The sequence below is a fragment of the Panicum virgatum genome, chromosome 2N (genome assembly GCF_016808335.1).
Source record: "Panicum virgatum strain AP13 chromosome 2N, P.virgatum_v5, whole genome shotgun sequence".
NCBI lineage: Eukaryota > Viridiplantae > Streptophyta > Magnoliopsida > Poales > Poaceae > Panicum > Panicum virgatum.
Window position 1 is genome coordinate 58,902,629 of NC_053146.1, and position 70,199 is coordinate 58,972,827.

A 70,199-nucleotide genomic window follows, 5' to 3' on the forward strand; every position below is an offset into this window, starting at 1 on the left:
TGGTGTTGCATCATCGTCGAGAATCCATAGACTGACTAACGGGAATGCATTCGAGTGTAACATCGTGGGTTGTCTTGGATTCCCTCTAACCTATCTTGACTCTTCTGGCCTGTTGGGTTGCTACTCTTGTTTTCTCTTGTGGTGGTGTTTAGTTGCATGACCCTGATGCCGCGACGGAATCTAGGGCCTCATGTGTGTTGCAGCCACATGATGGAGCCACTAGGAGCGCGCTGGTGTCTCGGTATATGTGACATACCTCACCTCAATCCATTCTTATGCAACCCTTACTAGTGTCCTAACTTCTAATACTTACTCAAGGGTATGGGGTTAACGCGAGTTTAGTCACGAGGGAACAGTCATAAGACGCGTGTTGCATTGTGTGCATCGCAAACTCACGTGTGTATGCATCATATTTTATGCATCTCATACATGCATACATCAAGAGCATCATCATTTTTGCATCATGGTGTATGCATCATTGGGCCAGCATCATGGCAAATGTATCGTGTCATATGCACCATTTCATCCATCATTTTATTGCACTGGCATTGCAATCATCCATCTCTAGGGTGCATCATTATCATGGCTATCGAGCACTTGCACTCTGAGTTGGAATATATTTTGTCATTATTCCTTGATTGCATCGGCATAAATGGGCATGTTTTGCAACTAGTATCGTGCAACTCATTCAAATAATATAATTCTGAGCAAGGATGTTCCGAAATTTCCATTTAAACCCATTTTCCGTGCTATCCTCACTTGTTCTCCCAAGCCTTGTGCTGAATCTCACCGACATCTGCTTTCTTCATGTCATGATCTCAGCATTGTGAGAACTGACCATCTTGTCTCATCATCATTCCTTGTTCGGTTTAACTTTTCTTTTAAGATCTGAAAACCTTATTTTGACTCAGTTATCCTATCTAGCTGAAGAACCGTGTACGAAATGAGTTTGATGCTTTCTTAAAAACGATCATCGTCATCAGGAGGCGTCCCTGGCTGCATGCAAGGAGGAAGTTCCTTTCGCTTTAGTGGCAAAATCCTAGATCTGGAATGCGTTCGTAATCTTTGGAGTTCCATAAATGACCCTGATCAAGGTTTGGAGCTAGAAATCTTAAACGCAGTGCTAGTTACGGTTGTTTGTGTTGTAAAAATCCAGGATCTAAGCGTCCTGTAGACATTTTCGTTGACACGCTTACCCTAGCCAAGTTTCACCAAGTGCTTGTCTATGTCTGTGGTCTGCTCATGTGCCTGATGGTCAAAAGCCATACCTACAATCATGGTGGAACCTCTCTGTCGCTTATTCTAAAGATGATCTTGTGCAATGCTAATCTCCTTTTCTCCTTTAGCGTCAAAATCGTTCCGTTGTAAATCACGTCTTTGCTTTATCAGGTAAGTCTCTGGAAGGTACATCAGTTCTGTTCCAGGTGTCTGCTAGTTTCGTTTACAGATCCCGTAGGTTCCTGAATGGTTAGCGGACTTGATCTCATGTTACTGTCCAACCGGACCGAATCCCCTGTTGATCGGTAATCAGGTAATCTCATCGGTGGACGGAAGCTGTATGTGAAGCTTAAGCAAGAATCTTATTTCCAGCAATCTGTGGCAGCTAATCCCTGTTGCTCTCATGTTATGCTCCGTTTTTGGATCGCCTCCTTGCTATCCCTCCGTCTCGTAATGCTTATACATGCACGATCTATATGTGCTACAAGAGATTCTCGTTGGAAGTATGCCTGACGGCGCCGCAATGAAACCAAGAGCCTACTCTGAGCAATCAACACATGCTTGTACTACTCGACACACGCTGGTGCGGAGATTGCTAATTATGATCCCTTATACCACTGTGTCGGTGTGATATCTCCTCATGGGCATTTCCCGCATCTATCGTTCGCCGTTTTGCCTAGAAATCTCTATACTGGACCTAAATCTAGTGAGTCTTTCTTCCGAAGTTACCAAGGGGATTGATCTTTCAAAGAACTGCTAATGGACGAAATGCTAGAAGACTACAAGATGTGGTAGACAAAGGACCTTGGTTAATTTACCAAGATGATCAACTAGCTGGAGCTAAGGTATTCTCAAAAATAGATCTACGATCTGGTTATCATGAAATCAAAATCGGATCGGTGGATATACCAAAAACAGCATTCTCCACTCGTTATGGTCTTTATGAGTATTTGGTCGTGTCCTTTGGATTAACCAATGCTCCAGCCTACTTCATGTATCTCATGAATTCGGTGTTCATGTCAAAGCTGGATAAATTCGTCGTGGTATTCATTGATGATATCTTAATCTATTCCAAGACAGAAGAAGAACATGATCAGCATCTTCATATAGTACTCCAGCGTCTTAGGGAACATCAGCTATATGCTGAACTCAGCAAAGTGCGAATTCTGGCTAGAGGAAATTTCTTTCACCATAGTAGGAAATTCTGGTTTTGGACTACATGTGTAATCTTGAGTTCCCTAAACGACCTTGCTTAGTTTGGGCTAGAAACTTGCGTATGCAATGTTGTGTATAGCTATTTATGTGTATGAGGTTTGTGTGGGTCCTCCCGAAATAGAAGTTGTCCTACTGCTAAAGATGTCTCCACTTCATTCTGTTTCTCAGGTGAATAATGGAGTATACAGTGGGAAGTAGTAGAAAGGAACCTGGTCAGGAGCACATCAACCTTCTACCTTCCGACGTCGTGATAACTAAAGCACCAATGAGGCAATTTGAGCCTTGCCACTGTTGCAAGATGTACGACCGCCCTTGTCTACGAAGCAGCTCCACAGAAAAGAAAAGTGAGCATAGCGAAGTACTTGAAGAATATACTAACCCCAGACCGGAAATAAGTTGGAAGCAAGAAAAGACGCAGAATGTTTATTCGGACTCCTTAATGCCACCATCGCAAATTCCGATGGGATTTAAAGATCACCAGGTAGATTGTCGGACTCCCAAGCTCGGTGCAGGAAGCATAGACTTGAGTGGATGGGAAATTACATGCACAGAATTCCGTCCACGTGGTAGGAGGCAAGCTAGCCGTACCACTGATGTCGACCCAGCCATAAGAGCAAGAACTCGTTCACCTATTCGGAGATCAATGAGGTCAAAGAAGAAATGTCGTTGCACCGGGTGTCAACCTTGTTTCAAGTGTGGCGAATACGGCCATTTTATCAGAGATTGCCGTTCATCTACTTGGAAAGATCCACCGAATTCGGCTAGTACCTCTAATAATCTAAACTGGACAAGGATACTATCCGATGTTCGTAGGTCGGGAGGTGACTCAAGACATCTACTTCGGATGTTAGCTGCACAGTACGAACCACCTACCCAAGGTCAGAGGTCAAATAAGCAATGCGATAGAAACAAGTCCGGCACTTGGTACCATCGGGAAGAGATGGTTCACGCTGAATGCACTACCCCTAAGAAAGCTTCCGAAGGTAAGACAATTTGGGAAAGGTAAGACTAGGATAGTGCTAATATCTGGGTTAACGAACATCTTCCCTCCTTATCGATCACTTACGTGTGTGAATCTCGGGACGAGATTCCTTTAAGGGGGGAAGGCTGTAACACCCTGTGTTAATCGTACTCGCTAACCACGTGTTTAATCGCTAATCGTGTTCCAACTGCGTCATTAGCGCTAATCGCGTTCGCATAGTAAACATCTGCTTAGCGATGTTCGATCTCGTTTTTGTCACTGATCCGAGCTTCAAATCAACTTTCGCCCAAAACAAAAGTTGTAGCTCTTATCATTTTCTACAACTTCTATTTTGGCCAAATTTCACATTCCAATGTAAAATTTGGAGTTTTGGATGGTCAAAGTTAGCTGAAAACCACTCAATCTCGGTCAACGGTGACTCCTCTGTTTTTGCTCAGTTCACCGTCGGCCATCGACGTTGGCGTCGCCACGCGTCGGACGTCGGCGAACCTCGCCCGCCGCGCTCGCGTGCCCGTCCTTATCCTCTCTCCCAAAGCCGTGTCCGTTTTCCCCTTTCTTTCTCCTTCCTCGCGCGTGGGTCGAGCTGAGCCGAGCACTGACCTGAGCCGCCGCCGGCGACCGCCCCGGCCGTTCCTCGCCGCTCCGCTCGATTTCCTCGCGCCCCAAGCTGAGTAACCTCGTCCTCCACCTTCTCCATCCATCCACAAGTTCGATTTCGCCATTCCCCGGCCGAATCGACCTCCGGAACCCCGGCCGCCATCACCGAGCCCGCCGAACTTCGCCCTCGCCGTCGAACTCCCCTCTCCGGCCTCCTTCCGCTCAAATCGAGTCGCCGGTGAGCTTCCTCGCGTTCCACTCTCCCTTCCCAACCCTATCCCCGCTCGATTCCGCGGCCGCCGGCGTTGGACCACCGCCGCGCCGCCGTGAATGGCCGAGCGCCGCCGCTGTGCCGTCGCGAGCCGCCTCCGCGCGGGCTCCCGCAGCGCCGCCGTGCGCCCCTGGGCCGCTTGGCCTCCCGGAGTGCCGCGCCGCCCCTCCCCGCGGCCGCCTTGCCCCGCCGCGGCTGGAACGGTGCCGCCACCCCACGCCGCCGCGAGCTGCCGCCGCCGCGCTGATGCCGCCGCCGGCTCCGCCCTAGGCCGCCCCGCGCGCGCCCCTGCACCGGCCGCGGGCGTGCTGGCCCCTGCGCGTGGGCCCTGCCCCGCTAGCGCTACCCCGCCGGCCGGCCGGCCCTTGGCCGCCGCGCTCGCGCGGGCGCGCCGCCGCGCGTGGTCGGGAGCAGAGCAGGGGAGCCGCCCCCTCTCTCTGTTCCACCGCCAAGTAGGGCCCACGGGTCAGGTTATTAGGGGTAGTTTTATTTATTTTTGTTGATTTCTGCAGAAATCTTCCAAAAATCGTAGAAAAATGCAGAAAAATCCTAAAAATACAAACTAAAGTTTGTTAGGTTTCTAAAATCAAGGTCTTCTGATGAAAAATATTTGTGCAGGTGAAATGTCACCTTTGCCCCTGCTTAAATTGTGTTTTGTGTTTAAACTAGTTTATTTGCTATCGGTTGTTTTGTTTGTCTAAAAATCATGAAATTTATGCAGTGGCCTAATATTTGTATGTGTAATCCTCTATAAAAATTTCAGGTGTGGGTGCTGTGCACTTTTGTGTAAGTTTAATTGTGTTTAGTTTAACTGGCTAGGGTTAAAGTAAATGCTTCCCATCGTCGATAAATGTTGGAGATTTTATGTGGCATGCTTTACCAAAATCATTGTTATTCTGATAATCCTTGTGGCTTGATCATACCTGCAGGTTAGTCTTGCTTTTAATTTGATCCTAGCTAGGCTCTTTTCTTTATAGTTGTTGTATTTAATTCTTTCATGCATGCATGTGTTTTGCAACAAAACAAATCCCTAGTTAAGTTGATCCATGTTGTTCTAGGGTGGTATTTAAATCTGTCGAAGCGAGTTTAGTAACTTTTGCTTGATAGGAAACACTTCAGGCTAAAAGACATTTGAACCAGGAACCCGTCTCAGCACTGAACCATCTCTTTTGAACCATAGTTAGGGCTGTGTTTTATCCATGCTTTCTTGTATGTTTACTGCATTGCGTTGCATCATTTCATGAGTTTCATGCATGGCATATTTTATTCGTGTAGACGCTGAAACCGACGTCGTCTACAAGCTGGTTGCTGGGCCGGTCCAGGAGCCTTTCGCAGGAAAACCGCAGCCAGGAGAAGTCGTTAATCAAGCTCCCGGAGAAACCACTAACCCTGCTGACCTGCAAGGCAAGCCCCGGAGCATAACCATAATTTAAAGTATTCAATGTTTATTTAAGTATTGTGCATTTATGTTCTAGGAGTTGAATGGAACCATAGTATGCATATTCCCTAGGTACCGTGGGCCTATACTAGTATGCAGGTGTCGATAGAAATGCTTTGCTAAATAGGATTTCGGTAGAAGTCGAGTGATTACTGTCACTCGCGAGTTTAGGATCTTGATCCCTTAGCTTTGGCTTGAAATGAATTGTTGAGTAAAGATAAATGGAGACCGGGCGGAAATGAGTTGGTTTTGGTATGGAATGGATGGAAAGTAAGCTCCCGCCTGTGTCGATTGAGGACCGTACCGTTGTTGGCCCTGATGACCGAGTTTGAACAGTACTAACCACATACCGGAAGTAGGAGGTAGTCGAAACCGGTAAGCTGTGTACCACATTACAGCGGTGATTTGAATCCCGCCATGCTACGCTGGGCGTGGGAGTTGGCGGGTGTTGGATAGGATGCCGCCTCCGGGTTCTCCGGGAGTTCACTGCGAGGGGCCCATCACCTGGGTTTTAGCAGGCGTAGTTCAGATGCCGTGGTAATGTGGGAACAGTTGACGCGCATGGCCCGACGGGGCTTACATGTGTCGTGTGAGTTAGGTCCACCTTGCAAGGTTAAATCGGATCGATTCGCCGTCTCTCTCGGTTAAGAGAACCTTGGTCACTGCGTCACATCGTAGTAAGAAGTGAAATAAGTTGTGAACGGTAGCTATGGAATGTTGTATCTGTTGTTCTAAAAGATAATCTGTTCCACCATGCGTGTTTTAGATGAATAGGCGAACTTAGTAATACTTGGTATACTAAATGGAGCTAAAATATTGAAAGTAAGGATTCACTTCTAGCAGCTTTTCAGCAAAAGAACTTCAGAGCCAAAAAGCTTTGCATGTCTAGTTAGTGGGCTAAGTATACCCAGAGTCGGGTAAGCCTTGCTGAGTATTAGTATACTCAGGGTTGTTGTTGTAACCCTTCTGAGCAGGTTGTGTCCCGGCGGACTTCGAGGAGATCTGTGCGTCCTGGATTGGACAGCCACTCCCTCCAGGTTGGACCGTCGAGTGGGCCCCGTCTTCCCCGTGAAGATTGGGCAGGTTGGCGTCACATCAGTGGGCAGGATGTGGAGCTCACCTTTTATCGTCGTCGTAGCTATCGTATTGTATTTCGAACTCAGTTTTAAACTTCCGCTGTGCGTTTGAACTCTGTTGTTTGTATTTAAGACTTTTATGTAAAACCGGTGTTGTAAATTAATTTGAAGATTTCTGTATGCTGGTAACACCTGTGCTCGTCTTCGTACGGGTCTAAGTGCAATTGTGATCCTGGAGTACAGTAGTTTAATCGGGATTTTACCCGACAGCCTGTCAGGTTACACCGTTTTAAGTGCACAGTAACTTGATTAAGTATTAAGATGATGGTTAGTGCATTTAAGCCGGTTTAATTTGGACGGTGCTGCTACAGTGCCCGAAGGACGAATACCCACTGCCGCGAATTGACACCTTGGTCGATGCAGCAGCTTGTTCGGAGATGCTCAGTATGTTGGACTGTTTCTCAGGTTATCACCAGATATTCATGAACAAGGCGGACGAAGAGAAGACCAGCTTCACTACCCCCTTCGGGACATATTGCTACGTGAAAATGCCGGAGGGCCTCCGTAATGCAGGATGCACTTTCATTAGAATGATCAAGAAGGTACTGGGAGATCAACTGGGAAGGAATATCTCCGCGTATATCGATGATGTCGTTGTCCGAAGCAAGAGGAGGGAGGAGCATATCCAAGATCTTTGCGAAACATTCGCGAACCTTCGCCGCCATGGCTTGAAGCTGAACCCGGAGAAGTGCGTCTTCGGAGTCCGAAGAGGAAAATTATTGGGATGCATGATAACGGAAAGGGGAATAGAGGCAAATCCGGAGAAGATAGAAGCAATCAGGCAGATGAAGCCACCGACCACCAGAAAGGGGGTACAAAAGTTGACGGGCAGGTTGGCTTCGCTGAATCGATTCATATCAAAATCAGCTGAGAAGTGCCTACCATTTTTCAAGGCACTGAAAGGATCAGGCAACTTCGAATGGGGCGAAGAATAGGCGAAGGCCTTCGAAGACCTCAAACAGTATATCGAGAAGTTGGCTGTCATGTCCAGCCCTTCGGAGAAGGCGGAGTTGTTGTTATACATCTCCACATTAGGCGCAGCCGTCAGTGCCGCTCTTGTCGAAGAGCATATGGTTGAAGGGGCATTAACCCAGTCGCCCATATACTTTGTCTCCGAAGCCCTAAACGGATCAAAGTTGCTATACTCTGAAATGGAGAAGATGGCATATGCGGTGGTCATGGCATCACGCAAGCTTCGTTACTACTTCCAGAGCCACAAAATCAAGGTTCCAACATCTTTCCCACTTCGGGATATGTTTGAGAACAGAGAAGCCTCCGGCAGGATAGGCAAATGGGCTGCGCAACTTGCCGAGCACACCATTGACTTCGTCTCTAGATCAGCAATCAAGTCACAGGTCTTGGCAGATTTCATCGCAGACTGGACACCAGTCGCACCTTCGCAAGAGCAGCCGAAAATAGAAGCAATATGGCAACTTGAGTGCGATGGGGCTTACCAGAGAGACGGGGCAGGGGCCTCGGCAGTTCTTACAGCACCTTCGGGTACACAACTAAAGTACGCAGTCAGGCTTGACTTCACCGGGTGCACAAACAATGTAGCAGAATACGAAGGCCTTCTCTTGGGTCTTCGCAAAGCAAGGGCACTGGGCGCACGAAGACTGACTATCAGGTCCGATTCAGAGTTGATCACAGGTCAAATAAACAAATCCAACAGGACTCTCAAGCCAGAGCTGGCAAAATACTTGGCAGCGGTGCGAAGCATGGAGAAACACTTCCTCGGGTTCAGCATCCGTAGTTTCTCCAGAACAAAAAATAAGCAAGCTGATCAACTGGCGAAGGCAGCAGCACAGTTTGATCCATTACCGCCAGATGTTTTCTTCGAAACATTAAACCAGGCATCCGTAAATTGTGCCGAAGAACCAGCTAAATTCATCAATGCCATAACCAGCGAAGATTGGAGGGCCACCATAATGGCCTATCTTCGTGGACACTTTGTCCCGGAGGATGAGAAGGAAGAAAAAAGAATGGCACTTCGAGCGAGAAACTACAGAATCATAGGCGAAGAGTTATATCGAGGGGGCGTCTGCGCACCACTCTTAAGGTGCATCTCACGCGAAGAGCAAAAACAGCTGCTTGAAGAGATACATGCAGGGATGTGTTCCTCGCACATCGCGACGAGGGCCCTGGTCGGCAAAGCTTTCCGTGAAGGTTTCTATTGGCCATCGGCCGTGGCAGATGCTCACGAGGTGGTTCGCACGTGCCCGAATTGTCAAAAGCATGCCCCCTACAGCAAATTCCCACCCGACGAGGTGCAGCTACTACCCCCGGTGTGGCCCCTCGCGCGATGGGGAATTGACATAGTCGGACCATTGCCCACGGCTCCAGGAAACTACAAGTACGCCGCTGTAGCGGTGGAATACTTCTCCAAATGGGTCGAAGCCAAAGCACTCAGGGACATCACAGCAAGAGCTCTGCAAAAATTCTTCTAGCAGAACATCGTCTGTGAAGCCGCTGTTGCATTGTATCTCGGCGCTTCGCGGCATCTTCCGCAAGCAACTTCGCAGCCATGGCGGCGTCCTCGGCTCTCACCGCTCGTTCAGCGGACGCAAGGAGCTCCGCGGTGAAGGTTGTTTTCTCCTCGGCAGATCTGGCGAGGCGCATCTCCAGCTCTGTTTTCTCTTTCTCCAGAGACGCCACTTTCGCCTCCAGGTCGGCGACAGCAGTTTTTGAACTATTTTCGGCTGCCAGTTGCCGAGCAGCACACCGCGCAACCACGAAGGCCTTCAGCGATAAATCTTGGGCACTCTCCAGGATGTTGTTTACCCCGCTCCCCATCAATCCTTTTCCATGAGGGGAAAGCAGAAGGAGTCGCCTGCCGCGGCCAGAAGCTCACGTTCGCGGTCCCGGCTCTCAAAACGAAGAGATTTCACAATCTTCCTGCCAAGAAGCACAGCGGTGTGCTTCGCACCAAGTTCCACAGCAGTAGCTTCGGGATCAGCATCACGAACGAAGAAACTACTGCCGTCCAACGAGCTCGATGAAGCTTCACTGCCGCTTTGCTTCGCCTCGGACGGGGATGCGATATTCCGGGACGAGGATGCAGCTTCCCCTCTTCTTCCAGAAGACACTTCGGCTCCATCGCCGGTGTAGGGGCTGCGCGAGGGGGGGGGGACAAGCGGCGGGGGGAGTCAGCCACAATGTTGACCTCCTCGACATGCCCCTCGTCTTCGCTCTCCTGGGCAGTGCTAAACTCGAGATCCAGGGCGGGACAGACCGCCCTCAGGGGCACCGCCACCTGAGGGATGTCAAGAGGCGTCGCCTCCGGAGGAGGACGATTACTGTCCGCACTTTCGCCATCCTCGGATTCCCCCTTGCTCCGCAGAGGAGATTGCTGCAGAATAGTATCAAGCAACCGGCTTCTCTTTCTCGGCTCCGCGGACGAAGAAGTTTTTTTCCGCTTTGCTTTCTCAAGAGCCTTTGCCTTCTCCGGGCCGCCATGACCGTCGGCAAGCTTCAACTCTGTCGATCGAGGAGGAGCCGAGAGGCTCAACGTGTGGAACACCCGGTTCCGTCGGGCCCCACCAAGATGGCCGGCGAGGGCTTTGTACTCGTCTTTCGACACCGACCCGATCAACTCATCGGCCCGGGACTCGATGACAGCAGGGTCCACCCCTGCATCACCGAGGTAGCAACAGCTGTAAGCAAAAACACGAAGCATTGTAAGCAAAAACACGAGATCAGGTTCGAAAACTCACGGTCGCTCCGAAGGTTGAAAACGGTCGCGAAGTCAGGTACCGGAATACCCTCGATCCAGCGGTCTTTGGCTAACCAGGAGGAGACGCTCCAGCCAGCCTTGACTGGAAAACAGCCGCATGCGACGAATTCTTCGACGAGGTCGCGGGTGCTAAAGGTCTTCGACAGTTTTCAAAGAAGGGCGAGAAGAGCTTCATCTTCGGTGCGGACATTGGAGGAGGCCTTCGGAACGTCGCCAAGATCAGAGATATGGTCGACGACGAGAGGATGGTTTCTCGTGACGGAGTCCAAAGTAACCTTATGGTAAAACCAGTACGAGGACCAGTCGTTGGCCCATTTGTTCTTGCTCGCCGGGACCGGGCTGGGAAGATTTTTGTGAAATGCGAAGGTATAACACCCGTATTGAGGAACAGTTGATATCTCCGCACCTCGGGTCGATTCCATTGAAATTTTCTTCGGCTGGTAATGCACTCGGAAGGCACGAGCTAAGCCTTCAGTGCTCGGAGATAGGCGGCAGGTCTTCACCAGCCACATATACAGATTTATCCGAACCACTGAAGTAGGTGTCATATGATGCAAGTACACTCTGAACAAACGAAAAATATCCACTACCACAGGGTCCAAGGGCATCCGAAGGCCAGCGGTAAACAAATCGCGGAAGACCACCACCTCATCGGCGCGGGGATGTGCAGAAATCTCACCCGTCGGTGGAGCACGGACATCGTCAGCAGAGACGAAGCCCCGACGTGCCAGGTCATCGAGGAGGGAGGAAGTCATCTTGGACAGACCGAGGACTGTGGTTGTCGGATCTCCCGGTTGATTCCTCTTCGGCGCCATTTCCGAAGAGTCCGAGTGTTCTGAGAACTCCACTCTCGAGCTCTGAGAGGACCTTCGCGAATCGAGAAGCGAAGAGGTAGGGAAGCAGGGGTGGTGAAAAGTAAAACGAAAAGTAACAGGTCCACTATTTATAGGCAAACGGCAAGCGCGAAAATTCACCGCGCGCGAGATGAAAGGACGCCAATGCCCCGCGCGGCGCGTTTAGGATTACGAGGCTTCGAGGGCTTTACGGTCTTTTCATATCTTCGCGCCAACGCAATTTCTCCCGCCAAATTTTGAATTCACCATCCTGCTCGCGAACCAACGGTTACGAAAGTGAAAAATTTGGCTTCTTCGACGGGGGCACAACTTCTTTACAGGTGAACACGGACTGCGCTTCGACGACCACCAGCGCGGCGCCCAGCCCGAAGGGTGGCGCTTCGGGACGCCGACGGCGTCCACAGGGTCGAAGGCGCGCCCCTAACGGAGATCGGGACGAGGCTCCGAGGGGCTACTGTTGGGGTCACCACCTTCGGTCAGATCGCCGGAGGTACGCGAAGACAAGGAGTCAAGGGCGAGCCGAAGCCGACAGCCAGCGGTAAGGCGACCCATCTTCGCGCGTCTTCGGGCCAGGAAGCGAAGACGAGGCACCCGGAACACTGAAGCTGACGCCAGGAGCTATCGCGGAGGTGTTCCGTCTTCGCCGTTCCACGAGCAAGAAGACGGAGAGGAGCGAAGACTTGGTCATACGAGTCTCGCAGAGTACTTAGCAGCGGGTCCAGGAGCTTCGTCGGGTACGGCGAAGATGCCGGGGTCGGCGTGGGTCCCGCTGCTGAGCTGTGGCGCACTCAAATTGTAACAGGCAAATTACGCTCGCATCTAGGAATATTCCGAGAATATTATCGTTGTAGGGGTGCAATAGAGTAATTGTACATTGAAGGTGTAACGCCACCTATAAATACCCTGTATAATGTTCGTTGAGGAGGATTCTGGGGAATGAAAAAAGAGCACCTTGTTACTTGATTTCCGTGTTATCCATTACTGTTGTTGTGTTCGTCCATTCCGAAGACACTCTCCACCAACAATCCTCTCAGCTGTTTTCTCGGTAATTAGTAATGTAATTAAATAATCGGTCCCACAAGGATGTAAACAGGCGGCATACTAGTCTTCTCTTTCACCATCACATCCCATCCGCACCAGGGAACGAAGCGACTCCATTACTGCAAGTACGTCGAGAGGGCAACGAGTACCGGCTGTCTTGGTCTTTGTGATTTGCTCCATGGCGCTCTATAAGAGAAGTATTATAAGAAGTATTATAAGAGCAAGTATTATAAGTACTCCCTCCTTCCCTGTTTATAAGGCATACACGTATATCAAGATTCAAACCTTGTCATCTTTGACCAATAATTTGACTATTAAATTTTTATTTTTATAATGCAAATTTCATATGATTGGATTCATAATCAAATATATTTTACAATGATTATAAGTTTATAATCAAAAGTGATATAATATATGATAAATAAATGGTCAAAGTGTTGTTTAAAAGACCGTGTCATGTTCCACCATGCCTTATAAACGGGGAAGGAGGGAGTAATAGAAAGCCGGCGAAATCCAATAGGAGGGAGAGAAATCAGGAGAGAGAAAAAGTGAGCGTTTCGCGAGTCGTCGGCGAAAGCAGGCGGATGCGCACGCAGAGCCCTCTCATTCGTTGCTCTACTGCGATGCTGGCCACTTATTGGCTCACCCCTCGCCGAGGCTGCTGGAGCAGCATTTAATAAGTGCCATGTTGGCATTCTTTTCGTCTGCTGCCGGCGAATCCACTAGTCTTGCTCTAAAGAAAAACGGAGGAAGTATTTAAAATAAAAAAGGTTGAAGGTGCACCTAAAATCACCCATTTGCATATAAAAAATCGTATGACTCAAAACTTTCGGGGACGCAAGAGTGATACATACATGTGCGTTGATAAAAAAAAAGCAAGCATCTGCGCCTTTTGCATTTCCCGTGTCTAGCGTGTCGGGACTTGCAGGAAAGGCAAGTTCATTATAATCATGATGTTTATTCATAGATATTATGGCAGAAGTAGGATTAAAATTTATCCACTTCAAAATAGGAAGAGTTCAGATGCAGCGTGAAACTATCTTAAAGCTATATTTATCTTACCCACTGATTTTTGCATATATATGTTTGTCTTCAACATATGCCGCTGACCCCACGTACCTGATGCTTCATGAAATGGTAAAGAAAAGGTACAACTTAAAGATCATAGGTACCGCTGACCCCATCTTTGTATTAAGAAATGTTCCTAGAATCACAACTTAAAATCATACCATTGACCATAAAGAGATTTCTGAGGTGCGACAGCATATCCAATTTGTCAAGTGTTGTCCATAACACAGTACAGGAAGTTTTCACATTTCAAAATGTATCACCAGTGACCCAATATCAGTAGTCATAAACATCACAAGTGCACATTTGAATTCCCACGTCGTTTGGTTCTGTGATTTCTCAGTGTACAATCAGATCCTTTTTTTTTGTCTCCTTCCCGTAACCATCTCCAGAGAACTTCATAGCTGGCACAGCTCCACATTTTGTGTTATTGCTTTATTTTGGTATCCAACGAGAATGATTTCTTTGATCATATCAATGGGTTCCTATTAACATCTTTGTACAGCAAGTATCTGGTCCTGGTTTTACCAAGGGCAGCATACCTGGAACATCATGGCGACAGCGGTGAGCTAGCTAGAAAAAAGCCAAGCCCATGGATGATAAACACAAAGGCGTACACTTACCACTGAGGAACAAACGGTGCCATCCAAATGGTATCGCCTGCTTGCACAGGGTACCTGTGTTATCGATAGAAACAATCTTCAGAATTTATTCAAATCGAGTATAAAATGTAAAGAAATGTTAGAACTTCAGAAGAAAAAGGAACATGTAAAGTTTATGCATATAATCTTGTAACTCTTAGCAAAGCATACACTCAAAAATGTAAAGGGCAACAGAGGATGGAGGCGCGCAAAAACAAAAACTATATCCAGATGCAGGTACTTTTTCGTACGGAACATTTTATAAATATATTGTATGTTTAATAATGAGGTAAATGAGTAGTTAATCGCGGTAACACGTCTTATGGAAGTTACATCAGCACAAAGCACATCGTGTTTCATGAAAAAAAAAGTTTCTACAAGAAATACAGGCTGTATTCCAAGGTTGCACAAGATTAGAAAGCTTAACATGAGAAAAATAACCTAAAACAAAAGGATGACTTTCAGATTACTGCCTTACCAGCTGTCCCCCAATCTGTATATTCCTTGCCCCTCTAGAAGCAGAAGTCCATGTTGATTGTAATGAACCTCCTGGTAGAAATAAACAAATAATATAAAAAGAAGTTGCAGGATGGGATGCATGCATAATACCACAAAACCACATGAGTCATGCAGCAAGGCCAGTAGGCAATTATTGTTCAAACACCTCCTAACCTAAGACATAAAATTTACTAACCTTCACATTGAGATATTCGCCTGGTTGAAAGTCCATTATCTGCATGTAGCAAAAGGATATTAGACAATGCTCTTCATCTGATATAAAAAATAGTCAACAAACAATTTTCAGACACATGCAAATAATTTCTTCCATTCAATACAAGTGTTAACTAGTTATCAGGTGCATTACAAAACACATACTTCTTCAACGCCTGACCCTCTGATAAAATATAGAGATGTTCTTGTTTCTATTCATTTATAGATGGAATTATTAAGTAGATAATTTATAGGTTCCTAAAGTTTCGATGATGTTTGGTTTGCTGCATGTTATGCGCCTGTCTTAAGTGGAAGGGTGTGTGATATAGTGAGTAAAATAATGAACCCAAAAGTGAACAAACTTACATGGATATTAAAGTCATAAAGCAGAGAAGTTGGTAGCAGCTTCCTCAGTTGAAATACCTAATTAAGAAACAAGATACAACACATTACGCCAGCACTGAGGACTGAGATTAGGACAGCTAAAACAACTAACATGATTCATGAAGTTTCAAGGCCGGAAATAGGATCCGTAGGAAGACAAGAAACTGTCAGTCAAGCAGCCAAGTTTGAGCATCCTGATTCTAAAGTAAGGAAATTTTTTTTACTCAATAGTTCATGCCTCCTGATGTGCATGGTATGAAAAACAAACCTCCTAAATGGTAGGAATCCTATTTTTAGGTGATAGATGATGATCGACAGAGATAATGCCAATTGTACCTCTCCTGGGGTTTCAAGAAGGGGTTGCTTATCTGTTGAACCGACAATTAGATCAGGGGGGGAATCCTCGGTAGCGGCGTACCTATGGGGATAAAATGAGAAAGGTCTTAATTTTTATTATTTTGATTAAGAAATGAAAAGAGAGACTGAAGCACTAACTGAAAAATTGTTGTCTCAGTTAAGCCAATCATATTCATAACAAAAATAAAGAGCAACACATGCTTCAGATTTTTATTAGTTTGCCAAAAGTTCAACCATTTCTAACAACAAATTTAATTCAATCTTTAAGATTAGTGTACACCTTACTGACAGAAGAACTTCTACAGGATTGCAATAGCTATGCCAATAGAGGTGGTAACAAGCAATCAAATCACTATAATACTACATTAGCAAACTGTAGCATCTCAAAGAAATTATTTTACCTTCTCTCAAATATTACAAGAGTGGTTGATTCATCTGAGATCATAGAATGTTTTATGTTTGCAGGAAGATACGCATAGGAATCCACCTGCACTTATCATCAACAGATTTAGTAAAACCACATTAGGGGAGAATTAGCATAACTTATGCAAAGTATACAAGGAAGAAGCTCCTAAAATAATCAATATTATGAGGAAAAAATATTTAAAAAGAATAAGAATGCAAGTTTATGAAAACTGCTGAATTTGAACATTTTACAATCTCTCATAACTACTCTTAAAGTACTGATAGATTGCATAAGCCTTGTATTCAAGCATTCGAACATTTGTAGGATTCAGTACACAATTTATAAGTTATGGCATGCTTTTTCTTACCGCCAGACATTAACAAATTGAATGGTAACAAAAAATTGAATAACATTTTCCAGATGCAGGGCTAACTAAGGTGAATGGGGCTTCCCTTACAACATAGTGTTGCATGAAGGTATTCATAAACAAACCAAAACCTATGTCATATGAATCCATCATGTAATAGAATTTGTATTCTGTCAGCGCCCAATGTTTAGAGAGTTATGTAAAAAACCAGACTGTATAGATATACAGAATTATTTTAGAAAGAAGAAAAAAAAGAGCACATGGTAAATCTGATAAAGCCTTACCGACAGAGAATGGGTGGTTCCAGTCCCCACAGATAATGAGATACTCCCTTGTAGTACAAAAATGAGCCTGCAAAGTTGTTTACAATAAGAATAAGGGCAGTGGAAAGCTCATTAACAAAGGGAATGGTGACAATTCCAAGTCAAACAAAGAGCTGTAATGCTAGATGCTGACAAAATGAGATATTTAACTTGGTGTGCATTACAATACGGCACTTATTGCTCCAAATGATTTGTTTCTTGGACTATTAAAAATGGTAGTAGTTCCAATTACACTTTATTGCTATTCTAACTAGTGATAGGTAAGGGACCAACCTTTCAACATCTTTCGGTGGTGGGGCTGATTTTGAGCCGTCTGCACCCCACAAACACTACTTCAGAACATGTCATTATAAAACCACTCATTTTGGTAACAATTAAAGTATTAAACATAACACGTACTGATGTAATAAAAAATAGAATCATCTCATAATATAGCTATTAACTGTTAGTTAGTTATGCATGAATGACTATAGAATGATAAGAGTGCTATATTTATTTCACCGAGGCTGTGCACACCTGAAAGGAAATTTTAACTAAGTGCCAGCTGCTTGAATGATCTGGTAGGAAACAAATATCTACCTTAATAGAAGTAGAAAATCATATCTGAGCTCAATGGGAACTTGTTGAGTGATTATGAAATCAAACCATATCGAACTTTGCGCTATATGACCAAGATGGACCCAAAATGCTTGTCGTGAGTCTTAAAAGACATATATCAAAAAAATATATGCGTCTGCAAACTGTTCAGATTTCTATCTAGGGTTCTTGCGAATGGTTGAAATAGCTTACCTTGCATGTTTGCCAGGTACATGGTGAAGTGCGCACCAATGGCTGGACTGATCAAATATGCACCTAATGTATTGATCCTAAACAGAGGGTTAATGATAAATGCATGACATTAGCATAGCTTCAGGCAATGAATAGAAAGTATAAGCCAAACAAAGCCATACCAATCCGGCAAAGGACTGAATACATGACTTTCTGGTGTTATTAAAGCATGGTCCCTTTTGAAAACGCTACGTGTGAAGCCAGGTAAATCTAGAATTCCAAAAAAGGATCATCATTAGATGGAAGAAATAATAGGCGCATCTGTATTTATGGAAAAAAACCAAGTATTAGCTTAACAAATAAACAACTTGCTCTAGGCTTAGAGATCGTAGCATAAATCAGAAACAATATTCACTTATTCAGAATGATTAGCAGGTGCAAGATTTAAATCTTCCCACATCACTAATTAATTCATAACTAGCCTATCAAACCGTGCTCACGCACGGGTTAATTAGAATTGAAATAAAAATAAAGCTTATAACTAATAATTATAATTGTATATCTCATGCCCTCTTATCTCTTCCATCATACACAAATACATGATGAAACATATTGTGGGTAGTATTTTTATATAAATAATATATTAATAATGATATAAATAGTAATTTAGAATTTTATATTTGTGCACTTTAATATTTTGTTATAATTATATAATCTATATGCAAATTTAGGGGGTTATTTGCATTATTTTTATAATGGCATAGGTGGGTAATTTTACACAAAGATTAGGGGTTACATTAATCTATTTTCATAATGGCAAAGGTGGGTAATTTATTAGGAAAGATAACATATTCAATGACTATTATGATTAGAGTTGTTGGTTTGATGGCCGGATGTTTCTGATTTTTGAGAATTTCTAGGATTTCTCTATTTTTGTAGTGTCCACCTAAGATCCTAGGTTGCTTCACGTGGAGGCTTAAAAGGACCCTCCAATTAGTAATAGTAAGATGGACAGGTTCAATCCAGTCCAAGGAGTTTCATAAGGCTACAGTACGCTATAATGCATTAAAGCCCCATAACAGTATAATATTACAACTAATATTTCTTGGACACCAGCTCAGCTCTTCAAGGCTTTCCAGGTTTGAGAATTATTTTTCATGTAGACGGTAGCATAATTCAAATCCATAAAACACTCTTCTAAATGCATGGGAATATGGGTTCATAAGGCCACCAATTGGATGCCAGTGACATACTGCCACCCAAATTACCAAATAAATTGGGTTTTGATACAGTCCATAAAACCCATGGCTTATGGCAAGGCTGCGACTATGACCAGTTGACCATTGAACCTGGAAATTTGATTCATGATTGTGAAGCCCGCTACAAGTTCAGTGACAGCGACTCTAGGGTCTAGGCAGCCCGCAAAGCAAAAAAATTTCCCGCTGGACTTCGATACGCACCTTGGAGGTGCGCGGGCGCAAGGGTGGGGTGGGTGACCTTCCAGTAGAGCGGCTGGCCCCCTGAGCACTCGCTCGACGGCTCTGCCGAGCAGAAGCCCTCGCCACCGTCTCCGTCTCCAGCCGCCGCTCCTGCAACAAGATCAAGCGACAGACCGCGACACGAGTGAGGCGGGAGCGAGCACTGACCCTGCGGCCACTGCGGATGATGCCACAATAGCGGCGGAGAAAGGAGAGGAGCGGGTTAGGGTTTCGGCGCTATTACCACATCGCAGCGACGCCACGAGGACGAAGAGGAAGAGGGGATGGAGGTGGCGGATTGGGGTGCTCGCCATTTTGCGCGGAGTGATTCGCAAATTTTTGGAGCCCCAAAACAGTAACCTCGCTCACACCCTGCGACTGCTTTGTGTTGCAGTGTTTATCTGGAGGAGGGGGCTATCGCCGTGTCGCGCACCGTGGACTGTTGCTCGGTGGTGGGCCCCACCAGTAACTGGGATTAGTTGGATGACATCTATCGTCCTTTTTTATTTCTTCTTTCAAAAGAGGGGGGTTTAGTTAGTGAAAATTTGTGATTTAGAAGTCACATCGATTGTTTGATCAGATATCGGGAGGTTTTTTCGAGTACTAATTTAAAAATTAATTTCAGAACTCGCTTGGAAACCGCGAGACAAATCTTTTGAGGCATTTGACCGCATCATTAGCACATGTGGGTTACTGTAGCACTTATGGCTAATTACACACTAATTAGGCTCAAAAGATTCGTCTTATCGTGTACATCTAAACTGTGCAATTAGTTTTGTTGTTTAACTACATTTAATATTTCATGCATGTATTTAAAGGAGAGACAAAAAATTTTAGCCAAAAAATTTTGGAAACTAAACGGCCCCTGGGTCGTGACTTCTGTTGAAATGTTGTCGTATCTTATATGCGGTGGACTTTTTTTCTAAAAAAATATATCATGGTTTTTCTTTTTGTAGAGAAATGTTATTGTATTTTATCTAACCATTGATGTTGCGGTAGTGATGCATGACATATAGTCATTAGTATGTTTCATTCTTGATTGATTGTTGTGCTTTTCCAGAAAATAATATTTCTCCTTATAAGCCACTGCTGATTCATGTTTCATGGATCGTTGAATCCACGTCACAGACAACTACTCGTCCTGCAAAAGACAAATGTCTTCTGGCCTGAATTCTTTTCATACAAAATCATCGATGCGCATCAAGAACCACGGCTCAGCAGTTGTTTTGATAAGGACACGCCTCAACAGTCGAAACTCACCGTGTGGTCACTTAACATGATCAATCAGTAAGGTGTAGAAATTCAGCATAATTGAGTGGGGCCACAAGCTTCCTCAAGAATCCTTATATTCCGTTGCAGCTCTCAGCGTGCATGGAAGGTTTACAGCCTCATTTTCAACTAGTGCATGACGCGCGCCTTGGCGCACGGCAGGTAATTTCGTATAATATTTTGCCGCCGATAATCTCAGTGTTCACGTAGTTAGGACTCATAATAATGAGTCAAAACAATAAGATGACAATAAGATGACGGCAGATTGTTGGGAACATAGCTGAAAGTACCTTAGCTGACCGGTTCTTGAGTGTGGTTCCATAGTGGAGCACATGTTGGTTCAGAAAAAAGATAAAATTTAATTTACACACTGGCAAGCAGCAGGTAATAGTAGGGGAAGGCTGATTGGTAAGCATAACAGTCTAATGGAGATGTTAAGGAGGCAGGCCGTCCAAGTGACGACAAATCAGAGACTACACCGTGCAGCACAACACTGGTCGAAAATGCCTAGCAGTTGGCGGTACGTTGCGTCCGGCTGTTGGCAGTGCAGGGGATGCTAAGAAGGTGCATGGACCTGAAATTTCGGCAAACAACAGGGAATACATAAGTTCGTTAAAGGCGAATGATTGTACATGAAACAAGATGATTCTTAGAAATAGTTGTCAATGCATATGTACCTGAGCATTTCTGTTAGCACATGAATACTTGGCAAATGTTAACACGGCTGGTGCAGACCAAAGAAGGATGACAGAAGGACTATTATACCTGAGATGACCCTGTGTCATGATTTTCAACAAAAGTAACTGATCTTGCCACCATCCCATCAGAACGGGTGGTTTTCCTTCCGGATCTTGCAACCGACACAGCTCTCCTTTGACAGCTTCCTGATAGCATACCTCACTTGAAGGTACCTTCAAGCTTTCACGCATAGCTCTGCAGGGCTCCAAAATAAGCAACCATGCCGAGGTGTGACTAAATACAGCTGTGTCAGCTCTAATTCTACTCCACATAATAGGGCCCCATCATTCCCAACCTCGGTAATTTGTATATATCACCAAATGTATATATCACCAAAACTTTTTGACATTGACCTAAGTAAGATGAACTGTAAAGTTTTTTGAGCCCTGGTCGCTGAACTTTGACTGCAACTCGTTCACCATTATGGAGCACTGCACGATGTACCTTAATATAAAACACAAAGCAATGTGGAAGTATAAATCAGAAAATGCATCGTAAATATCATCTAGGACATTGAATTTAGTAAACTTTCCCAAATAAGAACCATTAATATCATCAGTTTTGGTTTTCATAGAACAGGAATGCATCATGTGAAGACTGTTACCAATGATAAACAAAGGAATGGACAGATACGGATGTGAAGAGGGGCTGATTGCCTAAATCACACATTTCCTTTTTAAATGCTGCAAGAGGGGCTAAATCATGATGAGCTAGTTTCTTCAGAATTTAACCATATCAGGGAAAGGGGATATCTTTGAGAAAAATGACCGCATGATATGTTTATGGTATACTGAGTATGCAATGGTACTGGGTAGAAAAATGCAGATGCTGATAAAGTTTAGGATTAAACACCTGACCAAGACTTGCTGCCGCTATTGGACGCTCTTCAAATTCTTTGTACACAATATCAAAGGAACAATCCATTTCCTTCTTTATGAAAGCTTTTGCTTTCTCAGGAGAGAACGCAGGTACTCTATCCTGCAAAAAAAGGGAGGGGGGGATAAATCATGGTTCATATAAATTCCTTAGGTTCTTAGTCAGTCCAATACAAAAGCTGTGTCCATCATGTATCATTTTTAGTTATTGTTCGATTTACCAGATTAGTTTCAACAAAACCGTAATATGAAGACAGAAAAGAACTGACAAGCAAATCATGTCAGCATAATAAAAGAACATACTAATACACAGTGGCGGAGCCAGCCCCATAAATGACCTAGGGCGGGGAACATACTAATGTTGAAATCCATCCATCACTGTGTAATATCCAAGCGAACTATCACAATCCTATGTGCTCATCACCAACATTTCTTTCCTCAACTTCTCCACCATCTCATAATCTTGAGACTTCTCATAGGCACGAATGAATGCATGGTACACCTCACTACCAGCATTGAATCCTTTTCCAGCCATCTCTGCCTGGAGTCTCATCGCCACCTCCACCTCCCCTTCATCACAGAACCCCTTTATCAACACCTCATAACTCCTCCGAGTCGGCACAAACTCTTCCCTCCTCATTTCCAACCGCAAAACACCCAAGCCATCCTGAACCCTACCATTTTGACATAATGCATCCAGCAATTCCTCAACAACCTCTGACGCCAACCCAAACCCCCTCCTCCTCATGTCTGCATGAACAAGCATTGCCGCCTCAGCATCCCCTGCCATACAATGCGCGCTAACCAACCATTCGAATGTCGTGGAACTTGGATCAATTCCACCCATCTCCATATTTTTAAACATCTCCTCTGCCATCCATACCTCCCCAGCACGACAATAGCCACCAATCATCGTATTGTATGCAGTTACATCAGGCTGGATCCCTTCCTGAATCATCTCATCCCACAGTCCTCGTGCCTTCTCCACATCTCTGCAATCGCAGTACTCGGCCATCCTAATGCTGTAGGTGCAGACATTATGCTTGCAGGAATATTTTCCCATTTCCTGGAGCACAATCTTGAATTCATCGCACTTGCCCTCGCGGTAGAAGGCGAGGAGAAGGGAATTGAAGGTGTGAACTGTCGGCAGGAGCAGATGGTTGCTCTGTGGAGTTGAATTCGTGTAAATTTGATGGTACATGTCGAGCGCCGCGGCGGGGGAGGGAAGGGAGCGAAGAAGAGCAGCGGCGGTGGTGGGGAGCGGCCGGCCGCCGGCGGCCAGGATGCGGCGGGCGACGGAGGCCGCGGCGAGGGCGTCGCGGCGGGAGCGGAGGTAGGCTAGGAGGAGCAGGTCGAAGACAAATGGAGCGGAGGCAAAGCGGCGGTAGGTGGCGGCCAGGGCATTGAAGATTTGGGCCGGCGAGTAGTGGCGGGAGGCGGAGGCGAGGACGGCGAGGGCAGCGCCCCGGAGGCGGGAGGCGGCCGCGACGTGGGCGGCGGAGGCGGAGAGGACGAGAGGGGGAGGGGAGTGGGAGGGGAGGAGGCGGCGGAGGGCGAAGGCGTGGAAGCGGAGCGCGGTGTGCGGGCGGCGGCGGAGGAGGAGGAGCACGGCGGCGGCGGCGGAGGCAGGGAGCGGGGAGGGGACGGGGATCGAGGAGAGGTGGGACCACTTGGACTTGGCGCGGTGGGAGGTGAGCGCGGTGGCGGCAGCGGAGGCGTACGGGTGGGCGGCGTCGACGAAGTACCGGGAGGAGGGGTCGGCGGTGAGGTCTCGCCCGCGCTTGCCGGCGGCGTCCATGGAGAAGTCCTCGGGACGGGAATGCCTCTGCTGTGTGCAGTTTGCTGGATGTCAAGCACGGGCCGACATTGCGTGTTGGGCCTCATATGGGCCGTCCGACGCGCGGAAGGTGGAGGATAGGAAGGAAGTACCAGCGTTCTCAGTCCTAGCGTCGCGTTCTTCGGTTGTTCGTCGCGAGATCTCGCCGGCGCCGTCCTGCGCCGCCCGCCTCCTCTCCCACGCTGCCATCTGCCGCCGCCACCGTCTCCTGTGCCGGTGATCCTCTGTGACGCAGTTCGCCTCCGGAGCTCGACCCCGTCGCTCCCCCGCCTCCGGGTAGGTCATCGCCGCCTTCTTAGGTCAACACCCATGAAGGACATAGTCAAGGGGTCGTTCATGGTGTCAGTCTCTCGATTGCCTTTCTTCATCCACTCTCACTATCTGGGGTTTCGGTTCTGCGGTTGCGGGATCAGTGGAGAAGAGCGAATGGATTTGCGTTTTGTTTCCTCAATTTGGAGCCAGTGGTCTCAGATAAATAATTTGAGCTCCGATCTGCATGTTCTGTCCTTGTGGTCTCCAATTTGATGGTATAGTCACTTGTTACGTCTTCAGTCTTGACAAATTGGATGATTTGGGGATCGAACCGGGCACAAGATCAGCACTAAATGCTGGCTGCTCTGCACTTATTCTGCTAGTCCGAGTTTGTGATTGATGTTTGGGCACAAAAAAAAAAAAAACCGGGCACGAGATGATTTTAGCATTGTTGACGGGATTTGGTTTCTCTGCTGTACCATCTATGAACGGATGAATAATTCAATATCCATTTTAGGTTATGCTTGTTCCGAACAAATTATTAGATTAAGCTAGATTGCCCCAGTCTAGCAGGTGGCACTGGACATAAATCTTACTGTTATGTCGGAACATAAATTTTAGGTCATGATAGCACAACATTGGCCATTTCCTTTATTCGTTGGCAAAGTGTCAGAATTGCCCGTGCTATCCAGTTGATTGAACAAAAGCGTCCTTGGTGAGTCCATCATTTGAAGTAGGAATAGTAGAGGGCAAATCATCTTAAGAATTCATCTCCCATCTTTTATCTCCATGCCAATTTGCTTCATAAAGTCCTACTTTGTAGATGGAACTTCCTGACTTATGTGCATGTGTAATTATCTTGCAGATGTTACAATTTTCTTCAGTCCTTCAGAGTAATTAACGTCTATTAGTCGATCATGGAAGAACAGCAAGTCAAGCCATCTGATCTGCCACCCACTACTTCGGACAACCGGGATTCGGCTGCAACCCCTCCTATTACCACTGTTGACCCTGTTCGTCCGGCTGCTTCAAGTCAGGTTGCTGGTGCAGATCCTGCTGCTTCTTCTGCAGCAACTGCTGCTCCTGCAAAAGATGATGCAGGGCGCGAGGCACCACCATCCATGTTTTCTACATCTGGTTTGTCCACCTGGGCTAAGAACCTAAAAATTCCTCAGCCTTCCTCAGGTCAAGAATCACCAACAGGAAAGAACACATTTGCCCGTTTTACAAGTGGCCTTGGATTACGTTTGTCTCCAAAAGCTGCACAGCAAGATGAGATTGCCGAAGGAAGCACCTCCCCAACAACAGGACAGTCTGGTGTTTTTGGTTCTTTGACAAAAGGCATTGTAGATTCCTCTAAGAATGCTGTAAAGGCAGTGCAAGTCAAGGCTCGCCACATGGTCTCACAGAATAAAAGACGATACCAGGTAACTTTAATTCTACATGGGCATCTAAGATTTGATGAAAATTTGACATCTTCAAGTATTGTTGTTGTTCAGTTCTCGTAGTGTAACTGATCAGGATAGAAGCGTTCATTGATCACCTTCTGTGATACTAGAATCAATAGATTAACAATTTTGTTCATCATTTGTTAAAATCTGGTCAGAATTTTGTTGCAGTAAACTTGCTGCATAATGTGCCTTTGTGCATCGTGGTGACTGTCAGCTTAGCTCTCTTCAATAACACACTTTTAACATCCATTGGTGCTTGGCAGGTGGTAGGGTGATGCTTAGTTCCTAGGCAGGCTAGCTGGCCACCACTTTGAACAGTAGTTTCTCTCTCAGTGGAGATCTTGCTTTGCGCCTGATGATGATAATAGATCATCAGTTTTATGTAATTCGATATAAAAAAGCAAGTACAATGGGAGATTTTGTATTGGTAGAAAGGGCAATTTGCTTCCAGGAACAAGAATCATCAACTTGATGTCGTCTATTGATCTTTCTACAAATCATGTGGGGTTGATTGTTGTTATTAACACCTGATTAAGGAATTCTATGTGAGATCATATTAGTGATTGATGGAGAGAATAATTGCTCTATTCCTCCAACCCTAGAAGGGTGGGTATATATAATAACTACACATGGGCCTCTAGATGGGCCTCTATACACATGGGCTCAATATACTCCAACACCCCCCCGCAGTATGAACTACCGGTGCAGCGGTGTTCAAGACTGGACAATAAGAAAGCTAACACCCCCCCCCCCCCCGCAGTCTGAACAACCGACGCAGCGGTGTTCAAGACTGGACAAGATGAGAGTACAAGAAGAGCACAAAAGGGCTAATACCCCCCGCAACCACAACTAGCCACCGGCTACGTTGAGGCTGGATCGAAACTCCGAGAAGGTCGACGAGGGCAGCCCCTTGGTGAAGATGTCAGCAAACTGGGAGGTAGTCGGGACATGGAGTACCCGAACATCGCCGATGGCGACTCTGTCGCGCACGAAGTGTAGGTCGATCTCCACGTGCTTCGTCCGCTGATGCTGGACGGGGTTGGTGAAGAGATACACGGCGCTGACGTTGTCGCAGTAGACGAGCGTGCTCTTGGCGAGCGGGCTGTGGAGCTCCGCCAAGAGCTGTCGTAGCCAGGACGCCTCCGCCACGCCGTTAGCGACAGCCCGGTACTCCGCCTCGGCACTGGAGCGGGAGACAACCGGCTGCCGCTTGGACGACCAGGAGACCAGGTTGCCGCCCAGGAAGACGGCGTAGCCGGAGGTGGAGCGACGAGTGTCCGGGCAGCCGGCCCAGTCAGCGTCGGTGTAGACCACCAGCTCAGCAGAGGACGAGCAGTGAAGTACCAGGCCGAGGTCCACAGTGCCACGGACGTACCGGAGGAGACGCTTCAGCGCAGCAAGGTGTGACAACCAGGGATCATGCATATGGAGACAAACCTGCTGAACAGCGTAGGTGAGATCCGGCCTGGTGAAGGTGAGGTACTGCAAAGCGCCAGCCAGACTCCGGTAGGCAGTAGGATCATCCACCGGATCACCCAGATCAGCAGACAGCTTCGCCTGAGTGTCGACTGGAGTGGAGCAGGGCTTGCAATCAGTCATCCCAGCCCGCTCCAGAATATCGAGGGCGTACTGCCGCTGGTGAAGGAGAAGACCAGACGGGCGAGGCTCAACAGTGACGCCCAAGAAGTGGTGGAGCTGACCGAGATCCTTCATAGCGAACTCCTGCTGCAGAGAGCAGATGACACTCTGAAGTAACTGCTGACTGGAAGCTGTGAGCACAATGTCGTCGACATATAGCAGCAGATAGGCAGTCTCATCCCCTTGGCGGTAGATGAAGAGGGACGTGTCAGACTTGGCCTCGGTGAACCCCAGTGTCATCATGAACGTGACGAATCGAGAGTACCAAGCCCGAAGAGCCTGCTTCAGCCCATAGAGAGACTTGTTGAGCCGGCAGACCATATCTGGACGACTCGAGTCCACAAATCCCGCTGGCTGAGAGCAGTAGATAGTCTCTGACAAGTTGCCGTGAAGAAATGCATTCTTCATGTCCAGCTGGTGCACAGGCCAAGTGCGCGAGAGCGCAAGCGAGAGGACCGTGCGCACCGTAGCGGGCTTCACGACCGGGCTGAAGGTCTCATCATAGTCCACACCAGGCCGCTGAGTGAACCCCCGAGGAACCCAGCGAGTCTTGTAGCGCTCCAGTGTGCCGTCAGCCCGACGCTTATGCGTACAGATCCACTTGCCAGTCACCACATTGCAACCAGACGGACGCGGCACGAGGTCCCACGTCTGGTTGGTAAGAAGAGCCGCGTACTCCTCTTCCATCGCGCGACGCCAGTGAGGATCCGCCAAGGCGTCGCGGACAGAGGAGGGTACCGGAGAGACCCGCGGATCTCCCTTGGTGGCGGAGAGAGTCGCGGCCTGGGACGCCATCCGCCGAGTCACCATGGGATGGATATGCCGAGGATCCCGATGGATGACCGGCGAGTGGTACACCTCCGGCTCGGCTCGAGAGGGAGCCAGAGGAGGCGGCGGCGGCGGCTCCGGTGTCGGCGTCGCAGGAGCCTCCGGAGCAGGAGGCGGCGCCGGGTTCGGCGCCGAACGACGCCGGTATACCTACATCGGTTGAGCGTACCGCTCAGGTGCAGGGGAAGGCACCGGGGCCGCGCGTGGCGCAGCAGAAGACACCGGGTCCGTGCGCTGCACGATCGGAGGTCCGGGGGCCGCGCGTGGCGCGACCGCGGGCACCGGGGCCGCGCTCGGCGCAGCATTGATCACCGGAAGCGGTGCCGGTGTGCCGGGAAAATCTGCAGAAAAAGGACAGACAGGTAACGTTGGCTGAACCACCGGGTCTGTCGGAACCAGAGACGCCAGCTCGGGATCAGAAGAAGGTGTGGAGGAGGTGGAGTAGGGGAAATCCGACTCGTCGAAGACGACGTGTCGGGAGATCAGAACGCGGCGAGAGGTGAGGTCAAAGCATCGGTACCCCTTGTGGTCAGGGGAGTACCCAAGGAACACACAACGAGTCGAGCGGGGCGCCAGCTTGTGAGAAGCGGTGGCGGAGGTGTTAGGGTAACACGCACATCCGAAGACCCGAAGGTGGTCGTAGCGAGGAGGGGTGTGGGAGCAGGAGAAGCAGTGGATGGAAGGCGGTTGAGCAGGTAGGTGGCGGTGTGAAGGCTCTCAGCCCAGAAGCGCGGGGGGAGAGAAGCCTGGATCAGAAGGGTGCGCACGACGTCGTTCGTCGTGCGAATCATCCGCTCAGCCTCGCCGTTCTGAGGAGAGGTGTACGGACAAGACATACGTAGCTGAACACCCCGAGACAGGAAGAAAGACCGGGAGGTGGAGTTATCAAACTCCCGCCCGTTGTCACACTGGACGGCCTTAACGGTGAGGCCGAACTGAGGGGACACCCAGGCAAAGAAGTGGAGGAGGGTGGGGAAGGTCTCAGACTTGACGCGTAAAGGGAAAGTCCAAGAGTAATGAGAAAAATCATCAACAATGACCAGATAATATCTATAGCCAGACATGCTGAGTGCAGGAGATGTCCACAGGTCACAGTGAATGAGATCAAAAGCATGCGCAGCATGCGAAGAGGAAAAAGAAAATGAAAGTCTAACATGACGACCTAACTGTCACGCATGACAGAGGTGCTCAGCAGGAGCCCTAGTACATGGAACATCGGTACTACGGCGGAGCTGAGCCAAAACGTCGCGGCCGGGGTGACCAAGCCGGTGGTGCCAGGTGGTGGAAGAAGGCGTCACGGCAAAAGCAGAAGACGAAGAAGCCGAAGGCGAGGCAGCGGAAACAGGAAGCCGAAGAGTGTAAAGGGGCCCTGGGCTGTCACATCGGAGTAGCGGACGCTGGGAAGCCGAATCCTTCACAGTAAGACCAGAGGAGTCAAATTCGATAGAACAGGAGTTGTCAGCAGTAAACTGCCGAATAGAAAGAAGGTTGTGAACCATTTGAGGAGCAACAAGAAGAATAGAAAGACGAGGTGCAGAACCCACGGCGGTGACAGGAAGGCAAGACCCATCACCAACCTTAATAGAAGAAGGACAAGAGGGGTGTGGGGGTCGGACAGAAGAGAGGATACCAGCATCGGGAGTGGTGTGGAACGAGGCACCCGAGTCGGCGATCCACTCGGTGCTGGTTGGCGGCGTCAGTCCCATGGTGCTGAAGGACTGCACCAGGGCGGCCTGGTCCCACCCCCCAGGCCAGGTCGGCTGCTGGCTGGGCTGAGCGAGCGGGGTCCAGGACGGCGCGAAGAGTGGAGCAGCGCCGGTGAACATGGCCGCCGGCTAAAGCTGAGGATGAGGCCCCCATCCCGGTCCCTGGAACGGCCACATCGAGATGCGCCCTGACCATGGGTTGCTGAAGGATGGCCAGAGCGTACCTCCAGGGGCAGGGGCAGAAGCGGGAGTCGGAGCCGGAGCCAGCGGAGTCGGCGCGCCCCCACCGGTACCGGTACCCCCAGGAGCAGGGCCACCACCACCGCCACGCCCCCCCCCCCCCCCCGCTGCCGACGTCCACGGCCCCCTCCACCTCCGGTCTGCCCGGCGGGAGCAGCACCAAGGAGAGAGGCGGCTGGGGCGGCGGAGGAAGCCGGTGGAGTAGCGACGAGCGCGGTGGAGGTGGGCGAGGGCGATCCGGGCGCGAGACCCCTGGTGATCTCCTCGAGGGCGAGGTCATCCCGGACCTGCAGGAAGGAGTGGAAGGGCCTCTGGCGGGCGATCCAACTCTTCAGGTGGTCGTAGGTGCTGCTCAGCCCCTGTAGGACGTTGAGCACCAAGACCCGATCAGCCACCGGATCCCCGAGGTCGTGAAGAGCATCGGCCATGCCCTTCATCCGCCGGCAGTACTCACCGACGGAGAGGTCCCCCTGCACGAAAGTGCGGAAGGTGGCGTCGAGCTGGAGGGCGCGGTACTCGGCGTTGCCGAGGAACTGCCCCTCGAGCGCCACCCAGGCCTGCCGTGCGGTGCCGCCGTGGGTCTTGACGAGGTCCTGGAGATCTAGGGAGATGGTCCCAAAGATCCAAGGCATGGCGACGCTGTCGAGGCGCAGCCACGCCACGTCCTGCGCCTCGATCGGCGTGTCGAGGAGGACGTGGTCGTCGAGGGTGTAGCGGCGGAGGGCGAGCAGGACCTGGTCCCGCCAGCGTCCGTAGGAGGAGGACGACGGGTCGAGGAGGACGGTGACCAGGGCCCTGATGTTCTGGACGCCGGCGGCCTGGAGGTGGAGCTGGGTGACCATGAGGTCGGTCGGGTCGTACCGGGCTCCAGATCCAGCGGGCGGGGCACCGGGCTCGGGGTCGACGAGCAGCTGGCCGGAGGAGACGCAGAGGAAGTGCTCCGCCTCGGCGACCCGGCGAGCGGAGGCGTCGGCCGCGGCGCGCTCGCGCTCCCAGGCGAGGGTAGCCACGCGGACCCGCTCCTGGGCCGCCGAAGCCTCGGACTTGGCGGCGAGGAGGGCCGCGGCGAGAGCGGCGTCGGCCTGATGCCTGCGGAGGGCGGCGGCGGAGATCGGCGCTTCCGCGGGCGACATCCCGAGGCCAGGCCACGCGGGATCTGGCGCGGCGTCGGTGGCGGGCAGCTTCCCGGCGGCGACGGCGGCGCGGTGGGCGGCCTGCGCGGCGGCAGCAGCAGGGGCGCGTGCGGCCCAGGCTGGGGCGGCGACTGCAGCTCGGGCGGCCCTGGCGGCGGTGCCTGTGGTCCAGGCGGCCTCGGCGGCTCCTGGATCTGCGGCTCCGCGTCCCCCACTGCCCTCTCCACCTCCGGGCCGGCGCCAGCCGCGGCGGCGGCGGCAGCAGCGGCCGGATCGGGCAGGGGGGCGAGCGCTGCCAGGGCGGCGGCGGTGGCTCTGGGCCACGCGACCGGCAGCGCGCGAGCAGGGGAGGTGCCGGGCCAGGCGGCGGCGGCTGGAGCGCCTGCGGCCGGAGCAGAGGGCTGGGCCCAGGCGGCGGCGGCTGCACCACCATGGGGAAGCAGGGGCCACACGTCCTCGGCGCCTGCAGCCTGAGCAGAGGAGGGGAGGGGAGGGAAAGAGGAGAGGGAAAGGGAGGGGGCCGGCGGCGCCAGCGGCCGGCCGGCCATGGCCGGCAGCGGCGGCTGCTGCGGGATGGACGGGAGGGAGGGGAGAGGAGAGGCTAACCCTAACCCTAGGCTACTGATACCATGATGGAGAGAATAATTGCTCTATTCCTCCAACCCTAGAAGGGTGGGTATATATAATAACTACACATGGGCCTCTAGATGAGCCTCTATACACATGGGCTCAATATACTTCAACAGTGATGATCCTACAATTGATTAAGTTTTGTAGATTTAATATAAAGGGAAAGCTCTGTTGATTTGATTATTCTACCTATTCAGGAAGGAGGATTTGATTTAGATATGACATATATTACTGAGAACATAATTGCTATGGGTTTTCCTGCTGGTGATTTGAGTTCAGGGCTTTTCGGATATTTTGAGGTCAGTGTACTAACAAGGCTTCAAAGTTTCTTAAAGTTTTTTCCTTCTTATTTGCCTCATGAAATAAAGGGTAATTAATACTCCATTGCAGGGTTTCTACCGCAACCATATGGAGGAAGTCATCAGGTTCTTTGAAATGCACCATAAGGTAACTTTGCTCTCTATCAAGTTGCTTAACAATTAACATAAATGCTCAGGTGACACATTTCAGATTGTTGGTAATAATCTATGTCTATTGCTGGGTTTTTTTGTCCATTCTCCTGTTAATGTATCAGTAAACACTATGATACCTTGAACTTTCTGCATTGACTTAATAGCATTAATATAATGAGCCAGCTTCTTTTCTTGGCATTCATGGGTTCAATAGAGCATGCCACTTCAGAGCTCACCCTCAGAGAACGTGACAGTAATAACTTTTGAAGGATTGTGTGTGTCAGAGCAGTAGGATGTAACATATAGATGAACAATCTTATCTATTTGACTACCAAATTCTGCTGGGACTAATATTATTTAAATATTTACCCTGCATTGGTAGTTTCTTAGTTGTAAAATGTTGTTATTTATTTTGAAATACAAATATGAATGCGGTTGGACCTTTATTTGCTTCATATTTGATCCATTTCACCCCACCAGAGCAATTAACAGCTTAGCTGTGTTAAAGAACAAAAACTGAGGACCTTGGAGAGGAATGTGGCACCTAGGCTCAAACCCTGGTGCTCACTTTAGGAGGGATTTTCCTCCGTTATCTGTGAAAAAGAGAGATAGAGGAAAAACTAAGAACTTTTTTTACAGGGTAACCTTTGCCATTGTCATTATAGGTATTATCAATTTCTCACAATATGTGATGTGCGGATATGCGTGTTATTCATGAGATAAGCACTACATAACCGTCACCAGGGTAAAGTGTTTTCCTTCTCGAATAGAAATTTCAAGTACTCAAGAGCATTGGTTATCAAGTTAGTTTCTAGTATTCAAGTGGAGCTAGATAAGTGTAGACTCCAGACTTGAAATACTCCCTCCATATCAGTTTTACATGTCGTTTTAGGCTGTTGATAGATAGGTAGAAATAGAAGTCGTTCTACTCTTTCGAGGTGCCGTTGGACGACTTTACCCCTACCAGCGAAGCACATCCTGCTGGGAACGAAGCTCTGTCGCCGCCCTCGGAAAGAAAAAGTGCACGGGGAAATGAAGCCATGCATGCTGCTCGCCTCCTCGGCTCCGGCTGCTCGCCTGCCCAAGCTGGTCACCAGCCTTGTGCATGCGAATAAAAAATTCCTGCACCAAGCAAATCTCCACGCGCAGCAAAAATAGTGTTATGGATTGGCTAGATCAGGAGGACTGGAACGCCTGGCCGGGCAGGAAACCCGGCCAGATTGCCGAAGAACAGGCCGCCTAAGGCTGGTTCTATTCTTCTTCGATGACTCTAACCCTAGGACTCAGGCCGCCTTTATAGACTAGGCGCCCTGGCTAAACCCTAATTACCCACGGGGTACTGTTCACGCGTACTGTAGCCGCGTGAACAGTACCGCGGGCCTCCCTTTTGGGCTCTACTCAGCCCATAAAGGCCCAGCCCACTGCCATAACAAATAGTGGCCGAAGGAATCGAACCGGCGGCCTCCTACATCGGGGCAGTCCACCATTCAGAGCAGAACGAATTTCTGATCAAAGTAGGTAGAAGAGGCAATTTAATATGGGCAGACAGGGAATACTACCTCCTAATTAATCACGCCTTGGTATTGTAAATCATGTCCAAAATGACATCTAAAAGTGATATGAGTATAAAAGAGAGCTTGTGTTTCAGGGCTTGCCTTTTTGTAGAATACATAAAAATGTTAGTCTTATTTTTTTTCTCGAATACGCAGGAGAGCTGCGTATCATTGCATTAAGAGAGAAGTTGAAAGGTTAAAGTAGCCGCACACACCACACACACCCTGTGTTCAAAAAACAAACATGCCTGTAACAAACATGAGTCGACCACAACGACCACCACACACTGCTAACCACCAGGTCGAGCAGCGACCAGACCAGACAATCCTGTAAAATAATGTTAGTCTTCTAATTTAATCATTATTTTACAGGGTAAGTATAAGGTGTACAACCTTTGTTCTGAAAGGCTATATGATGCATCACTCTTTGAAGGAAAGGTATGTGTTGCTTACTGTTCTATATGCCCCCTCTTCCTAATATTTCCACATTTATCGTACACATAAGGCATGATGCTCCCTGCCACCAACAAAGAAAGATAATAAAAAACTCAGTGGTACTTATATCTGGTATCTGCTGACGCAGAAAATGTTCCCATCTTTGTCTCATTTTGTTAATTCATCAATCAGTTGCTGATGTTTTTGAAAGATCTTTCAGTGGTTTGAAGTCAGCTTGTCATTCAGCACTTACGCTGTACCTTGTCATGTCGAATCTCAAGCCTTGCAGCACAGTGTATTTGTTGGTGTATTATAGTGGAAATATTCTCAAATTTTGTGCATATTTCAGGTGGCCTGCTTCCCATTTGATGATCATAATTGTCCTCCAATACAACTTGTCATATCATTTTGCCATAGTGCGTACTCATGGTTGAAGGAGGATATAGAGAATGTGGTGGTTGTCCATTGCAAAGCTGGGAAGGCTAGGACAGGGTTGATGATCTCGAGTCTTCTACTGTTTCTAAAGGTAAAGTTATCATGCACTTGTATACCAATCAGAATAACACCTGCTACAACATCTTTACCAATTTTCTTACATTTGGAGTTTCTTTTCTTTTCCTTTTGTAACTGGCAGTTCTTTCCTACTGCGGAGGAGTCCATTGAATACTATAACCAGAAAAGATGTGTAGACGGAAAAGGGCTTATTCTCCCAAGTCAGATTGTGAGTGACCCTCATTGTTATACACATGTTTATTCGTATAATTTTATATTTATACTGTTCTGAATATGTTGGAAAATTGCAGAGATATGTGAAGTATTTCGAGTGCATATTAACCTACTTCAATGGTGAAAATCAGCCGCCACGCAGGTCTTTATACCTTTTGAACCATGGTGTCAATATGATATGCATGTGTATTGTGCTTAATAATTAATCAAGTGATTACACTTTCCAGGTGTATGCTTAGAGGCTTTCGTCTTCATAGATGCCCCTATTGGATTAGGCCATCAATTACAGTTTCTAATCACAATGGTGTGTTTATTTAATTGAAACTGAAATTGCCAAGTGCCTTGATCCAATAATTTAATATCCTTGCTGTGTTTTGATATCTTCTATTGCATCAAGTAATAAGTCTGTTATGCAGGCATTCTTTTTTCTACAAAGAAGCATCCAAGAACAAAAGAACTGATGGTAAGCATCTTCGTTTGAGTAATCATTCTTATTTTGTGTTCAGTAACTTGTGGGTTGATAGATTCTTCCCCGTTGCCCCTTAGTTTGCTCGGAGTATTTAATTAGCTCATATTATGGATTCTTCAGGGTTTGCCTGTTTGCATAGTGGGTAAGGGTACCCACATATTGGCGGGTATGTTTTGATTTACCAATGCTGAATAACGGAATATCTCACTGTATTGGAAGGATATTGTACAACTTGAAATAACTAGCACCAATGATCAATGTATTGATATTCACAGATATGTCTATTAGCACAGCATTTTGTTGGCCATGTATAACTATGATTTGAGAATAAAATCACAATATTGTATTCCCATTCTTCCTGTAGACATGAATAACAAAGAAGACATTCCCTGGATTAAGCTTCTCCTAGACACCCAAAAAAGTTATAAAAAAGCTATCTTATTCTTCTATGACCTACAATATATCCTGTGAAAACTAATTTATAACCATTCTAGAAAAATCTTTGTTGGAAACTAAATTTGTTATCATAATTTCAGCCGGAAGATTTCTGGTTTAGTGCACCAAAGAAGGGGATTATGGTTTTTGCTTTGCCAGGAGAACCTGGCTTAGCTGAGGTAGCTGGTGATTTCAAGATCCAATTTCATGATCGACAGGGTGATTTTTACTGGTAAGCTCAACGTAGTAATCAAATTACATTATTTCCTATATAGATCTGTGCTTTTATTAGTCTTGGGTTCATTTTTCTTTTTATTCCCATGTTTTATGAGTTCCATGTATACATGTATATATATTATTTCGAAATAGCACCGACTTTTGACATGGGAAGCTTGAGAAGAACTATTGCCTTGATATTCATTTTCATTTTCCCCGTCATTTTCAGCTGGCTGAATACAACAATGATGGAGAACAGGGTAACTTTGAATCCAACTGATCTTGATGATTTTGACAAGGTGAAGCTTGCTACATTGATGATAGTATTCATATCTGTCTGTGTCTATGAAGAGCAAATATCAACTATTTAACAAGATTTGCCACCAACTCCTGATACTTGTTTGCTCACACATATTAGGAAGACAGTTTCGAAAATGTTCTCCATATCTTCTAGTTGATGCCTGAGATTTTTATTTGTCCAAATTTACTTCGTACTTTCAAGTCAACTTTTTGCTCCATGCATTCACAAACTGAATAGTGAATACTACTGTGTAACCTCTTCTTGTTGACTTTGCTGCTTCTTGGTATTGAGCCACGAAATCTAGGAAGTTGAATTTGCAACTGAGTACATGTATTTCTTTTCTGTGTGTAAACATCTTATTATCAATAGGCAAAGAAAACAGACATTTTATCAATGATTAGTTACTTCTTAAGGACTGCTGAATGCAGCATTTTCTATTATTAGATACTGTGTTAATACAACGATGTCTATCTTGTTTACCAGTTTTTGTTTTTTGAGACTTGAGACTAAAATACTATATTTTTCAGAGGAAATTGCCATCACCGGGCTTCCAGGTAGAGGTTGTTCTGGTAGATTATGATGGCTCACAACTGCCAAAACCAAAACCAACTGCTGGACCTGCTGATAATAAATCTGATACTAATTCCTCGGGTAGCATGGTTGCAAAAGAAAATAATGCTGCACCTGCAGAATCCAATAAGGGAACTGGAAGCAATGATAAAGATGAAGTTTTCTCCGACAGTGAAGGGGAAGATGGATCATCCAAGGGAAGAAAGGAGAAGACTGCCAGTGGTGGTCAAAGCAACACAAATGCTGCTAAACCATCTGAAACAAGCACCGTGCAGGAGGCATCAGCTGCTGCTAGTAGACTGGAGAAAGTAGCTGTAACAGAACAAGGAGCTGCAAAGGCACCTGATGCTACATCCCTCAAAACTGAAGTCAGCAGCAAGAGCAGCTCCACCACGGAACCACCTCCAGCTGTTGATTCTTCCAGCATGAGTGAATTCAAGGCCATTGCAGCAGATGCCTCGGTGTTTTCTTTCGGAGATGAAGATGATTATGAAAGTGAATAGTCGCTTTTATGGTGTTTGGTTCCCATTGTACAGTTTGGTGCCTCCTGTGGGCCATCATAGAATGTCAGTTCGAAGCAGCTGGGAAGAGCAAAAAGGGTTAATTCATTATTGCATTTTGTTTTCACTGTAGAAGTTACATCAATCTGTGATGTACCCAGATGAACTTGTTGTAACTCAACCAGGCCTGAACTTTGTTGATACCGCTCCTATTTGTTCACAGAACTACTTTGTACACAACCTTAAACGGTGCCGTAACTTCTATTGAGTGTCAAGTGCACGTTTACAGGAAGACTTTGTACATGGACTTGGTACAATTACGTTTTGAGCATTGTTTGGACAGTTGGTTTTCGAATTCAAGTCCTATTTCAAAGTTGAACTGGATCTGAGAGCACCTTTCTTTCAAAACTTGTCTCTGGCTTGTTCATGGCACAGATTAAATTGTCTGTACCATTCGTAGGGTTGCGAGCTGGAAAATATATAAAGTTCATGAGCCACTGGCGAAGACATTTGGCCCAAGGTGGGTCATTGAGCAATTTTTTAACATTTCCAAAGGTGTTACTTTTTGATCCGGTGCCGTCTATGGTAATCCACTTCGATACTTAAATCTCTTGTACTCCCACCGTTACGAAATATTTTGTCACCATTAACTTTTTGCTTAAACTTTCACTAACAATATCTATTGCATTAATAGTTAAGTTAAATGAATACCATCAAATTTCTCATCAAAGTTATTTTAAGTGTGGCTTGTATGCTTATCTACTTGCACGAATATTTGTAGAAAAGATGAATAGTCAAATAAACTTAAAAAAATCAATGGTGTCAAATATTTTGAAACAGATGGAGTATACTATTAAAGATTTTTTTCAAATGAATCCAATGATATGAAATTTGCATGCTAAGTATTGTTCATATTGAATATTGGGTTGCATATGATTATGGTAATTCTGTAGGAATAGGTCAAGCAAGCTGAGCATTGCTTAGTGCTGGCTGGGGAGGCACATCGCCAGTTTTAAAGCTGCACCAGTACATACAATTTTCTGTATTGCCACTTAGCCCGTGTTTAGATGCAAAAACCAAAATTCCAAAAAAAATTTCCGGCACCTGCATGGAGACTTAAATCTAGACGAAATAAAAAATACATTGCGACTGCTGTCTGTAAATAGCGAGACGAATTTTCCCACATATATATGCTGTCCATCAGGTTGACATAAAGTGTTAAGTAAACATGAAAAAGTGAAAAATATGTACGTATAACCATACTTTAAGAAAACATATGGGGGCAGTAATGTTCTATATTAAAATAATACCATTAAGTGGTTGTGCGAAATGAACTAGATAAAAGTATACAGGGATAGTGAACTCACACAAATCAAATCTAAAGATAAGTATTGTTTTTCAACTACTAAAGAAATAAGCTTATAACTATTTTGACATTTATAACCATCTGGTAATTTATTCGACACGTTTTTTCTTAGTGAGGATAAGCCACTTGTTGCCGCCAAATATTTTGGCCGCAACGGAATCAGCACCTAAAAGTACTCGGATCATGAACTATTTAGACCAATCTCAGCAGGAAGTGTCATCGCATAGTTGTCAAAAGTATCATATCAAATTGACACTGGAATGATATAGTCACTCTCAGTGCACAGTGTTATGGCACAATTTCACAAACAACTTACAAGTGCAATAGTTATATGATCAAATGCGCCATGACTAAATGAAGACCTACCTCAGCTTCAGTGGGAGTCTCATCCCCGTATCACGACTTAGCAACCGTGTCATGAGAGGGTCATGGTGATGATCTAAGTCACCTCTCTCTTTTTAATTTCGTTGCCAAATCAGCAAATTTGCTTATGTGTTATAGTTTTTAGTGCATATGATACTTTTATAACACTAGCACTGAGAAGATGACTCAGTACGAGTGGCAGCTATTTTGTGCAAAGCAGTGTGGCTAGAACTACCTGTGGGCCCCACATGAAGAGCCGGACCCTAGAAATTAAAACCTCGCGTTCACACTATAAAATTTTATCGAAATTGACTGAAATTTGTTGGAGATGACTCAATACGACTGGCAGCTACTCTGTGCAAAACAGCGTGGCTAGAACTACACGTGGGCTCCACATCAAGAGCCGGACCCTAGAATTAAAACCTCGCATTCACACTATAAAAATTTTATCGAAATTGACTGAAATTTGTTGGAGATAACTCAGTACGACTGGTAGCTACTCTGTGCAAAGCAGCGTGGCTAGAACTACATGTGGGCTCCACATCAAGAGCCGGACCCTAGAATTAAAATCTCGCGTTCACACTATAAAATTTTATCGAAATTGACTGAAATTTGTTGAAGATGACTCAGTACGACTGGCAGCTACTCTGTGCAAAGTAGCGTGGCTAGAACTACACGTGGGCTCCACATCAAGGACTCGGACCCTGGAATTAAAACCTCGCGTTCACACTATAAAATTTTTATCGAAATTGACTGAAAATTTTTAGAGATGAGTCAATATGACTGATAGATACTCTGTGCAAAGTAGTGTGGCTAGACATATATGTGATCCCCACATTAAGTGTAGAACCACTAAATTCCTCTGCATAATAGAACCCATGGGTTTTTATGGGTTACCCGCTTATAATGGGGCGGGTTGGTTAGAGTTGAGAAATTAACTAATTGGGTTGGGTGGGGTTGGGTATCTAAATATGTTAATTTTGGGTGGGTTGGATATGATGCGGGTTCCAACCCATTAGCAGGACTAAAGTATAGGCCATCCCTCGGCCGCATTTAAATTGTCGCCTAATAATGACTTTGCCCCGGTACGTGCACGGTGTACCCCACGGCGTAACCATTTCCGTTCCCGTGCCGTGCCGGCGCGCAGTCCGTAACGCGCACGACCCCGCCACCCTTTTATTAGCCGTCAAGCGTTAGCTATCACCAAGACAGCAACGCGGCCACAAAGAAAACAGAGGCGAGCGGCCTCCGGAGTGCCCCGAGTCCAAGCCCGGTCCGGCCCAGGCCCCGGCCCAAGCGGCAGGTCGCCGGCGATGCCGTTCCTCTCGACGCCGTCGTTCGACCTCTCCGCCGGCGCGGAGCCCACCCTGGGCCCGCGCCCCCCGGCGGTTTCCCCTCCACCCACGCCGGCGGCCGCGCATCATCATCATCAGCCGCCGGTGTCGGAGGCGGCGGCCCGGCGGCTGCGGGAGGCGGAGGAGCGGCTGCGCGAGGCGATCGAGGAGCTCCACCGGCACCAGGGCGGCGCGGGCAAGGGGGAGGGGGAGGGGGAGGAGCAGCGCGATGGGGAGTGGGGGTGCGGCCACGAGGGGGAGTCGTGCGCGGCGCACGCCGCGGGGAACCTCTGCCAGAGCTTCCTGCTATCCTACGGCGTCCGCGTCGGCATCGGCATCCTCCTCCGCGCCTTCAAGCTCGCGCGCCGCAGGTCCTACGGCTCGCTCCTTGACCTCAAGGTACCCATCGTTGCTCCAAACCGCACCATTACCTCCATCGCCGCACAATTACATTGAGTGGGATGAAAGGTGAATTCGGTCGCGGGAATCAGTTGGGAGCTTAGGATTGGAGTATGCAAAGTTACTTCCCTTGGTTTGGTGGGTTCAGTGGAGTAGAATTGGCGATTTTGCTTAGCTGATGGAAATTTTATGGGAGGGATTGAGCAAAGGTCAGATTCATGTTTACATACTGCTGCTACAGCTGTCGCTTTCTCAATGCATATTAGATTGAATTATCGGTTATAATGCACTGGCAAAAGTTAAAATATTTGTGCCAGCTGTTGTGGCATTTATAGTGCATATTCTAGTAGCAAGTCTATGCCACAGCTGAATTGGTTGCTTTGACTGATATACCTACCGAATATTTCCCGCTATTCATTGATTTAGTGTTTCTTGCCTTGAGGCTGCCCAAGCCTCCGATCTGAACAAATACTGTTCCACCACTACTGTTTGCCTTTCTCACTAATTCATTGTTTACAAATACTGTCCCACCAGTAGTATCCGTCTTTCTCACTGTTTCATTATTTCAATAAAATATGCCCATCTAATAAATATTCTAATTTACAGCAACTGGTTTCAGAGAAAGACCTTATAGTAAGAGAGGAAGCTTGCCGGGTAGGGTTACTTTTTGGAGGGTTCACTGGATCGTATCATGCACTTCGATGTTTCCTTAGGAGATTTAGGAAAAAGGAGACACCGTACAACGCGTAAGTACCTATTTGCTATGACTCCTTGCCTACATTTCAACAATCTCTCGCTAATAAGTATACATCTAACCAGTGCTTAACCTTGGGTAGTCACTACTAGGTCCATATTAGGCTATTTTCCTTTATATTTTTTTTGTCAAATCATATTCATGACTCAACTGAAGGGCGTGATGGAGCAGAATAGTAGCAGGTTCGGTGGCAGGATTGGCCATACTAGCACTAGATGATTCAAGTAGGAGGCGCACTCTATCTCTATATCTTCTAGCAAGGCTCGCTCAGGTTGGGAACAAATAATCGGTTTCCTTGTCCATGTGGCAAAATTTGATGGAAGACCAATGATACAAGAAATATTGATTCATCGCTGCCTAATAATTGCAGTGTGCATATAATTCTGCAAAATCTAAGAACAAATTCCACTTTTGGGGAAGCCATTGGAGACATGGAGATGCATTACTTTTTTCATTGGCATGTGCCCAGGTATCAACATGTGGCTACTTAACACTACAGTTTGCTTTTATATGAATATAATTCTGTTATGGTGGGTAATCATCAGTCTTATGTTTCCAGGTTATGTATGCTTTTGTTATGAGGCCTGAAAGCTTACCTAAGTCCTACCAAGAATTCATCCTTAAGACAGGACCAGTAGCAGAACCTGTTTACAAGGTTGTCAGAGAATGTTGTAGAGGTGGTCCTGTGGATCTAACTGCTTTCTCAACCTATTTATCAAACAAGAGGAATTCGTATTTGATAAATTTAACAACCAATCCATCCATTATTCCTTGTTCCGTGATTCATCCTGACAGAGCATCATGCTTGGCTCAAAATGTTAATGTTGTTTCATCAACATTCAAGAAAACATTCCCTCTATATTTCTCATTGACATTTGTACCCTTTGTTGTTCTACGTCTTCAAAAGGTAATTTACTAGCCACTTTATTTTTTATTCCTTTTAAGGTTCAACAATTTCACTGAAACCTGATATATTATTGCTATTGTCTGTGTGCAATATTTTTCTTTCCAATATAACTTATGCCTCAAACCTACCTCAACAAGATAAAATCAAGTTATGTTATGCCACTCTCTTTTTACTGTGCCTGCATAACATTATTGAGTTTTGTGAAATGCAAAATCTTGCACCATTTGATTTTTATTCTGCCAATGAAAACATTTTCCCAATTGCTAATAATCCAACAAACAAGTAACCGTATTTTGTATATAGTCTACCTTACTGTTGATGTGTATCCACCTTATGTAAGTGAGCTGACTCATGATTTTATTAAATAAAAACATTAGTTCCTGGAATCGCCGGCTGCAACTTGTTGGCGTGCTCTCGTAGGTGCAGTTCGCTCCACCACCTTTTTGTCTGCTTTTGTCACTTTATTTCAGGTAATTTTCCATAGCAGCAGTACACTACTTCACGCATAACTACTTCATGATTCTGATAGCATTCTTGCATGTTGGTAGGCTTCTATTTGTTTGCACCGAAAAGTTGCAAACAAAGACCACAAACTTGTGTACTGGTTTGCTGGTTTGATATCGGGTCTCTCAATTCTTTTGGAAAAGAAAGCTAGAAGGGCTGAGCTTGCCCTCTATGTGCTTCCCCGTGCTGGAGATTCTCTATGGTATATATTGATCAACCGCCACCTGCTCCCAAATATAAAAAATGCTGAGGTAATTTGCATATTGTCTCTCCCACTTCCTTGCACTCTGTTTTCTAAGTATTTAATTTTCTGCAAAGTAATCTAAGAGGTAAAGTGAACATCATTTCCCATTTTTGAAAAAAATTCGAAATTTTTGTGATATAAATAACACACCATCACGACTGGAAAGGATCTTATGATACATAATCTTGTTTAAATGTTTTATGGATATTGTGCTACTTGGCTATGTGCCTAGTAATGTTTTCATTGCTCCACCTCTTCTAGGGAGCATGCACAAACTTTAAAGCATCCCAAGGCGCAGCTAGTTGTAATTTGTAATCCACCCTTCCTTTATGTCTTAAAATCCTCATATGGTTCAGATTCCAGAAAGGTTAGAGCAAAGACTCACTTTTTAGGCTAGTAGCTTTAGATAGGGACAAAAGTATCAATTCCACTAAATGTCCAGTAATGGTTCCTCTGTGGTATCCAGTAAGGCAATCCAGTTAGATGTTAGATGTAGACATGTTTACGATTACTTATTGACCGCATTCGTGGGTTTTACAATTATCTTCCTTACAACAATAGAGTGTAAGGAAGTGGCACGTTTAAAATGTGATAAAATCTTATACAATCATACAAATCATGTATAATGCTGGGCAGCAGGTTTAAGGTGTAGGTGTCAAGGTCGTTTTTCTTTGGTTACACGGGTGCGCTTGTAAGCTAAGTGTGTGTCGGAGTGTGTGTGGGGTTTTGTATGGCTTTTTTGGTCTTTCTCCTTCTCTCTTAATGCAATGATATGCAGCTCTCCTGCGTATTCGAGAAAAGAAAAAAGAAAGAAATTCTGCAGTTGCTGGTTCCTTGATTTTTGGAAACTAGTTGGATCTTCATGTCTGGCATAGTCCAGACTCTGAGTGAAAACTCTGAGCTGATTGTTTTTTTTTTTCAAAAATGGCAGAGGGAGCATGGTAGTCTTTTCTGTCCATGCTGTTGACAGAAGTTAGGGTTGGGAACTTTTGATGCTGGTACTTTGAAGTATATCCTGTAGCTAGATGTGTTATCTTTGCAAACCTTTCATTTTTCCTGTGTAGCCTCATGGCATCCTGAATCAGCCAACCCAGCATGTGCCAACCTTTCATATTTCAAAAACAGTAACGTGTCAACCTTTGCAGGTGGCTCTCTTCTGCATGTGCATGGGGGGAATAATGTACTTTCTGGAGTATGAGCCAGACACCATGGCTCCATTCCTCAGAGGCCTCATCCGGCGGTTCCTGGCAAGCAAGATCAGCAACCCGAGCCCCCCTACTCCCAATCGCAACACCTCGTACTCGTACCTTCAGACGCTGAATGCTCTGGAGCAATCAAGAACTCAGCCAGGGGTGGATAATGGACTGCCTACATCAGAGAAGTACAACCTTGAATCAATCCCTGGACTTTAGAAAGCTTGCTCTGGACGTTATAGGTTCTTATAGCTTCAGAGAATCAGTAAATCTAACCAAATCAACACCGGTCGCATGTGCCATCATGAGGTACAGATGGGTTTAAAATTTTCACGATACGTGTTGTGATGTTTTGAGATCAGTTGCAAAATAAATGAATAAGCGGAGCTCTTTTGTGCGGGAGTGGTGATATAAAGCAATTGCTCGTTCTTAGTGTAACATGGAGTGGGAAAGGTTGCTTATGTCAAGGAGTTGCCCTGTTTGATCTTGCAACAGAGAATTTGTCAATATGCTTACATCTGGTCCTGTGTTTTGGGGAAATATTGTACATTTGTTTCTATTACTTGTGTGGAATGACCTCCACTCGTATCGTTCTTGTCTCCAAAATTCATTTCGATATTATATAGTTCTGTCTGTAAAATATAATTTGCCATCGTTGGTAATTCTTTAGCGGTCAACTTTTTTTTTTGATAGTAGCGGTCGAACATTTTGACCTTTCAAATTCTTGACAACGATGTAAATTTATAATCAGTAGCGGAGCTTCAAGTGAATAAGGGGAGCCCTATATATAAAAAAACTCTACATGTATGAATTGCTTCAAGTGAATTGCTAACCTGCACAGTTCCATGGCAAGGAATTGCTTCTTTAGGATTCTTGGTGGATTTTTTTTCCAGCCTTGACCATTAATATTCAAATAAGTTCATAGATATAGTCGGGTAACATAAGATAGATGTCATTAAGTTTACCATGAAAATTTTCTTTGTAATGTATAATCCTTTTCACCTTAATTTTCATTTTTTAAAAGAGTACAGGTCCTATGTTGATATCCTATGTATGTTGTTTTTCAACCCGAAAGAGCATCTTTGACAAAATCTTACACAATATGATCCCCAAAGGTGGTTAAAACAGTCCCTATAAATCGTAAGCAACATTCTCCCAAAACCGGCAGGTTAATGGTACGGGCAATGTACGCAGCTGAAGTTGATAAATACTGTATATTATCCGCCAAAACGATGATGAGCGTACAACCATGGCCAAGTCTAGGATGAGCCGGTTGTTTCACGAAACAGCAGCTTTCTCTCTCATCATCGTTTTGGCCGAGCAAAAATTCTGCATGGGACAGAGTACCTACCTTAATGTAAGAGTAGCCGACAAGTGTAGACGGGTGATAGTTATTTCACAGAAGTCGAGAAAATTGCAAAATTGAGACTCAAAACATCGTGCTTTGAATATTTACCATTTCAAACATAGACATCGTAAAAATAGGTCTCCAAACATGTGCAACATGCTTATACTACCATTAGGAACATTTTCTCTCATTTAAATTGTTTTTTCATGTATTTGGGAGGGTGAAGAGACCCTTTTACCCTTCCTCATTTTTTCCCCACTTAGCTAGGGCCGGCGCCGGCGCCATGCATCCGCACGACGAGCAAGCCCCGGCCCCTGCTGCCCCTTGCGCCGCGCTCTGGAGGCCGCCGGCCGTGGATCCTGGCGCTGGTGGCGCAGTTTGTCGCGACAGCGACTCGGCGAGGAAGGACCGGCCATCGATGCAGGCTCCTATTCCGACCTTCAGGCTTTTTCCGGAAAGCATCTGCCACCGTTGCTTTCTCCGGATGATGATCTTGCTATGCTGTTGTGCTGTTTTGGTACGGTGTCATGAGTAACGGCGTTTGAACATATACATCTGATGTGTTGCTGTGCTTGTATTCGAGTTGCTGACGATCTTTTGTTGCTTGTTCTTACTGACCATATAATAAGTTATTTGCATTGGATCGTTACAGTATTTGTCAATCATAAGTCTGCCCAGGCACGATTGATTGGCATTGGCCATTGGGTCGTTACTCTTGTTGGTCACGTACAATTGATTGGCGGACGACCAGGCAGCCTGCCCAGGCCGGCGGCCGGTGGCTGTACTGCCCAGGCCAGCGGCAGACAGACTGCGCTGACCGCCGAGCGCCCAGCGAATCAACGTGGGGTGCAACAGAAAAGAGGAAGGGCAAGAAGGTTATTTCACCCTGCCAAATACTTGAAAAGAAAAGAGAAAAAAAGGAAAATACTCAAAATGGCAGTATAATCGAGAAACACATGTTTGGAGTCCCAATTTTACGATGTCAATGTTTGGAATGATAAATATGCGAAGCGCCACGATTGGAGTTCTAAAACTGCAATTTTCTGCGTCACTAGGTAGTAACTAATAGTGAAGCAAAAGCAAGGGCAGGGATGAGGAAAAAGAGAGGTGATTTCTTTTACTTGTGACCCTATTTTCATATCTCAAGATGCGTACAATCTCCATCTAAGCTAGCCTTTCACTTCTTTTCTTCTAAAGTATATCTATATTTGGATAAATAAGCGCTATATGTTATTTAGTATTGGGGATTGCCACCTTCTAACTCCTAAGTGGTACGGTGATGGCCGCCGAAGGCTACGAGGAACTCAAAAGCATGCTAATGGTCGAGGTGACAACCTGCGATCTCCTAATTGATTGAATATTGGTTCCTGTGAGCTCTATATGTTACTAGGGGCGGATCTAGGAATTAAAGGTAGGGATTCATCTCCCTCCCCTTCCTCCAGCCCTCTTTTTCTCTTCATCTCTCTCATTTTTCTCTGCCTCTCCCTCCTTCCTCTAATATCCATGGAGTTTTTGGGTAGGGAAGGGGGCTTGAGGCCCCCCAGGCCCCACACTGGCTCCGCCATTGCGTGTTATAGGAAAGGTTCATGGACTACCGAAGGTCTCGAGCAAAGTCCTCTCAAATGCACTACTATATAAACGGTTTGTAGGGACAGGTAAAAAGATATTTTTAGGGGCGGATGTCACACGCGCCCCTGCCTTTCACAGCTAAAAATAATTATTTGTAGGGGCGGGTACATTATCCGTCTCTAAAAATATATTTATAGAGACATTATTCTTTCAGCCCGCCCTTAAAAATAAATTTTTAGGGGCGGGTCATGCCCTCATCCGTCTCTAGAAATCGATGTCGGGGGCTGGTGAGGACATGACCCCCCTATATATCAAATAAAAAAATAAAAAAGAAAACACCGGCAGCATGCAGCCACCGCGCCGCTCCCCGTGCGCCGCCGCGCTTGCGTCGCGCCGCCTCGTTCACGCCGCTGCCGCTGCTCGCGCCATGCCACCACGCTCGGGCGGCCGCTGCCCGTGCCACGTCGCCTCGTTCGTGCCGCCGCTACTGCTCGCACCGCGTCGCCGATCTCGAGGATCTTCTTGACAAGCGCATCGGCGGAGACGTTGCCGAAGACCACCACTGCTGATGCATGTCGATGTCCGTCTTGTACATCCCTGTGAACAAGGAGTCAATGCATGCATCAGTGCAGAATATTTAAGATAGACAAAAAAAACTTTGCAGTAACAAGAAAAATATTGAAGTAAATTTGCCTCCACCTCCTGAGCTGCCTTTGCGTTGGCTGGTGAAGATTGGGTAAAAAACTTTTGGTAAAAAACAATGCGAACGCGACCAACCTAAGCAGACGGGAAGACGTAGGAGAAGCCCCGGGGAAAGAAGACCATGCTGACGAGGAGCCGGAGGCCGGAGCGGAGCGTCCCGGACGTTGGGAGCGTCGCGTTGCAGGAAGCCAGCGGGGTGCCCACCACGAGCTCGCATTGGCCTGCCACGCTCGACGGCGCCACCGTCGTGTTCACTGTAACATCCCGGGTTGAAAAATTGAAATTCCGGAAGCTCCGGGTTCAAAAACCGGAACCTTCGGTTTTACTCTGCTCCGGTGGATAGAGCACGAATCGCGGCGCGCCGCATGTCGCCACCGCCGCCGGCAATCCTCGTTCCACGCGTCGGCGATCCTCGTTCCGCGCGTGCGTCCTTATCCATCCGCTCGCCCTCTCCTCGTCCTTCTAGACCCGCCTCTTTGCCCAAACCCTAGCTCCTTCCCCGTCTCCCATTGCCGTCGCCGTCCGAGCTCCGCCCTCGCCGTCGATTCGTCGTCTCCGGTGAGCCGTGGCTCGATTCCTCACTTGGGGAGCATCTCCTCCCTCTCCTCGACCCGTTCCCCTCCTCATCCGGCCCTCTCTCTGGCCGTGCAGGCCCGGCGGCGAGCGCCTCCGCCCGCCGCCGCCGTTCGTCGTCGCCCCGCCCTGCCGTTGCTCCCCTCCGCTCGTGCCGCCGCCGGTGAGACTCGCCGCCACCTGGGACACGCTGTGCGCGCGCCCCTGCCCCTCTCCAGCCCTGCCTCGCCGCGCCGCCTTGCGCCGTCGCTGCCGTCGCTGTGCGCGACGTGCACGCACGCGTGCACCGTGGCCACGTCCACGCCGCGCCGCGCACGCCTGGGCAAAGTCCGGCTGAAACCGGAACCGCCGGTTTTAGAAACCGGAACTTCCGATTTTGGCCTGGCAAGTGCCTAAAACCGAAACCTCCGGTTTTGTCAGGGTTGCATATCCAAAATATTATCTCATGTATATCTTTTCGCGCATATCATTTCATACATTTTATTTTATGCATAAGCATAGCATCACACTAATGCATGCATCTCATTCATGCATTTTAGTGACCGAACCATCGGAGGTCGAACCTGTGGAGCCCACCGAGTCCATTGAGCCCGAACCTGGAGTCCAGTTCGTGGTCGGACCCGAAGTTAACCAAGGCAAGCAGCTAAGCATAATCCCTTGCACCTATTTAATTTGATTAGTTTAGTTATCTCATAGGGTAATGTTGGGTATATAAATTATGTACGTATTGCATTCTTGTACCCACTTTAATGCATTGTCCTTCCTTGATTGGTTTATCCATGTCCTTGTCACTTGTTAGTTAGATAATTACTTAACTTGACTAGATGCTACCACATATCCAATATAATGGTACAGATGAGCCAATTATCTTTTTTGACTTAACCATTGGGGCCCGGTCCCAGATACGTGGCCAAGGGCTATGCAGGGAGGCTTAGCGGGTCCCCGAGTGGAACTATGTATAGAAAAATTTAGAGATGTCTTCGGTGGAACTAAGTCTCCACGCGCAAGCTGGGCGTACCCTCAACGGTTGAGCCTTGTTGGGAACGGTTGACGTGAGTACCCGCTTGCCCGACGTGATCGGTTGGGTGAGTCGCATGATCCTCGCGTCTTGTGGGTAAAGTAGTACACCATTGCAAGGTTATAATCAATTCGAATTGCCGCGCTCTCGGATATGAGCATGGTCTTGGTTCGTCGAATTCTTCATAGAGAGTTTCGGTGTTGTTGGCTTTGGATTCATGTCATAGTAATGACCTTATGTTTATTATGTTACTCTCTTAATCAACTAAAATATTTTGGGGGTTGGGCAAGATTAATTAAGTTTGCTAGGTGATAGTCTAGACAGCTTCTGCTTATGCAATAATTACTTAACCCTAAAGCCTTTACTTGAGCCTTTGCATGATCCTTGTTTGTTTAATCGCGTAAGTCTTGCGGAGTACCTTTGTACTTAGGTTGCTTGTAAACCTAGTTGCAGGTGAGCCGTAAGTGGTGTTCGGCCACTTCTACCCCCGCCGATCCAGGTGCGGAGGAGGAGTAGGTCGATGAGGCTAGGATGGTGCCCTTGAGCAAGACACCATCATCATAGTTTTTCCGTCACAGCATAACTCCGTGAGAACATGTCAATATAATAATATTTATGTTTCTGTATAATATGGCTTCCGTGAGCCCAAGGCTTGTAATGGAGATTAGTTTGAACCTTTCTATGTTGAACTTGTAAAATTAAGTTTTGAACTCTGGTAATGTAAAACTGCTCTTTGTGGTTCATTGGCGATGTATTCGATTGTAAACGGTATGTGTATATCCTGATTCTGGGCGTATGTTAGAGCACATACCAGGACTACCGGATTTAATATTATTTTAGGTGAATGACGTGTCGCTTATTCGTGTCTCTAGATGTGGGGTAACACGTGGCACGCTCTCTGGCAAGCACGTGTTAACTCTCATCTAGAAGATAATGACTGGCGGTTCGTTTAAAATAGTATTAAATTGGGCGGTTCTCACATTCACCGCCATGCGGAACCTCCTCGCCGTCCGTCATTGCGTTCGCCACCAGTAGGTCGGCGCCGTCGTCCGTGCACCACAGCTGCACCACTGCGAGGAAGGAAGAGAGGGAGGGAGATAGGGGTGAAGGGATAAGGAAGAGAGGGGAGGAGATGGGTGAATAGGGATAAGGAAGAGAGGGGAGGAGATGGGTGAATGGATAAGGAGGGAGAGGTCAGAGGTGGTTGGGCAGTAGCTGCAGCAAGACGTAGAGAGAGAAGCGGCAGTAATCCTTGCACAACTTGCTCAGGCTGTCCGCATTGGGGTCTGGTACCCCAAGTATCGGATAGCGCAAAAAACAGCTACAACGGTGCTCGTAAAGCTTCCGCTAAAATCCACGCCAGCGCCGGGTTCCGCCAAATTGAGCGGAGTACCGGACGTTCGCAGCCACTGCGGCCCCATCTCGCGGCCCCACCTCGAGTCAGAAGCAACTGCCGCGCGCCCTGCTGTAGCTTCGTCAGCCGTTCGCTCCCGCCTGCCGTGGATGGCCACCGCGGCTCCTCCACTGCCGGCCGGCTAGGCCTCCGCCGCGCCGCGCAAGGGCCTCCGCCGCCGCGCCGTGCAGGAGCCCCGCCGTGCGCAGGAGACCTGCCGGCGTGCAGGGCGCGCCCACCGTCGCACTGGCAGCGCGCTCACCCGTCGCTCGCACGATGACAGGGGTGTAAACCCGGGACCCCTGACGGGTCTGACTCGTGTAAGGAAAAGCCCAACAAGTCCCCTGGGTCGAGCACGACGCAGCCCACCAGCCCGCGTGGGCAGTTGCCTTCGCTCGTAAGCCAACACGGCCGGGGGCCTGACCTCCCGGGACACGTGGCGGCTCCCCGACCTAGCGCCCCGCGTCAGAGCCGTGCCGGACGACCCGGGTGTGCGCTCCAAGGATACCGCTCTCCCTGACAGACGTGCCGGCCAAGATAGGCCCCCGTGTAGGCTCAACGACGCCAGCTCTCCTTATCTTCGCGGGTCACTGGGTGGAAGAGCTGCCGTCAGTGCTCTGGAGCTTGCGAACCACACCTAACCGATCCATGGGGCTAACACCTTTCTTCCTAACATATGGTTCTGAGGCTGTGCTCCCTTCTGACCTGGACTACGGTGCACCAAGAGTCAAAGCGTTTGACCCAGAAACGGCAGCCGAAGCCCAGAGGGACGCCATGGAAGTATTGGTGGAAGCAAGGCTAGCAACGTTACACCGATCGGCCTGTTACCAACAAACTTTAAGCAAGGCTAGCAAGGACGTTGCAGGGCGGAGATCTGGTCTTGCGACGAGTCATGTCGACGAAGGACAAGCACAAGCTCTCGCCGCCATGGGAAGGACCCTACAACATCGCAGAGGTGATACGACCAGGCACCTATAAGCTAAAAGACTTCGACGGTAACATTCTGACCAACTCTTGGAACATAGAACAGTTACGACATTTCGTCCCGTAAGAGCACCAGCGGCTCAGTCCAAGTGCCCCGACCCAGCCACTTCCGGTTCGGAGCACTCGGGGGGGGGGGCGACACCTGTCGATTTTCCTTCTCCCCGCACAACACAGTGCACTCACCCGGCGTCCCGACCCGGCCATCCCCGGCTCGGAATCACTCGGGGGGCCGGACACCTGCATTTTTACCTACTCACAACACACAAGCTCTCTGGTTTCCAGCACCCCGACCCAACCACATTTGGCTTGGAGCGCTCGGGGGCCAGACCATGGTCTTCGACCATCCTACTTTCTGTTGTTTTTCGCCTCTACAGCCCCTTACCCTGAGCACTCCCATACCAAGGCGCTCGGGGACCTCACTGGGACGAACTGCGCAGCACGCGCACACCGACCTCTCTTGTCACACAACATGCAGAAACGTCCACGAGCAAATCGAAAAGCAAAACGATAGAACCTTTTCGAAAAACAAACTCGAGCGAGACGGAAAGCAGGGCAAAAGCATGAGAAGCAAACAACACATTAAACATAATCGGGGCTCCGCACACACGGGGAATGCCCCAGATGTTCACCCAAGCCGCACGAACGGCTTGGGGTCCAGGACTTACAAACTTTTCATAATTAAACAAAATAAAAAATATGGCCGCCGGCCGGCCCTACGCAACGCCTCCATCCCGCCGGACCACTACGGGCCATCCAGGTCCGGGTCAGCGCCACGCTGCAGGAGGTCGTCGACATCCATCTCCGCCGCGACGACTTGCCCGAACCCGGCGAAGTCCAGCACGGCCCTCCGACGGACCGCCGCGTTGGAGGTCTCCGGGAAGCTGGGGTCGATCCCTTCGAGGTGCATCCCGGTGCGCAGTCGGACGGAGGCCAACGCGGCATGTGACACCCTAGGTATTTGCACAGTAGAACTGCATTTATTTTATACATCATGTGCTTAAATTGCTTGAACAAGGGTCTTATTTTAAAAATATAAGGTTAATTGTGTAAATATGATTTGATGTAAGATCCTTCCTATAATTTAATTTGAATAGGATGGGCGAATATTGCTTTTGTGGAGGGTTTCTTTGTAAAATTTAGTGTAATCATTACATGGCAGGAAATTTAACTTTTCAGTCTAAAATTAAGGTGAATTCATTTTGGAAAAGAAGAAAGTCCATTAAATTCAAAATCCTTTCTTTGTTTTCAAAATAACTCTTCAACCTTTGGTCAAATCAATTTTTGCACAACATCAAATTTGTAGATCTTGAAAAGTTGAACAACTTTCATGTTGGGCACGTTTTCATTTGAGATCTAGTTTAGGAGTTATTTTTGTTTTACAGTAGGACCCCTAAACTTTTCTGAATTTGCAAATAGGTCCAGCCTGTCGTCTTCCTCCTCTCTCTCTATTTCCTCTGCCGCCGGCGCAGAGCGGCGCCGCCGACGCTCAGGAAGGCCGGGAGGCCACCTCCTGCTGCTCCACCGCCACACGCAGCACCCCCGCAACCCCCTGGCCCCACTCCAACCCGCCCTGGAGCCCTCCTCACCTCGCCACGCTGCCCCGACCGTCTCCGCGGCCGCCACATCGCCGCTGCCGTGGCGAGCTTGAGGAAGAGCCCCGGCTCGCCACCTCTCGTGCGCTTCAGCACCAGGGGAACCCCCGCATCCCAATCCCCTCATTCCCTCGCAAGTTCCCCGCCCCGAACCTCCAGAACGCCACCACCACCCGCCCGAACACCGGCGAGCTTGAGCTCCCGTCGCCCCGCTCCTCCACGGCCGCTCCGCCCCGCGCAGACCCCACCCCCAGCTCCACCTCGCTCTCGCACAGCTCACCGTCCTCTCCCCGTCGCCTAACTTCCACTAGAGCCCCCTCGCCGTTGAGCTCCTCCGTACCGCAGCGCCGCCGCACGTCGACGAACCTCTTCCGACCACCTCCTCCTCGACCCAACCCCACTAGCAGGTAGCGTTTGACGCCCTGAAGCTCCCTAGCCCCTCCACCCTCGCCGCCGACGACCAGAGCCGCCGGAATCGGCCGGTCAATTCCCGCCGGACCTCTGACTCCAGTCAAGGGCCATTTTGCAAGCCTCTTTTTCTTTCTAGGGACCTATCTGCAAGTTTTCAGTTCTTTTCTTTTTGTTTCTAGGCTGAAATTTGGAAATTCCTAGTAAATGCTAGAAAAATCCAAAAATTATGAAACTAGTGGCCATGGATTCTATGTTTAGAACTCTATCACTTTGTAAAAGGACTTTGCCTTGTCACTGCAAATTTTTATGTGTATGTTAAATACTTGGTAAATGCTCTTTTATTTATAACTTGGGTTCCATAGCTATGCTGGGTGTGTCTTTTGGCAGAGATACTCTACTTGTCATGTGTGTTCTTGTGTCAAAATATGAACTCTAGTACATGCCTATATTAAAAGCTATGACTTAGGTTTGGTTATATGCTACTTATATTCATGATAATTATTTGAGCATGAGTCTGTTGCTTTGTGAAGCTCTAATTTTTATTCTAGGTCTCACGGCTTACATGTTAGCTATAGTAAAAAGTCGAGAGCTTAAAGCTCTGTTCATCTTAAGTTATAAATTTATGAGTTCCTACATTAATTAAATAATATAAATAATTTCTTTTCATGATAAATCATGCAAATATTTTTGAGTGTTTTTTTGAATAGCTCAGCTTGTCCATGAAGTTTGAGCACAAGTTCATGTCTATAACAAAAATTAAAAATGAATCTTTATATGTTGCTGTCTGTTTTATTTATTTTCTCAAAATTAATTATTTACGGATAAAATCATGAAATATTTACAGTAGCTGTGTTAGCTCTACATCGATGTCTTGTTAAATTTATAGCCTTTGATTTGCTCTAGTTTAGTCTATAGAATTTAATCTTGTTCTAGATGTTGTCTGAGTAAATGTTTTATTTTGAATAATTGACTGCATGAAATGGTATGAAATTTACAGGATAGATTGCTCTCTGTACTTCCTGTTTGAATTAATTTTTCTGAATTTAAATACTGGTTGTGTACTGAGTTGCTTAATTCTTAGCAAACAATGATTTACATGCTATGTGAACCAACTAAAACTTACTTTGTGAAGATAGTCAAGTTGTCTTGTGAAGTTAATCATGTTGTTTTATGTAGTAAGAAATGTTAAATAACTACTCTATAAACAATTGCCCATATGCTAAGTTATGTTTGCTAGTTGTTAGACTGCAACTTTATCGCGAAGTATATATGATTGTAATACCGTTTCTTGCATCACATATAGATATGACTGTTCTAGCTGACGGGACGTACGAGCTGATTCCGGAGTCCGAAGGAGGTGATCAAGAAGCCCAGGTGAACACCGCTGCACTGACTAAAGACCCGGACCAAAGTTCGGAAGAGCCCAAGGCTGAATTAGCTAGTGACTACCGCGAAGGCAAGCCCCGGACATAAACCCAGTATTTCAAATTATGCAACTTATAGTTATTATTTACTAGGGCATTTAAGTTATTGGATTTGATTGAAAACCCTAGTCGCATAATTCTAGGTTCCTACTGATTGAACACTAGTTTTGAGTCCGAGTTAGATGCTATGCTAATAGGACCGGTAAAAGTCGAGTGATTGCCTGTCACTCACGAGCTTATAGTAGTTGATTGTTTACTTCCTGCAATCACTATAAGGATCATGGGCGGATTTGTTGAAGTACATCTGTGTTGATGAACTTGATAAGGCCGCAGTGTGTGGTAGCGGTGGTTAAGTGTTTGAACGTACTAGCCACATGCCGTAAATATGGTACGCGGTAAGCCTAGTAGGTTATCGGCCCGGTGAGTGGATATACCTTTCACTCTCTCTTAGAGATAAGATTTATTTATGGTTATGTTGCGCAACACCACGGGTGCAGGAAGGAAGTTGGTGCCCTGTAGTCGGGGAGAGTGACCCTATCCACAAGCCAGAATGAAAGGTCAACGGTTGTTTGGGAACGACCCGACGGTGTTCCAGACGTGTGTGTTAGGTTTACCTTGCATGGTTGGAAATCCGATTCGAATCGTCCGTTTCTCATGGATATTGAGACTACTTGATCCCTTTGCCACACAGAGTAATAAGAGTAATGTTGTTATGATCAATCTTGATGTTTGACTAAAGTTCTACCATGGTTGACTAGAATTAGTTGCTTACATAGAATGGTTAATCAACTAGAATATTGATAGCTAAAATTTAAATTAAGGACCTACTCTTTGTTGCTTTTTAGTAAAAAGGAAAACCAGAGCCTTACATAACCCTGCATAGTCTAGTTAAGTGGACTAAGTATATCCGTTGACGGTTAAGTCTTGCTGAGTATTAGTATACTTAGCCTTGCTGTTGAATCCTGTTTCAGGTATGAGTTTTGAGGACCAGACCGCTAGTCTGACTTGGCCCTGCTCTTTGCCCCCTGGCTGGTCCGTAGAGTGGGATCCGTCCCCGGCCGGTAATGACACCGACGAGTGATACCTTGCTTGGGCTAGCTTGGTATCCTTTTGCGACGTGTTGTAGCCATCGTGTTTTCTTTCCGCGGCTTTAACTCTAAACTTTAAACTTATGTCTTGTATAACATTTTACTGATTTTGGACCTGTAATAATACTTTAAACTTGTTGTAATAACTACTATGCCTGTGTTGTAAAATATGGTTGTAATATTTCTGGACTCGCCTTCGTGCGGGGTATACTTGTTCGATCCGAGATCCGGTGGCTGTACCGGGACGTTACCCGACAGACCAAGAATTGTTTCGTTTGAAGTGCGTTTTAGTCGGTGTTGCCTTTATGGTGATGGCCAGCGCACTTGAGCCGGAATAATTCAGGTGGTTCTGCCACACGGCGGTGGCACCGTGGCGGATCCCCAGCCTCATTGACGAACGGATGATCGCGAGGAGGGCGTGGAGCTGATCCACCCGCATGGGCACCCATGGTTCCACCACACGGAAGACAGCGAGCGCGCCATCCTCCAGGGCCTCGCGCTGGTCCTCCACCTCGCCGAGGTGGCTTTGCAAGTCCGTCACCTCGCGGCGGACGACCTCCAACTCCTTCTCCAGCATTGTGGGCAAAAATGGTGAAATGCAGGAAAAAACAGGGGATAGAAGGCACGATCAAGAATAGAACTCACCAAAGGCACGGGCCTGGGCGTCTGTGGCAGCATCCCTTGCCACGCGCGCCTCCTCCTCGACAGCGCCGCGAGCCACCTCGACCACCTGCAGGCTCTCCCACAGATGCTCAATCTCGATCGAGGCGGCCGCGAAGCAACCGCGCGCCAAGTCGCACTCCCGCTGCAGCACTGGTGAACGAGGATGGCGTCGGAAAGTACCTTCCCCGGAAGAGCTCGCGGCATACCCGCGGCAGGCCACGCGGCGGAGCGCTGGACTCCTCGTCCCGAGGGCGCTTGTTGTCAGCCACCAGAAGGAGACCGCAACGACAACAAAGGCGGTTAGCACCTCTTCTCCCTTTCTCTTCCCCCTGCGCCTCGCCCTCCTCTTTCCCTCTGTCTTCTCTTCATGAAATGGCAGGCAATAGCGTCGACAGAGACGAGAGGACATGAAGCAGGGGGTTAAATAGGCCATCGTCATCACTCCGCGGTGGTTCCCGAGCAAAGCGACGCCTCGAGACACGAGCTGGCACAAACGGACCTCTCCACAGCAACCGGCGCGACGCATCGGCTCAACGGGTGCGTATTCCACAGTTCCAATTAAATCCCCGTCATCAATTCATTTCCAGTTGTAGGAAAGATGGCGAACCATTTCCATGTCTCAAACGAATCACAACCGCACGATTTGATCTCAAGGTTCGAAGGCCAGTCCGCTAAGGGCTCTGCGTCGCCTTGACTCAAAGAGCCAGGGAAGAAAAACCGAGACGAGCACCAAGCGACCCAAGCCCGACCTGCCCCGGCAGCAGTCGGGTCATCTCAAATTTTCTTGTCCGATCCGGCCTCTAGCATCCCATGGAATCCCCTCCAGGGGGAAGGCCAACTAGGCCCCCCGAGCTGGCTGATGGCTCGGGTATCTGATTGGGATGCGGGCTGTAGAGCAGTGGAGTGCTCCCAATGGGGCTCCGTCGACCCGGTCGTCCGTGGCAGGGTCGGACTTCACTTGGATTGTCCTTAGATTGGTGTACCCGCTATTGAGCTCACCGAACCCACCATTCCGGGCCATCTAGGTCAAGTGGTAGGGTTCACCTCCTCCGATCGTCGCCGGTCGCAGTGGAGTTGTTCACCATTGAAGCATGAAAATGAAAAGATAGTGCGGCAAAACTAACAAATAAAAACGCCCCAGGGCAAATTTTATTTCGCCAATCATCTCCTTAAAACGATCGGCCGGAAGCCGTTACAACAAACAAAAGCTAGCTATCCTCAACTCAGGGAAACAACGGATACAATGGATCAAATCCATTTACTCCCATGAAGGGAGCAACAAAAAGGGGCTAAGGCAACGGCTGCTACCTGGCAAGCTGGAGGACATGGTCAAAGAACGTCGCAAGACTTCTTGTAGCACCTCGCAAGCCTTCTTCTAGCAACAGCCACGCCGAAAAGCCCCCGGCGGAGGTAGAGGCAGACGACGCCACCGAGGAGGATTTAATGGAGCCGAGGTTAGCCCAAACCCCTCACCGGCGCCGCTTCTAGGTATCTTCCTCAGGCACTAGAAGACGGGCCATGATCTCCTTGCCCCGGCCACCGACGCCTTCCAGTCGCACCTCAGAGGACCGCCCGCCTACGATCGGAGGCGCGGAGACCCATCCTGGATGCAAGACCACCCTGCCAGACGAGAGAGGAGCCCATGACCATCCCCCGCTGCCACGAAGCATAGCGCCAAGCTGTGCCGCCTTCCAGCTGTAGCTGGAAGATGAGGCAGCGGATCCGCAGCTCCACGTCGATGACGCGTGATGCACCCACCCGAGATCTCGGGGGAGCGGCAACCGCAAGAAGGATGCAGAAGGGCGACCCCCGTGGCAGGGTAGGTCCACCACTACCAGGTCTCCGAGCCAGCACCGAGGAGAGTCCAAGGAGGCCACTAGAGAAGCCGAAAGCCCCCCGCGCCGATTGGCAAGGGGGCCGGCAGACCAGTGGCCTGGCTTGCCAAACTCCAGCAGCAAGCCCTCGAACTCCTCGGCGCCGAGCAGCGGTTGGCGGGATGAACTCGCTGAGCATGAGGAGGATCCCCCGCCATTCGCAAGCATTCTTCTAGCACCAGAGACACAAAACATACACGCTCTCATCTGGAGGGCGGGTGTGGGGTGTGAGAAAGAGAACTACCCAAGAGATTTCCATGATCCGTTTTCTTGTGTGGAGCCATGTACCCACAACACCCCTATTTATAGGCAAACGGGGACACGGACGGCCCCAGCACCCAACGGGACGGTCAAACGGGGCACACCAAAGGCCCTCACCAAATTAAACCCCTCTCTTAAATGCCGATGGGACGAGCCCAGTTCGCCGGGTGACCGCCGTGCCACTCGGGGCACGATCGCCGCACGACCCACCAATGGGAGGCAACCCCAAGTAGGGAGGAAGCCGAGGCACCCACGGCACGGCAATGGGACATGACGACCGACCTCGAGATTCCACGGTGCCAACGCTCCAGCCGGCCATCAAGACCGGCGCGACTCCGTCACGCCAGCGTTGGCGCACGCCGAAAGCTGGGAGCGCGGACAGGCGGATGGGATGCCCCGGCCAGGGGTCATCAAAAACGAGTCCAGCGGCTCTGCGATTACAAAAATCACAGAGCCACTCGGGGGCCTCTGACGGGGGTGTAAACCCAGGACCCCTGACGGGCCTGACTCGTGTAAGGAAAAACCCAACAAGTCCCCTGTGTCAAGCACGGCGCGGCCCACTAGCCCTCATGGGCAGTTGCCTTTGCTCGTAAGCCAACACGGCCGGGGGCTCGACCCCCCGGGACACGTGGCAGCTCCCCGACCTAGCGCCCCGGGTCAGAGCCGTGCCGGACGAACCGGGCCATGCGCTCCAAGGATACCGCTCTCCCTGACAGGCGTGTCGGCCAAGACAGGCCCCCGTGCAGGCTCCACAACGCCAGCTTTCCTTATCTTGCGGTGTAGACATAGGCTACAGGGCTCCCTGACAGAGGGAAAGCGCCGCCCGGGCAGTCCCTGCGACACTACGGGAGAGGGCGTCAACGGACGTCCCCTCCCGCGCCGTAATGATGGTTGCCTCTACACCCCACTCCATTACACCAGCGGGTGTGACTGGACACCCCCTGTCTGGTCTCGGTAAGGCACACCTCACAGGGCGTGCTATCCTACGGGTAGGGGCTACGCAAGGGAGACACAAGGTAGCCCTGCAGATAAGGGATGTAGACCCAGGCGGATAAGACCGGAGATGATCCCCGAGCGACCATCCGAGTCACCAGGCCGTCAAGATTGACCAAGGATGGGACAACGCTTGGACAACCCGTTGCCCAAGAAAACCACCAGACTCAAGCCTCCCCACTCCCGACTGATTGAGTGGGCTCCGACGACTGACAAGGACGACGGACTCCCAGATGGAGCCAAGACATAGCGCTAGATAAATGTAAATGGGGGCCCCACCTTAGACTATAAAAGGGAAAGCCCCCCACATAGAAAAGGGTTGGACTCCTAGAGGTTCGACACTGCTAGATTCAGCTTGTAAGCTCCCCTCTGAACTTTGAGCACCTGGGCTCGAGAGCAATAGAGCAAGAACACCCCCCCATATTGGACATAGGGCTCATTCGGCCTGAGCCAGTCTAAATCCTTGAGTCTTTGCATGCTAGACCATATCTGATCAAGCACACAACAAACGAGCAATCGAGTAGTTTAGTAGTCGCCCATTTCCCGCAGCGACACGAGGAGAGCCCGGAGCACTGCGAGCTCCACCGATGAGCCTCCGCTACCGGGGCAGGGGCAAGGGAGCCTCTTGTGGCCGAGCGGAACAACGCATCCTCCTTGCACCCGCGCGTGCAGGCACCTCAGCCGCCGCCGCCCTCGCTCCACGCCGTGCTCGCGCTCGCCATGGCCACCATGCTCGTGGGGGCCGCAGTGCCGCGCTCGCGCTCGCCATGGCCACCGGCAAGCGAGGGGAGGGAGGAGGTGGCACCAGATCCGCCAGAGAGGAGAGAGGAGACGCCAAATCTCGACTTCCATGCGGTGAAGGGTGGGAGGCCGCGCAGAGCCCCTCCTTCCAGATCCGCCCGCGCTCGCCGGTGCCGCGGCCACGCGCTCGCTAGCGGCGAAGGATGGCGCGCAGGCCTCGCCGGAGCGCTGGTGCGATGTGGCGGCCTCACATGTGTGCGGTCTTGCAGCGGCCGGCATGGCAGAGGATGGCCCGGGGCCCGTGGCGAGGTCAACGCCGGTGGCCGTGGCGAGGTCGACGCCGGCGGCCATGGCAGAGAGGACGGCGGGCGCCGAGGCAGGCGGGGAAGAGGGGAGCCGGAGGAGGGGCACGTGAAAGCATCTAGGCCCCTAATTCGAGTTATGGTAATTAATGACAACGGTTTGTGGATTAACGAATTCATTTGAGATAATGAGTCTAGGTTGATCCACGAGTGAAAGAGATTTGGTTGTGAATGTATGGAGTTTTGGAGATGATAAGCAAAGCTCGGACTCAAGGCAAAGGTATAAAATAGGGCTTTTGCGTTTTACCGGTCACAAGGCGTTTAGTGGATGAAAAGTGACCGGATTTGTTGGATAGATAGCCGTACTATCAAGAGGGGTTGTGTACTCATGCTTGACGGGTCTTTAGTGCCATTTTGCTCAAAATGTCTAGTTGCATGCATGAGGGCTAACGGCGTTTTGAAAATATTTGAAATAGACTAAGTTCGAGAGCTGACTGAGTAACGGCGGACAGTCCGCGCCTGAGGGGCGGACAGTCCGCGCCCGTTCCAGAGAGCTTGCAGAGGCTCTGGTGGGCTGGCGGACAGTCCGGCCCAGATGGGCGGACAGTCCGCGACCGTTCCAGAGAGCTTGCAGAGGCTCTGGTGGGCTGGCGGACAGTCCGGCCCAGGTGGGCGGACGGTCCGCCACTATATTTCAAATTTGTACCAGAGAGGTTGTTTCTCTGGTTTGGGCTGAAAAGTTAAACTGCGGACGGTCCGCAGGCTAATCTCAAAGTTGTTCCAGAGACGTTGTTAGTCTCTGGTGGGTTGGAACTCTTAACTGCGGACGGTCCGCCACTAGGGCGCGAACGGTCCGCCAGGGGTTAACGGCTAGTTCTGACACACATTAAATGCACTCTGACTCACTGGTTTATAACGGCGGACAGTCCGGTTTTTGAACCGCGGACGGTCCGCGACTTCGCAGAAAAGAGTGTAACAGCTAGTTTTTGGAGGGATGTCTATATATACCCAATGCCCGGCCATTGGGTGTCTCTCTTGGCCATTTGGATAGCATTCTTGACACATTAGAGCTAAGGCATCCCTCTCTCACACACACTTGCTTAGAGATTGCATTTTTGAGAGTGTGAGAGCTTCCTAGTGCATTGCATCAAGAGTTTGAGCTTTGTGGCATTAGGGATACTTCAAGCAAGCGTCATCAACTTGTTACTCTTGGGAGTTGCCGCTCCCTAGACGGCTTGGAGAAGTGGATTTCGTGGAGCTCCTCCAAGGAGATTGTTGAGGAGCCCCGATTTCGGTTGTGAGAGGTTTTGTGCTCACCTCACCGGAGTGGTGAAGAGCAACCCTAGTGGAATCGAGGTGTGGAGCGGTTCCTTGATTCAAGCCGGCTCAAGATCAAGAGGTTCTTGATAGAGGAGCGGTTGATTCTTGGAATCCACCTCAACGTGGATTAGGGGTGACCGGCAAGTCATCGACACCACGGGATAATTTCTTGTGTCAAGCTTAGTTACTTCTCTTGCTCTCTTTAATACTTGCTTTTACTTTGAGCAATTTACTTTACTAGAGCTTGATTTGTGTCTTGTCACCCTAGGTTGCAAACCCATCTAGAGATAGTAATAGCATGACATAGGGCTTTCCTTTGTTACTAATTAAATTTCTCTAGTGTTATTAGTTTTAGATTTTAAACCGCCTATTCACCCCCCCCTCTAGTCGGTGTTCTTGATCCTACAAGTGGTATCAGAGCTAAGTACTTCATTAATTAAGGATTTAACCATCTTGGAGTAGAGCAATGACTAGTGATCATGGGATTCATGTTGGGAAGCCACCGTTCTTTGATGGGAACAATTATGATTATTGGAAGACTAGGATGTGGGCTCATCTCAAAGCCATGAGTAGAAAGCTATGGAGAGTAGTAAATGATGGATATGTCATTTTGGACCCAAAGAGTTTGACACCCCTAGATGAGGAAAATGAGACACTAAATGATCAAGGGGTTAATGTGCTCTTTAGTGCTCTTGATTTAAATGAATTTAATAGAGTCAAGAGCCTCACAAATGCAAATGACATATGGAAGAAGCTCATGGAAATTCATGAGGGTACATCAACGGTGAAAGAGGCCAAGCTATACTTGCTTAAAGGAAATTTTAGTGAATTTACCTGCAAGAAGGATGAGAGCATAGCCGAGATGTTCAACCGGCTAAATGACATTGTAAATGATCTCAAGGGACTTGGATTTGAGGTACCGGATGGGGATTTCAACCACAAGTTTCTTAGATGTCTTCCGGAAAGATATGACACAATTGTGACCTTACTTGTAAGGTCAAATGTGAAGACCGCAACTCCCACACAAATATTGGGAGAAATTCTCACCCATGACATGTTCAAGAAATCTCAAGATGAAGCTCATGGTGGAGAAATTGATATGAAAAAGAAAAGTTTGGCATTCAAAGCTCAAGATAGCAAAAATGAAGAAGAAAGTGGATGCCAAGAAGAAGAATCGGATGAGGAGATGGCTCTCTTTGTCAAGAGATTCAATAGAATGATGAGCAAGAAGAGCTTTGGCAAGAGAGGCCAATCATCAAGAAAAAATCCTTTTGTGGACAAGACTTGCTTCAATTATGGTGAAGTAGGTCATATCATTGTCAATTGTCCAAACAAGAAAAAAGACAAGAAAAATGATGAAAAGAAGAAGAAGAAGTTCATCAAGAAGAAGAAGAATGGCCAAGCTTATTTTGTTGAATGGGATTCCGATGCAAGCTCCGATGATGATGATGATGACAAGCCATCCAAGGGAGTTGCCGGGATCGCCATCAAGGAGGCTCCATCACTCTTCTCTACACCACATTGTCTTATGGCAAAGGGTGGTGCAAAGGTACAACAAGATGGTGAACTTGATGAATTTTCATATGATGATCTTGTTGAAATGCTTAATGATGCTGATGAATTCATGACAAAGGAAAAGGCTAAGTTGAAGGACTTGAAGTTGAAGTTTACTTCTCTTCAAAATTCCTATGAGGAGCTAAAGACTTCTCATGAGAATCTCAAAGAAACTCATGAGAAGCTTGAGGAAGCTCACAATACCTTGCTTAGTCATGAAAGAAAAGCAACATTGAGCATTGGTGTTAGTTGTGATTTAATTGATGATAAATCTTGTGGCTCTAGCTCTACTAGTTCCTTGTGCACTAAAATTGATAACCCTTCTTGCAATGAATCTCTCATTATGGAAAATAATTTATTAAAGAAAGAGGTTACTTGCTTGACTAATGATTTGAGAAAATGCTATGATAGTAGAGCAAAGTTTAATCATTGTTGGGCAAGCCAAAAGTTCACCTTGAACAAGCAAGGGTTTGGATATATTCCTAAGAAAGGGAAGAAGGCTTTTGTGCAAACTAAAACTACTTTTGTGAAGAGTAGTGGCAAGCCATATTGTGAGAAATGCAAGAAGGTTGGCCATGTTGAGAAGAATTGCACCAATAAGAAAGTCATATCCTTTGATTCAAGTTACATGCTTATGAAAAATTCAAATGGCAATGTTAGTGCAAAATTTGTTGGTATACTTATAAATGGTGCTAAAAAGAATGCCATTTGGGTGCCAAAAGTCTTGGTCACTAATGTGGTCACTAACGTTCAAGGACCCAAGAAAGTTTGGGTACCTAAAAGAGTTACTTCCTCTTTGTAGGTGAATTACAAGTCCGGAGGAAGACATTGGGTGCTTGATAGTGGATGCACTCAACACATAACCGGAGATCAAATGATGTTTTCCTCTCTAGATGAGAATGTTGGTGGCTATAGTGACATCATCTTTGGTGACAATAGCCGGGGCAAAATCAAAGGAGTTGGTACAATTCCTATCTCAAGCAATCATTCTCTCTCAAATGTATTGTTAGTTGATTCTCTCAAGTTTAATCTCTTAGCGGTCACTTAACTTTGTGATTTTGGATATAAGTGTAGTTTCACTAAAGATGATGTTGTAGTGACTAGCTTGGATGGAAAAGATCATATCTTTACGGGATTTAGACATGAGGATGTATATCTTGTGGATTTTGCAACTAAAGAGGCAAATTTGTCCACTTGCTTATTCACTCAATCATCCTTGGGTTGGTTATGGCATAGAAGGCTTGGTCATATTGGCATGAAACAACTCAACCGACTTTTGAAGCATGATTTAGTAGCTGGCTTGAAGAATGTGAAGTTTGATAAAGATAAGCTTTGTAGTGCATGTCAAGCCGGAAAGCAAGTTGCAAATACTCATCCCACTAAGAGTGTCATGTCAATCGAGAGACCATTAGAATTATTGCATATAGATTTATTTGGTCCTACAACATATAGAAGTATTGGTGGAAATTGCTATTGTCTTGTGGTAGTGGATGATTACTCAAGATATACTTGGGTTTTCTTTCTTCATGACAAGGCCGATACATATGACACATTCAAGAAATTCTTTACAAGGGCCGAAAATGAATTTGAGCTCAAGGTGAAGAAAGTAAGGAGTGACAATGGAAGTGAGTTTAGAAACACAAGAGTTGAGGAATGGTGTGATGTGAAAGGAATCAAGCATGAATTCTCAACCAAGTACACTCCGGAACAAAATGGTCTTGTTGAAAGGAAAAATAGAACCTTGATTGATATGGCAAGATCAATGCTCTCCGAGTACAATGTTTCGGATAGCTTTTGGGCCGAAGCAATCAACACGGCTTGTCATGCCTCAAATAGATTGTATTGCCATAGATTTCATAACAAGACCCCATATGAGTTGCTCATTGGAAGGAAGCCAAATATATCATATTTTAGAGTGTTTGGTTGCAAGTGCTATATTCTCAAGAAGGGAACTCGGTTATCAAAGTTTCAAAGTAAATGTGATGAGGGTTTTCTTCTTGGATATTCATCTAATAGCAAGGCTTATCGGGTCTACAACAAAACACTTGGCATTGTTGAAGAAGCATATGATGTTGAGTTTGATGAAACAAATGGTTCACATAATGAACAAGAAAATCTTGATGATGTGAGAAGTGATGGTTTGAGAAATGCAATGAAAAACATGTCAATTGGTGATGTTAGACCAAGAGAAGAAGATGAAGATGAAGATGGTCCTTCTATCTCTACAAGAGTTAATCCTTCAACTTCTATCTCAAATGATCAAGCACAACAAATTGTACAAGATTCAAGTAATGATGATTCTCAAGTACAAGATCAAGTTGGTTCATCTAGTGCACCTTTTCCATCAACTCAAGAACCCATAGCTCCTCAAAGAATTCATCATGTTCTTGCAAAGGATCATCCGGTGGATCAAATCATGGGTGATATTAGCAAGGGTGTCCAAACTCGATCTCGCATTGCTTCATTTTGTGAACATTATTCTTTTGTATCCTTTCTTGAACCTAACCGTGTAGATGAAGCATTGAGAGATCCGGATTGGGTGAATGCTATGCATGAAGAATTAAATAATTTCACCCGGAATCAAGTTTGGGATTTAATTGAGAGGCCCAAGAATTATAATGTTATTGGCACTAAATGGGTCTTTAGAAACAAGCAAAATGAAGATGGAATGGTTGTGAGAAACAAGGCAAGATTGGTCGCTCAAGGCTTCACTCAAGTCGAAGGTTTGGATTTCGGTGAAACTTTTGCTCCCGTTGCTAGATTAGAAGCTATTAGAATTTTATTAGCTTATGCTTGCTCTCACAACATAAAACTTTTTCAAATGGACGTGAAAAGTGCTTTCTTGAATGGCAAAATTAGTGAACTTGTTTTTGTTGAGCAACCTCCCGGTTTTGAAGATCCCAAGAAGCCAAATCATATATACAAGCTCTCTAAAGCTCTTTATGGTCTTAAGCAAGCTCCACGAGCTTGGTATGAAAGATTGAGGGATTTTCTTATCTCTAAGGGCTTCAAAATTGGTAAGGTTGACACTACTTTGTTCACTAAAGATATTGGTAAAGATTTGTTTGTTTGTCAAATTTATGTTGATGATATTATCTTTGGTTCAACTAACCCAAGTTTTTGTGAGGAATTTGGTAAAATGATGTCTAGGGAATTTGAGATGTCCATGATTGGTGAATTGAGTTTCTTTCTTGGACTTCAAATCAAGCAACTCAAGGAAGGCACCTTTGTGTGTCAATCAAAATATGTAAAGGATATCTTGAAGAAATTTGGTATGGAAGATGCAAAACCAATCAAGACTCCTATGGCCACCAATGGGCATCTCGACCTAGATGAGGGAGGTAACCCGGTTGACCAAAAGCTTTATCGTTCTATGATTGGTAGTTTGCTTTATTTGACCGCATCTAGGCCCGACATCATGTTTAGTGTTTGCATGTATGCACGATTTCAAGCCGCACCTAGAGAATGTCATTTGACCGCCGTTAAAAGGATCTTGAGATACTTGAAATATTCTCCTAATATTGGTTTATGGTATCCCAAGGGTGCTCATTTTGATTTGGTTGGATTCTCGGATTCGGATTATGCGGGGTGCAAGGTTGATAGGAAGAGCACTTCCGGTGGTTGTCAATTTCATGGAAGATCTCTTGTATCATGGTCATCAAAGAAGCAAAATTCCGTGGCTCTTTCAACCGCCGAAGCGGAATATATCTCGGCCGGAAGTTGTTGTGCTCAATTGTTATGGATGAAGCAAACTCTTCTAGATTATGGTGTGAAATTTGATGAAATTCTCTTGTTATGTGATAATGAAAGTGCCGTGAAGATTGCCTCTAATCCGGTTCAACATTCAAGAACCAAGCATATTGATATCCGCCATCATTTTCTTAGAGATCATGTGAACAAGGGTGATATCAAGATTGATGGTATTGGCACGGATGATCAATTAGCCGATATCTTTACCAAGCCTTTGGATGAATCTCGGTTTTGCAAGTTAAGAAATGAGTTAAATATCATTGACTTCTCAAATGTGGCTTGAAAACTAGCACATGTGGCATATGGTTCTTTCATGCACTTCTTGTTTCATTTTTATGAATTGTTGAGGTATTTTTGAGCCATTTATGAGTTTTCATGATTCTACTCGATTTATTTTTGAATTCTTGTTGAAACTTGCTCATATAAGTCGTTTGAAGGTTTTCATGCAATATTTGAGATTTTTGGATTTTTATATGAGCAATGATCCCAAATTGGAGTAGGAATTGAGAAAATTGGCAGAATTCAGACTTGTCAGATTTTTGGTAGCGCGGACGGTCCGCGGGTAAGGGGCGGACAGTCCGCCGTTCATGGGACTTGTTCACCAGAGGCTCTGCAGAGAAGTTCTCAACCGCAGAAATACACTGCGGATGGTCCGCCAAAGGACCGCGGACGGTCCGCCAGAGGCTGTGCAGAATTCAACAGAGGCAGTGTCAGTCGGGCTGCAGTGTAAAGATTGAAAGGCGGACGGTCCGCCAGGATATCGCGGACAGTCCGCGAATAGACAGAAAGGTGGGGTCGGCCAGACTTGATTTATAAGAGGTGTCCCTCTCACTCTCCCCCACCAAACCACACATATCCTCCAAAAAGCTCTCTCTCTTTCTCTCTCAAGCACGTGGGGGAGACAACAAGGTCAAGCCTTTTTGGAGTGATTCCCGGACGGTCCGAGAGCATCCCCAGACTCTTCTCAAGATTGTGCATCATGTCCTCTCGGTATTTCAATGAATCCCTAACTCTTGTTCTTGGATTTCTTTATTGGAAAGAGTTAGGGTTAGATGCTCCGATCTATTTTTTGACCATGGATTCGTGCAAATACTTGGGGGATCTTATTCCTAGTGATGAGGAGTTGCTAGAGTTAAAGTTTGGTTGGTTGATTTGAATCAAAACTCAAAATGTGGATGAATCAAAGATGAGGGCGATTTTGTGTTCCTGCGCAGAACAGATGGGTCGCGGACAGTCCGCCTACTGGTCGCGGACGGTCCGCCGTGGTAGTTCATGAACCGCGGACGGTCCGCGTTCAGAAGTGCGGACAGTCCGCTAGTATCAGTTTTTTTCAGATCAGTGCTGAATTGAGTTGTATCATTAAGGATTGATTCTATCACTTTAGTAATTGTTCTTATGGTTAAATCTTGATCTCAGGCCACCCCGGAAGATCGTCAAGGCCACTGCTTCAAAAATTAAGAAGGCAATGACTTCCAAGAGACAAAGAGACAGTGATGACTCGGATGATGTGGACTTTGCTCCAAATGTTAGTGAGATGGCTGCTGCATCTTCAGTGGGAGATATTGGTGATGAGTCTTCAGAGGAAGATACTGAGGGGGTTGACAATGATGTTTCAGATTTGATGGGGCTAGATCTACCTAGCCGACAGTGGACTGCAGAAAGCTATGCAAATGCAAGAGCAGTGGATCAGTTCAGCTTGCCTCGTGACACCAACATTCTCTTCTTCAAAACCGAGGTACAAAAAGATGTTTACTTTGGTCATCTAATTAAGAAAAATATCTTCAAACATCAGACCATTGACCTAGCCTATATGAGACAACATCAAGTCATGTCTGATCTAGTGGATAGATTTCAGCAAATGGGGTTAGCTAATTTTCTGCAGCATAGGTGTGATTGGAATGAAACAGTGATACGCCAATTCTATGCCACTCTAGAGATCAACATGATTGAGGAAACATTTAGGTGGACAACTGGCAAAAGGACCTATGGTGCTATATTTGCACAGTTTGCTGAGGCAAATCAATTGGATTATGATCTCATCAATAGTGAGCAAAGTATGAATGTTGTGTTAGAAAACCCACTAGATGAGAATGACTACCCCATGTTCTATGAGCCTGCACATCTTGGAATTGCTAGAACTTTTGGGGGTACGCAGTGTCTGAGGCATCATCCTGCAGTGATCAATAAAATTGTCAGAGTCACATTCATGCCTAAGAGTGGCAACAAGGACAAGGTTAGAGGGCACTATTGGAATGTGATATCTCATATCATGAATGGAAATAGAATCAATGTCATTGCTCTTATCATGGATCAGCTTGCAGACTTGAGGCTTA

At 47.3% G+C, this 70,199-nt stretch overlaps 4 protein-coding genes across 9 annotated transcripts; 2 read left to right on the forward strand and 2 right to left on the reverse strand.

The window, feature by feature from the left end:
• Positions 1–13,640: 13,640 nt before the first annotated feature.
• On the reverse strand, positions 13,641–19,398 carry LOC120661412 (probable (S)-ureidoglycine aminohydrolase). The gene is made up of 13 exons (XM_039940272.1): positions 19,233–19,398; positions 18,971–19,099; positions 17,693–17,780; positions 17,532–17,608; positions 17,016–17,055; positions 16,704–16,770; positions 16,048–16,133; positions 15,626–15,707; positions 15,272–15,328; positions 14,889–14,927; positions 14,673–14,743; positions 14,177–14,230; positions 13,641–14,095 (listed from the first exon to the last, which is right to left on the reverse strand). Exons 1-13 carry the CDS (start codon positions 19,300–19,302, stop codon positions 14,023–14,025), a joined length of 933 nt encoding a protein of 310 aa, XP_039796206.1. The 5' UTR covers positions 19,303–19,398; the 3' UTR covers positions 13,641–14,022.
• Positions 19,399–20,522: 1,124 nt separating this feature from the next.
• On the reverse strand, positions 20,523–23,707 carry LOC120661414 (pentatricopeptide repeat-containing protein At2g15980-like). 6 transcript variants are annotated; one of them, XM_039940277.1, is made up of 4 exons: positions 22,227–23,707; positions 21,848–21,973; positions 20,935–21,439; positions 20,523–20,831 (listed from the first exon to the last, which is right to left on the reverse strand). In XM_039940277.1, exon 1 carries the CDS (start codon positions 23,666–23,668, stop codon positions 22,280–22,282), a length of 1,389 nt encoding a protein of 462 aa, XP_039796211.1. In that variant the 5' UTR covers positions 23,669–23,707; the 3' UTR covers positions 20,523–20,831; positions 20,935–21,439; positions 21,848–21,973; positions 22,227–22,279. The 6 variants fall into 6 exon arrangements, with proteins under 6 accessions (XP_039796211.1, XP_039796213.1, XP_039796209.1 ...); XM_039940279.1 differs by having other exon boundaries at positions 20,935–21,426; positions 22,174–23,707; XM_039940275.1 differs by having other exon boundaries at positions 22,174–23,707.
• Positions 23,708–23,751: 44 nt separating this feature from the next.
• Positions 23,752–37,584, forward strand: LOC120661413 (phosphatidylinositol 3,4,5-trisphosphate 3-phosphatase and protein-tyrosine-phosphatase PTEN2A-like). Its single transcript, XM_039940273.1, has 13 exons — positions 23,752–23,983; positions 24,825–25,386; positions 31,783–31,884; positions 31,976–32,032; positions 33,963–34,028; positions 34,375–34,551; positions 34,660–34,746; positions 34,829–34,893; positions 34,979–35,055; positions 35,168–35,214; positions 35,757–35,887; positions 36,101–36,170; positions 36,700–37,584. Exons 2-13 carry the CDS (start codon positions 24,877–24,879, stop codon positions 37,243–37,245), a joined length of 1,935 nt encoding a protein of 644 aa, XP_039796207.1. The 5' UTR covers positions 23,752–23,983; positions 24,825–24,876; the 3' UTR covers positions 37,246–37,584.
• A 2,597-nt stretch (positions 37,585–40,181) lies between these two features.
• On the forward strand, positions 40,182–44,968 carry LOC120661416 (transmembrane protein 135-like). The gene is made up of 8 exons (XM_039940281.1): positions 40,182–40,704; positions 41,311–41,450; positions 41,630–41,729; positions 41,829–41,927; positions 42,018–42,365; positions 42,743–42,835; positions 42,914–43,120; positions 44,259–44,968. Exons 1-8 carry the CDS (start codon positions 40,285–40,287, stop codon positions 44,523–44,525), a joined length of 1,674 nt encoding a protein of 557 aa, XP_039796215.1. The 5' UTR covers positions 40,182–40,284; the 3' UTR covers positions 44,526–44,968.
• Positions 44,969–70,199: the final 25,231 nt, after the last annotated feature.

What these genes read in the sequence shown, in the direction of transcription:
- LOC120661412 (XM_039940272.1), bottom strand. Translation starts at nt 19,302, where the DNA reads ATGGCGAGCACCCCAATCCGCCACCTCCATCCCCTCTTCCTCTTCGTC. An exon ending in CGTGGCGTCGCTGCGATGTG is followed by an intron (nt 19,100 to 19,232) that starts GTAATAGCGCCG and finishes ATCTTGTTGCAG; the next exon opens with GAGCGGCGGCTGGAGACGGA. An exon ending in GAACCACCCATTCTCTGTCG is followed by an intron (nt 16,134 to 16,703) that starts GTAAGGCTTTAT and finishes TGATAAGTGCAG; the next exon opens with GTGGATTCCTATGCGTATCT.
- LOC120661414 (XM_039940277.1), bottom strand. Translation starts at nt 23,668, where the DNA reads ATGGACGCCGCCGGCAAGCGCGGGCGAGACCTCACCGCCGACCCCTCC.
- LOC120661413 (XM_039940273.1), top strand. Translation starts at nt 24,877, where the DNA reads ATGGAAGAACAGCAAGTCAAGCCATCTGATCTGCCACCCACTACTTCG. An exon ending in TACAGTTTCTAATCACAATG is followed by an intron (nt 35,056 to 35,167) that starts GTGTGTTTATTT and finishes TCTGTTATGCAG; the next exon opens with GCATTCTTTTTTCTACAAAG. An exon ending in CGACAGGGTGATTTTTACTG is followed by an intron (nt 35,888 to 36,100) that starts GTAAGCTCAACG and finishes CGTCATTTTCAG; the next exon opens with CTGGCTGAATACAACAATGA.
- LOC120661416 (XM_039940281.1), top strand. Translation starts at nt 40,285, where the DNA reads ATGCCGTTCCTCTCGACGCCGTCGTTCGACCTCTCCGCCGGCGCGGAG. An exon ending in CTTTTGTCACTTTATTTCAG is followed by an intron (nt 42,836 to 42,913) that starts GTAATTTTCCAT and finishes GCATGTTGGTAG; the next exon opens with GCTTCTATTTGTTTGCACCG. An exon ending in CAAATATAAAAAATGCTGAG is followed by an intron (nt 43,121 to 44,258) that starts GTAATTTGCATA and finishes CAACCTTTGCAG; the next exon opens with GTGGCTCTCTTCTGCATGTG.